The 72,089-nt window shown below is 45.7% G+C and overlaps 1 long non-coding RNA gene across 1 annotated transcript; it reads right to left on the bottom strand.

The window, feature by feature from the left end:
• Positions 1 to 29,447: 29,447 nt before the first annotated feature.
• On the bottom strand, positions 29,448 to 49,550 carry LOC116882639. The gene is made up of 3 exons (XR_004385677.1): positions 49,447 to 49,550; positions 48,605 to 48,731; positions 29,448 to 29,613 (listed from the first exon to the last, which is right to left on the bottom strand). It is a non-coding gene; the product is annotated as an uncharacterized LOC116882639 (long non-coding RNA).
• Positions 49,551 to 72,089: the final 22,539 nt, after the last annotated feature.

The raw sequence follows: 72,089 nt of genomic DNA, 5'->3' as shown, positions 1-72,089 counted from the left end.
TTGTTAACTGTACTCTGCAGTTCTATGATTTCTGTTTGGTACTTTCTTCTATTTTCTGCCTCTTTGTTGACATTCTTACTTTGTTCACGTGTTGTTCTCATGATCTCAGTGACCATCTTTATGATCATTATTGTGAACTCTTTATCAGGTAAATAATTTATTCCCATTTCATTTAGACCAATTTCTGGAGGTTCATTGTGTTCTTTTGTTTGGCAAACATTCTTTGGCATTGTCCTTGATTCCCTGTGTTGGTTTCTACACATTAGATAAAATAGCCACCTCTCCCAGTCTTGCCAGACTGGTCTCATGTCAGACACGAGCCTCATCAGTCTTCCTGGCCTGAGCTCCTGGTAGCTCCTCAAACCTTTGTGATGGTCCAAGCTGCTGTTTTTGTTCTTAGTGGCTTCCAGTAGTAGAGGGTGTGCCAGGACTCATTAGTGTCCCAAAGGGGAGGATCACAATCAGCATCTAGATGTGTGGTAATTGGAAGCTGGACCCTCAGATAGCAGCTGAGATGGGCATATTTGCTTTCTTACCCTGTGCCCAGCCTGGGTCCATAACCACAGAGGCTGTTCCTGGGCTCATTTAAAAATTGCTTCTGTTTGCGATGTTTGCGATGATCCTGTAGGACTGTAGGATCCTGTAGGACTCCTGAACACCCCTGAACAAGTCCCATTGACTCTCAAAACTAGGTGATTTGGGGACCCATCCCTCAGGTGGCAGCTAGATGTGTGCACAAGGTCCTTCCAGGGACATTCTGCCAACTCGATTTTATTGTTGGAGTGAGGCGGAGGGAGAAAATGGAGGAAGTGCCCATCAGTTCTTTAGGGATCTTGGAATGACTGCAGTCAGCACTGCCAGATCCAATTTTCTATTTTGTTGAGGATGTTTGTGTGTTTATGAAAGATATTTGTCTGTAGTTTTCTATTCTTAACAATACTTTTGTCTGATTTTGGTATCAGGTAATGCAGGCCTCACAAAATGAATTTGGAAATGTTCTATATTTTAGAGGAGATTGCATAGAATTGATGTTACTTTTTCTCTAAGCTTTTGGTAGAATTCTCCAGTGAAACCATCTAGGCCTTGATATTTCTGGGTTTTCTTTTTAAGATTTTTTATTTTATTTATTTGAAAGAGCAAGAGAGCACAAGTAGAGGGAGAGACAGGGGGAGAGGGGGAGGCAGGCTCTCCCCTGAGCAGAGAGCCCAATGTGGGGCTCCATCCCAGGACCCTGGGATCATGACCTGAGCTGAAGGCAGTTGCTTTACTGACTAAGCCGCCCAGGTGCTCCTCGATACTTCTTTTTTTGAAAGGTTTTTCACCAATATTTTTATCTGTTACAGGGCGATACAAGTTATTTGCTTCATCTTAGGTGCATTTTGGTTATTTGGGTTTGCAGGGAATTGGTCCATTTCAACTTACTTGTCAAATCCATGTGGGTAGAACTGTTCAAAGTATCGCCTTATTATCCTATCATTGACCATGGGCTTTGTATTGGTATCCGTCTATTCATTCCCCACACTGGTAATCTGGTTTCTTTTTCTCCTTCCTTGTCAATATTGGTAGAGATTTATCAATTTTATTAATCTTTTCAAAGTACAGCGCCCTGTTTCATTGATGTTGTCTATTGTTTTTCTATTCTCAGGTTCATCATGTTGTCTTACCTTTATTACTTTCCCCTGTCCTTTGCATTGTTCTTTTTTTTTTTTAAATTTTATTTTTATTTGAGAGAGAGACAGAGAGAGCACGAGCAGTGGAGAGGGGCAGAGGGGGAGGAAGCAGACTCCCCAGTGAGCAGGGAGCCCAATGCAGGGCTCTATCCCAGGACACCAAGATCATGACCTGAGCTGAAGTCAGACACTTAACCGACTAACTCACCGAGGTGCCCCTGCATTGCTCTTACTGTGTTCTTTTTCTAGGTTCTGAAGGTTTAAGCTTAGATTAGTTTAGGCCCTTTTTCTTAACAAATATAAGCAATGAATGCTACAAATTTTTCTCAAAGCATTGTTTTGAATATTTTATTTTCATTTATGTCTAGTTAAAATATTTTCTCATTTCCCTTGGGACTTCCATTTTGGATTAATAAGATTATTTACAAGGGTGTGTTTAATTTTCAAATGTTTGGAAAGTTCCTATTATCATTCTGTTGAGTTATAGTTTAATTCCATTATGGTCAGAGAGCATACTCTGTCAGATTGTAAATCTTTTAAATTTGTTAAGATTTGTTTTATGACCTAGGAGGTGGTCTGGGTTGGTGAATGTTCCATGTTGACTTCAAAATTTGTATTCTGATGGTTTTCCATAAAATTTTCTAAAAATGTCAATTAGATCCAGTTGGTTGATGTTGTTTCCTTCCTCTACAGCCTTATTTTCTGTGTACTAGGTCTACCAATTTTGGAGACAAGAGTGTTGAAATCTCTAGCTGTAATTGTGGATCTGTCTATTTCTCCTTTTAGTCAATTTTTGCTTCATGTACTACAGTGTTCTGTCATTAGATTCATACTCATTAGAGTTGTCCTATCTTCTCAGCAACTGACTTTTATCAGTATGTGCTTTCTTCCTTTATCTTCGGTAATTTTCTTTGCTCTGAAGTCTATCTAATGTTAGTGTAGCCACTCCAGCTTTCTTTTAATTAGTTTGTATATTTTTCCATCCTTTTACTTTTAAAAAAGATTTTATTTATTTATTTATTTATGAGAGCATTCAAGCATTCAAGTAGTAGGAGAAAAAGAAGGAGAGGGAGAGGCAGAGAATCTCCAGCAGACTCCATGCTGAGCCTGGAGCCTGATGTGGGGCCGGTTCTCAGGGCCCTGAGAACATGACCTGAGCTGAGACCAAGAGTTGGACACTAAACCAACTGAGCCACCCTGGTGCCTCCTCATCCTTTTATTTCCAACCTAGCCATATCTTTATATTTGAAGTTAGTTTCTTATAAATAACTTGTAGTTCAGTCACTTGAGAAAAATCCTTTCTGACCATCTCTTGGTCTAACTATCAAATGTTAGGCCATTTTTATTTAATGTAATTATGAATTTTTTGATTTCTACAATATCATTTTGTTTGTTCCCTCTCTTTTTTATTACTTTGTTTCTCCTTGCCTGCCTTCTCTTGGTTATTTTGAACATTTTAAAATATATGTTTTATTTTCTCAAGATTTCATTTATTAGAGAGAGAGAGAGTGAGAGAGCGAGACTGAGCAGGGGGAGGGGCAGAGGGACAGGCAGAGAGAGAAGCAGACTCCCTGCTGAGTGTGGAGCCTGACTTGGGGATTGATCTCAGGACCCCAAGATGATAACCTGAGCTGAAGTCAGACACTTAACTGACTGAGCTACCCAGGCAACCCAATATATGTTTTAATTCATCTGTTGTTTTTTCACTATGTCTCTTCTTGTTGATCTTTGGCTGGTTTCTCTAGGTATTAGAATATGCATATTGAGGTTTTTCCATTCTATTTAGAATTGAGTGGAATGAAGAAACTTAACACTATATAGGTCCCTTCACCCTCTTACATTTATGTTGTAACTGTCTTTTTATATTACATCTAAAAATATTGAAAACCCTATCAAACAATGATATAAATTTCCTTCCAACTGTCAAACATATCTTTAAAAACTCAAGAGGAGAGAAATAGTCAATTTTACTCAGTAATTATTTTTAGGAACAGTAAATAAATATTTACTATTTACATTACTATTTATGTTGCTTGTCCTTCATTCCTCATCTTCCAAGCTTCCATTTGGTATCATTTCTCCTATGGCTGAAGAAATTTCTTTAGCAATTATTTTAAAATAGGCCTGCTGGCTATGAATTCTCTTACTTTTCCTTTACCTATGAGTATCTTTAGTTTACCTTTACTCCTGAAGAATACTTTCACTATATGTAGAATTCTCATTTAACTATTCTTTTTTTTTTCCAGCACTTGAGAAATTTTGTCATTTTCTTCTACCCTCCATGGTTTCTGAAGGGAAATTCAGAGTCATTGAAATAATTGTTCTCTTACAAATAAATCATGGCTTTTGTTTTTAATTTTCAGTAGTTTGATTATGCTGTGTCTGGTTATAGATTTATTTGAATTTATCTTATTTGGAGTTCACTCTTCTTCTGGAATCTATAGATTTATGTATTTTACCAAATGGGGGAAATTTTCAACCATAATTTTTTCAAATATTTTTTCAAAATAAAGTTCTTTTCCTCTTCTTCTGGGATTCTGATGACACAATTATTAGGCCTTTTGGTATTTTTCCAGAGGTTCCCAAGGCTCTGTTCATTTTTTTTTCTCAATCTTTTTTGTGTTATTCAGATTGGTTAATTTCTATTGATCATTTCCGCCACCATCTGCATTCTGTTATTGAGCCTATCCAATGAAGTGTGGGTTTTTTTTTAAATTTGAGTTATTGTACTGTTTTGTTCTAAACCCCCCACTAGTTTTTCACATATCTTCTTTTTTTGATGTTGTTGAGACTTTGTCTTTCCATGTATGTCAAGAGTGTTTACCCTTATTTCTTAGAATATTTTTGTAATAGGTATTTTAAAGTCTTAGTTTGACAATTCTCACATTTGTGCCATCTTATCATTGCATCCTGGTTCTTTGTATACTGAGTAAGTTTGGATTGCATCTAGATGTTTTGACTATTCTGTTTTTAGATTCTGGTTCTTGTTTAAACCTTACGGAGAATGTCACTATGTTTTGTTTTAGCAGGCAGTAAACGAAGTTGTATTCAGGCTGCAAATTTTAACCAGCCTTCTGTGGGTTGCGGTTTTGATGTCAGTTCTGTTTTCAAAGACTTTGTTAGACAATTTGGATCTGTCTCATATGTGCATGACCCAGTGGTCGGTCTTTGACCAGCACATTGGTCAATTTCTTTGTACAGGTCTCAAAATCTGTCCTATGCTGTTCAGGATCACATCCATGCATGCACAAGTTTGAGATGATCGCAGAAATTCATGAACAACTTTACGGGCTTACTTTCACAAGCCTCTCTTTCTCTGTAATATCCCCACATTTTTTTCATTTCCCTGGGGCAATTATGTTACAGAATAATTCCTCCAGAATAGCATTTACCAAGTACCTACCATGTGTGAGACTCTCTTCTAAGCAATGAATGTATATTATCTCGTTTAACTCTCACAACAACCCTATGAAGATGGTATTATTGTCATTCCTGTTTCACAGATTGGGAAACTGAGGCCTGGAAAGGTTAAGCAATTTACCCAAAGGTTCACAGCCATATATAGTGGAGCAAGTAGTGGGCCAGGATTTGAACACAAGAAGTTCTCTTAGCCACCATATAGTTCTACATCTATAATATGACCCCATTGCATGAACCATTCTTCTTTGCCCTCATTCCACTTTGCACACACTTCCATTAACACAGCTATTATGTGATAATTACTTAAAGTAAATGATAAATTTATGCCACTAACTCCAGAGCAATGATACGTCCTTTTCAAATTTGAATTGTTGGCAAGCAACAAGTGTATTAGTTCCCTATGGCTGCCATAACAAATTACCACAAATTACGTGGCTTAAAATAACAGAAATGTATTCTCCTACAGTGTGGAGACCAGAAGTATGAAATCCAAGTGTCAGCAGGTCTGTATTCCCTCTGGAGGCTCTGGAGAGAAATCCTTCCTTGCCTCTTCCAGCATTTGGGGCTGCCAGCTTTCTTTGTGGCTACATCACTCCAATCTCTGCCTCTGTCTTCAGATGGCTTTCTCTTCTGTCTGTCTGTATCTTCTCCTTTGGTGTCTGTGTATCTCTAATCTGTGTGTTTCTTATAGGGACACTCATTGCATTTAGGGCCCATCCCAATAATCCAAGAGATCTCATCTTGAGATCCCTAATGTAATTATGTCTGCAAAGACCATGTTCCAAATAAATCATATTCACTGCTTCTGGACAGGGACATAGCTTTTGGGGACCAACACTCAACTCACTATACCTAGCAGAGAGTACATTATGTGCTCAGCCAACACTGTCTTAGTCAGACATCTTCTCCATTGGAAATAACAGAAATTCAAGTCAGACTAGCTTAAGCAAAAAGGGAATTTATATGTTCATGTAACTGGCAAGTTGGAAGAGACGCTGGTGTCAGACATAGATGCATACAGAACTCAACAGTATCTTTCAGTCTCCCCATCTTTCAACTTTTCTTCCCTCTGGGTGCCACTTTATTTTCAAGAAGCTTCACCAACAAACAGATGAGAAACCCTCATTCTGCCAGCATCCATATATCAAATCTCAGGGAACACTTTCATTATTCCTGTTTTAAGTCACGCACTCATCCTTGAAGGAATCGCTGTGCTCAGAGTAATGGGGGTATTCGATTGGCCCTCCCTTCTACGACCCATCTGTGGCTGGGGTTCATGGCGGTGGAGGCCGGTAGACAGCAAGGCACTGTGATTACCATCCTACCAGAACCACACAGAGGGGATGTGAGATTACTTCTCCAAAGGTGGGACACTGAAAAGGCCAATCAGATATGGCCACTGTAACTTCAAAGACTGTGGTATTTGGAGGCCCAAGTACATTGCCGATTGCCGGTGGATGACTTACTAGGACTTTGCTATATGAATCTTATCTGATCCTTTCATAATATTTAATTAGCTCAACCAGACAGACTTCATCCTGCTCATCTCAGAGGCTTGCAATCTTTGGACTCTCTCTCGAAGCATTTCTGACACAGCTGCACAGGGGAGGCTTCCTTTCTCTTTACAAGTTTGAGTATGCTGTGCCCCAGAGACCCTCAACTCTTCCCAAGGTGCTTTGTGGCAGGTCGGAGCGGCAATGTCTAGACTCCGGCTTTGTAGGGCAAATAGCTCCCAGAGTCTCATCAAGATTCTGGCCCAAGCCTTCCCTGTTTCCCAACACCCCATCCCTTGCACTGCAAGCTTTCTGAATATTCTCACAAAGGCATGACCCTGCCATAGCCCCGAAATCAATACGATGCAGGCCGTCCTGGTCCCTACCCACAGAGGTTTATTAAGGTTGGAACCAGAAAATCTCATTACAGTCTGGTCTCACCTCCTTTATGACCTCATGTTGAGGGACTCTGCTGGGTCAGGGCTCAAGTGCATTCTAATGCATGGGAGGCTGGGTATCCAGAAGGACTTCTGCCCTTTTCTCTGACAGTCTCCCCCACCCAGCTCCCAGGAACCCTCCCCAGCTGTTCTTTGAAGCCCTCCCTATTTCTATCAGTTTGAGTCATCCCAGATCAGCCCCTTTGCCGGGAGGACTTTTGTCTAAGTTCCTTTCATTTTTTGGCTCCCCTGTGGTGGCCTAAGGTCATCTCCTTGTTGCGCAGACTAACTTCCTGTAGTGGGTGTGGCCGGTGCCCTGTCACACACCCTACTGGTCACATATCTGTGATGGCGGCTGGGCTGGACAGCTCTATGTCAGCTTAGGCTTATGAGCCACACCGGAAGTGAGCACCATGCCTTTGTTCTCTGCCCCACAGCGCTCACAAGTGCCAGGCCACTGCAGGCACAGCTCAGAAGTTCAGGAGTGTCAACACACACCAGGCTAGCCCTCCGCCTGTGGGGGATCGGAGCCAGGGAATTAAGCTGGCTGCCTCCTGTCTTTTAGGGGGACATTTTTGGGAGGTATTCTTATGTGTCTTAGGAGGCCCTTGCCGAACTAGGCCCTGATAACCCCCCCTACTATTGGCTTTCTCTCCATCCCTATCTCCACTCTCTCCTCCCCTACTCTTGCTCTTTGGAATCGCTTCCCAAGCAAACTACCTGTTCTCAGATACTTGTTTCTGGCTCTGCTTTGGGTAATCCACGCAAGACACAGCCTCACTTGCCAAGCAAATAGGCTATGATCCCAGTGGCGGGGTCAGTGACAGCCCCCCAGGAACTGGTGTTAGCTGTGGCTGGCAGAATACAGAAGGAAAAAGCACAGAGGGAAGGCTGGGAGTCAAAGCAAAGAGGTGGTATGGGATGGCGGAAGGGATCCGGGCTTTGTTCTATCACTACTGTTACTGAGGGCGTCATCTCCCTGGCTCCCCTGGGCTGGATCTCAAATCCTAGCTCTGCCATTTCTTGATGGTGGCAACTAGGTTATTCTAAATCTGCTTGCTCACCTTTCCAGGGCTTATATTCTGACGTGGTGGAATACGCCAATCCCATCTGAGACAGACCACACTCTGTCGGTGAGCCACAAAGCTAAGGGCCTAGGTGTTGAGGGTTGTTGATACTACCAGTAGTGGCAGAGTTCATTATGGGACTTGCTTTTCCTTACAGCCACTGCCCTTTAAGAACCCAGAACACTGCTCGAAACTGTTTCCTTACTCCCCCAACCAAGCTCACGTCTCCAGACAAAATTCATCTTCTGGGGGCATTCTACTGCACAGCGTGTGAGTGGGAGTCCATAGTCCCTGCTTAGTGGTCCCTATCCTGGGCCAGAGACTCCTTCTTGTGACCAATGACCTAACTATGAACAGAAGCGCTGCCTGGGCCCTTGCTGGAAGGCCTTTCCTGCACCTTCGCGGTGTTCACACCACTTGCCCCATCTGACAATCCCCTATCATCCACGAAATGAGCGGTAGAAACAGGGGCCCAGCCCAACATTCAGGGATGATTCCTGCTATCTTTCATCTCCCGGGCCCAGAGGACAAACTCTTTTCCTTTGTGTTCTATTTTGACATTATTCTGCCTCTTTGTTCCCATTTTAGGGCAGTGTGAGGGGAGCTGTGCGTTAGCTTTTGTGGGCTTTAATGAAGCAGGATTTGACAGCATTTCCTATCAGTATCATCTTTTGTGTGCATGGGGAGAAGGGCTGAGAAATGTTCCTTTAACTGGTGCCGGAAGAGAAGACAGAGAAAGACAAGAAAAAAAATCTGATAACTACTTTTTTTTCCATTAAAGTTCCTGCCCCTTTCTAAAACATGCTATTCGTCTATATTTCAAATCAGTTGGGAATCATATCTTTCCACAACTGCATTTCCTCACTTCCTGAAAACATATATCACAGGATGTATAATAAATGTTTATGCTAGCCGTAAAGAGGAAAGTCACATTTAATAAAATTTACCATAGACCCCAAGGTGAATTTAATATAGGAGTCTGAGTGACGAATCCCAAAGCAAGTGAATTCGGGCTTAAAGCCCGTCCTGAACGGACTTCATTAGGCAGAGTTGATGTTCAGGGGGGAAAAATTCAACAACAAAACTTCCTGAGGTCCCCTCATGAATGAATTGGAATGAAGCTCTCCCATTAACCCTGCCCTTCCCCGTGAGTCTCTCGGATGCCGCACATGAAGGATTATTACCAAGCAGCTGGTGGCTGGCTCCTCCCCGCATCTTTGAAGGATGGAACAGGAAGAAACAGCTGAAAATAGCCAGTAGGCAAGGTACACCAGCAGGGGCAACTGTACTCACACGGGGAGGACTGGTTCTTCTTGGGGGGTGAAGATGCTCTCATGGGCCCCACGTTGTGTGGCCAGACATAGACAGAGATGGTATCTCTCCTACGGCTAAGTGTGGATGGTCTGTTTTACCCTTTGAGGATGTCCAGTTCCAGGAATGTGCTTCCCTCCTCTCAGCGTGCTGGTGTGCTGGAATTGGGACAGAGAGGAAGGCACCATCCACTGTCCACATGGGTCCAGGGAAGCAAACAGCCTCTTTCATCATCTTGGCTGCGTTGGTCGCAGGCTGCTGAGCAAAGAGCTAGCAAGGCTCCGCACCCCCATCCAGGAAGCCTCCAGCGAGGTAGCAGGAAATCACGGGAGCTTCTTCGGGATCCCCAATCCATCAGCCAGTCCTTTGGTGTGCCTTGTCCTCTCCATGTCTTTGAGAGCTGGTGAGCCCTGCCCTGCAGGGCAGCCCTAGCCCAGAGTTGCCCATCAGGGCTGCGCTGGCCCTCCTGGCTGCGGGCACCAGGCTGGTACAGGGAGGCGCACGGAATTCACGGGCTTATTTCATCTACTAAAGCAAAGGGGTGATAGAACGCAGCCCGGAAATCTGGGGGCTTGAGGGGTCAGGAATTCGTACAGTCAATGACCTGCATGGGGTCTGTTTCTTCTTACACATCCATTTGAGAACCACTGCCCTGAAATAACCCCAGATCACCAGGACCTACTAAACAGAACAGCTGGTGAAACACGTGCTGAGAGCTTGTTTTAAACATTCAGACTCCTTGGCCCCTCTAAGGGTAGCCTGCATCCGCAAGGCAGACATGGCAATGTCCTGTGGCAGGTGGATGGGAGGACTGAGATTCCAAGAAAAACTGTGTGGGTCCCAGTGGGGCTAGGCTTGTGCGCTGAGAACCATGACCCCAGGAAGGGACTGTACGTTATGGGCACAGGCTATGGAGCCAAATTGTGTTTGAATCCTGTCTCTACCTCTTATTTGCTGTGCTGCTTTGAGTAAGTTACTCAGCCTCTCCAGGCCTGTCTGACCTCATCTGTAAAATGTGGATGATGAGAGCGCCTCTTAAGTCGGGAAGGTGTGCAGATTCAAGGACAGAACAGACGTCCGGTGCTGGGAACAGTGCCTGGCGCTCAGTCAGAACTGTGAAAGTGCTGGCTCTCAGCTCCAGAGAAGGCCGCTCAGACCTTGTCATGATGCCGGGGTGCTGATGCCAGGGGAAGAGCCGCTGACCGCACAGCGGATGAGAAGCCAGGCAGCAGGAAGCAGCTCCAGCCTCTGGGCAAACCTCAACCACTCGGCGCCCACAGCTCAGCCAGCCTCAGAGGACCGGGGTGGAAAGCAGCCTTGCCTGTGGGAGCCAGACAACCCACTCCCAACCCTGGGAAGTGCTGTACATGGTCCCTCCTGGGCCAGGCTGGGGCGGAGGAGGGGGTCCCCGAGGCAGGAGCCTCTTTCCCTGGACCTGACTTCTCAATCCTTCCACCTCCCTCTGTGCTCCAGAGCTGTGACTGTCCCGCCCCCCCCCCCCCCCCCCCCCCCCCCCCCCCCGGGCTGGGAGAACTGCCAGGAAGAATCCGCGCAGCAGTGAGCTCCAATAATGCTAAACAATGGATTAATTACACTGCTCGCCTGTTTAGCTGCAGCCCCCGGGGTCGCCTGTACGTGTGGTCACGGCAGACAACAGGTGCGAGACGCCAGGGAACACATCCACTGCCTGGTGCCGCCCTCTGTCCTCTCTCCCCTCCGCAGCCCCTCGGCCTCCTGATCCCTGACCTCCTGATCCCTGGTCATATCCTCCAGCCTCTGACACTACCCTGCCCCTGCCGCCAGGCCCCCAGAGACATGAAAGCCTTTTGTTTTTTCTCCTCCTTCCCGCCCTTTTTAAGGGTTTTCTGTGCTGGGACTGAGCCTTGTTTGCACAGCCCCTCAGAGCCAGAGGATGGAGAGCTCTGGAGGGCGAGGTGAGTCTTCTTTCCAGAAGGGCATCTGGCGTGGGGGGACGGCTGGGCTGGCACCGTTCTGAGCCCACCTGGCCAGGCAGGGAAGGGGCGACAGCTGCTTTATGCTCCTATGACTGCCAGCTTTCCCGAAAGGAGGTCAGCCTTGGAGACCAAACTGCTAATTAGGTCGCATTCTGCTTCCTGCTGCCACTTTAATTTCCACCCCAGAAAACCCTCAGCTGCGAGTCCAAGACCATCAGCTCCTTTCACCCAAATGCAAATGTCTCCGAGGCCTCTCTGGCTGGCCAGCCTTCCAGCTGGCGTGGCCACCGGCTGTAGAACTCTGCACAGAAGATGAGCTTCCAAGACAGACTGCCTTAGAGAAAACTGGCTTCGAAAATCCCAAGTCTGCCAGAGTTTGGGGTTGCTTTGAAGGCCGGGCGCCCCGCAAAGACTATAGAAGCCGAATGTTCTGAACTAGCACTGAGCCACAAGTCAGAGACCTTGGGCCTCTTTTTGACTTTGACGCTAAAGACCTGGTGACCTTGGGTAGGTCACTTCTGCTCCCTTAACCAGTCTCCTCATCTGTAAGATGAGGAGGTTGAATGACCCCTTCCAGCTCTGAGCCTCTGTGATTCTGGTGAGTCTTATTTCCAACTCATAAAGAGCTCATTTTGACCTCCCTGTCCCTTGAGCAGCCATGGAAATGTGTGTTGCCTTTCTTTCCGGTAAAGACTAAAGCTCTCCCCCACCCAGATTACGGTACCCTCATTCGTCCTCATGTGCCAAGTGGAAGAGCAGGAGTGGAGAGATTCTGCTCTGCCCAGGGTCTTTGGGGGGACAAGGCCTGACTCCAGGTCCTTGGCACTCCTCAGAGAGACGCTGCCAGCAGAACTGCACAAGCAAGGAGTCCCTAGGGCTCCAAAGTCCCCCTCGTTGGCCTTCCTCACACCCCTTCTCCTCTTCCTTGACCCTGGTCCTCTTCACCTCAACCTCAAATCCACTCCCCTGACCCTTATACACACCTTATCAGAAAAGGCTCTGGCATCTGTCATCTACACCTTGGTGGCCATGGAAAAACAGTTTGTTGCTTGCCTTGGGTGGCTTTGTGTTCTCAACCCCATGTGGCAGGTGCCACGGAGGCCAGATCTGCCCCCCTCCAAGGCACTCTGGCCCCTGGCCACCAAGACTGCTGGTATTTGAGTCCCCCTCTGGGGACTGCTCTTGGCTGATGGGAAGCCTTGTTGTCTGAGGTCACAGCACCTTCCAGGGTGAGTGGGAGGCGGTACCAAGGCCCAGTCCCTTTGCCTTAGTTTGGGACAGTTATACAAGTTGATCCCAGCTCTGCATGGCAAACATTCTGACTTCTCCCTCTGCCTTGTCCTGCTTCCCTCCCTCCAGAATGGGTGTTGCCCCAGAGTGCCCCAGGGTGCTCCCAATACACTTCCTACGTACCCATCTGTGACTCAAAGGGTCTTTCCCAGGCAACCCAAACCAAGAGGCTTCACGCCTGCATCCCTAGGTCAAAACTGTGTTCAGCAGCTGGGGAAGAGTTCCCTTCCTGAATTCCTGTAACGGAGGCAGTTGCCTTCTGGCAAAGGGAAAGGGCGATCCTTTGGGTCTGGTCTCACATCTGCCCCAATACTGTGCAGAATGTGAGCTCCTTTGCAGATGGGATGCACAGGTTTATGATGCCCACCAGATGCAGAAGCACCCAGGCGGACTCCCTGGAGTGGGTCGGGGCATCCACTTTCTTTCCTCTCATGTCACTTCCTCCTTGCTTTGTGTTGCAGGATGGCCCCTGCATCATGCTCTGATCCCTGATCCGGTAACACAGTAGCACGACCTAACCAGCTCCAGCAACCCCCAGAAGGAGCTTGTGGCTTCCTTCCCTCAATAACACTGAGAGAAGGCAGGACAAGCTTCCTGCAGTCAGAACGGGGTGCTGGCAGCCACTCGTCACTGCCACTCCTGGCTCGTCTCCAACAGAGAACAGTATACCACTGGGCTATTCCTCCAGTGCTCTCTGGGCCAGCCCCTGTACCCCTACCTGAGACCCGACAGAGGTGTGAAAGCCAGTCTCTGCCGAGCTCCCAGAGTCAGAGGTCTAAAGAAATAACTACAAACCAGTGTGACAAATGTCATGGGTGCGTGAACTGTCCCCTAAGGGACTTAATGCAGGAAGGGGGTTCCAGACTCCACAGACAAGGGTTTGGAAACAGGTGCTATCCACTCACTTTACTCCTGGCTGAAGACGACTGAGCCAAACAGGACCGTGTCTCATTAGGGCAGGTTCATTTATAACCTCCTGGGTAATGGGGGCCACCAGCCCACAAGAGTCACCTGGCCCAATGAAGGGAGTGTGGAGGTACACCAGGAGTCCCTGCCCACTCTTCTTGCCTCCCTGTACTGACACCGGACAGAGCACAGAGAAAAAACCCACTGAGATAACTGCTTCTGCCCCCGCACTGAGGGCTCTAGACCCCAGACCAGTTCCCAGATCTGGTTTAAATGTCTGCTGGGCAAAAGCTTCTCCATCTTGTCCACCTACGTGCCCCTAGGTCCCAGACACTGCTGAGACTCAACGGCCAAGGGGCAAGCCAGCAAAGGGGGATAGTGGTGGGCTAGGGGAGATGCAAGTGTTACCAAGAGAGGAAGTAACACAAGGAGTGACTGCAGAGCTGGAGGCGAGAGGAGAAGGGGAAGGGGAATTCATGGATCTGGAGCCACTTCATAGAAGGAGACTTGGTGAGTCATCAGATCTGGGAGGGAGAAGGAGGAGGCAGGTGAGGACAGGGCACGGGTGTCAGGCTTGAGGGACTGGAACACATTTTTAGCAGGCCATGTTTGAGAGGGCCATGGGACTCCAAGGTAACATACGGTTTAAAATTCGGGAAAGAGGTCTGGGCCGGGGTTGGAGATTGGGACACATGAGAATACAGGCAGACATGACTGAAATCCTGGGGATGGATAAGACCACCCGAGAGAAGAAGGCCCAGATCAGAATCCCGAACAGCATCAACCCTTACAAATCAGCCACAATGGGAGGAGCCTCCTAGCAGCCAGGGAGGTCAGAAGTGGATCAGAGGTCACGAATACCAAAGGGAACCTAATTTTCCAAGTGGAGGGTGTTCATCAGTGCCAAAAGCTACTGAGACGTCAGACAGGCAGAGACATGGAAAGTGACTCTGATAGGAGCAGCGCCAAGGGCCTGCAGCCAACCTCAAAGGTGGGAGAGGCAGAAAGCCTTGAAGAGAAGTCGAGGCACTTCAAGACCATCCGGCCAGTCACAGAGACCCTACCCAGAGCACAGAAGGCCACCCAGGCCACAGCAATGTGCCTTTGAAGCTTTAGATTGGGAAAAAGTTTTTCCTTGACACTGAACTCAATTCCATTTCCAGAGACAAGGCAGGCCTCCTGCTTCCCCAGGTGTTCCTGGGCACGGTGGGACCCACGTGTGTGTAAGCATCTTGCCATTACTCCAAGGAACTGGAACTAATGGATCAGCCAATTAGAAGTCCCACAGCTGCCTGTCGGAGCATGGGGACTGAGGGATCAGAAAGCCTGCCTCAGCCCAGACCGGGAGGCTGCTCCAGCAACCGCCAGAAGCAGGCACACCACGCTGGAAATGTTGCCTAACAGACCGTAAAATTCCCAACTCTAAGACCTTCTTTTAAAGATGTGCCTTTTTTGTTGTTTCATTTTGCAGGGGAGGAAAAGAGGCCTCTTTTATAAAAGTAAAGCCTCTGCTCCACAAGGTTTGAGGTCAGTCTGGCACGCAGAAGGAGTATCTTTCAACTAGGTTGTGGGGTGGGGCAGTGATCCCCACTGGGAGGTCCCCAAGCACCTCTACCTCAGCAGCCAGTCTCGGGAGTAGTCTCCCTTTGAAACTTTGGCCCTGGTGTGCATAAAAGGCCTTTCCCTTTAAACTGTTCAGACCGGGTCGCCTGGGTGGCTCAGCTGGTTAAGCGTCTGCCTTCAGCTCAAGTGATGATCTCAGAGTCCCTGAGATCGAGCCCAACCTCGGGTTCCCTGTTCAGCGAGGAGTCTGTTTCTCCCTCTCCCTCTGCCCCTCCCCTCTCTCTTGCTCTCTCCCTAGTTGTCTCTCAAATAAATAACATCTTTTAAAATAAAAAATAAATAAACTGTTCAGACCATTGAGGAGGCTATGAATTCCAAATGTCAAATCTAAAATGTTAAGGGCAAAGAAAGGAAAACGAACACACGTGCAAGTACAAACAAAGCCGCCTTTACCAAGTAAAAGGTCCTAATTCTACTCTAGCTGATACTTCACTTAGCTCTGGCCCCCATCTCCAAGGGCTCCAACACCCCAAACAATACCCTTTTTTGATTCCTAATTTCTCTCCCCGCTTCCCATCTTCCCTTTCCCTTCCTAAGTATGGGGCTCTTGTCACACACACCTTCTGGGGTATGATGATCCATTCCTGGGGGATGTGGCAGCCTCCTTTGGATTCCCAACTGCAGAGAAACACATCAAGCCAGTGGCTGTCACACTCAAGTGTGTGTGAGGATCACCAAGAAAGCGAGTCAAAACGCAGAGCACTCAGCCCAGTTCCCCAGTTTCTGACTCGGCAGGTCAGAGGTAGGACCCAAGATCTTGCATTTGTAGCAAGTTCTCAGCTTCTGCTGCTGGTCCCCAGACCACACTTTGGGAACCACTGGTGTAGGCCCAGGTTGTTAAGTATTTAAGATTTAAGCCACCTCGCCCTGCTTCTGTGCCCATGGCATGACTCATCAGTCAGCATTCACTTTTCTGCTCACCCTGATCATGGCCTCTGGACCCTTATCCTCTCAAGGCAGTGTTCCAGATAGTCCCTGAATGGGGTCGAAGGTCAAGATGCTCCCGCTATGTGGCTGCTGCTGCTAATATGCAATATGCTGGATAGAAGAAAGGACACCACCACTGACTGAGTTGCCCAGGCCAAAAGCCTGGGCGTCATCCTGGATTCCATTCTTTACATTCTACTCTCAGCTCCTCAGCAAACGCTGCCAGCTCGAACTGTAAACCAGATGCTGAGTCTGACCCCTCCTTGCCGGGGTCCAGGCCACCACCGCTCCTGCCAGGCCCCTGAGACAGTAGCCTATGAGGTGTCCCCGTTCCCTTCTTGCCCACTCTGCAATCCGCTCTCCCCACAGAGGCCAAAAGGCTCACTTCAGAGCACGCCATCTTTCTCTGTTCTCACCGCCCAGCGGCTTTTAACAGCTTCAGCATAAAATTGGATCAAAAGTTCTTACGGCGGCTGCTAAGATTCAAACGACCTAGCTTCCCCTCTCCACTCAGATCTCGTCCCCTTTCGCTCATGCGCACGCCTGCGCACAAACGCACGCACGCACTCAGGCACGCACGCACGTACTCACGCAGGCGCACAGGGTCTCCCGGGGGCTCTCCTGGTGTGCTCCCAGCAGAGGTCCCTTGCCCTTGCACCTCCCTGTGTCTGGAGTGTCCGGCCCACATTGCCCTGGGCTCACAGTCTGGCTTAGAGGGGGGGTCTTTCCAAGCCCCCACCTCCAGTTACACTTCCCCTCGTTCCCTGTGCCCCCTTTCTTGCTTTCCCTTCTCAGGACTCATTATCTGACAGCATGTTAGACATTTGTCTGCTTCCTCTTTCTCTCCCTCAGTAGAGAGCAGGCTCCCTGAGAGCAAGGTCTGGATTCTTTCTCCCCCACCCCACCCCCGCCGCCAGATCCCCGGTGCCTGGAACAATGCCTGGCCCCAGATACAGGCTCAATGCATAGCTAGTGAATGGATACATCTATGAACAGGTTTACTGTGACATGCTGAGAACCTTTTTGAAAATTACTTAAGTGAATTCTCATAATGACCTGTAGGCTAGATACTATTATCAGCATTGTCCCCATTTTATGGGTGAGGAAACGGTATCGCAGACTTCAGTACTTGCTCCAGGCCTCACATAATAGGAACCAACAGAACCCAGATGCGAACCAAAGCCTCTTTGACCCATGCACACGGGCCCTTTCCCTGACTCCTCACCTGAGGCAGGGCCAAAGCTCATTTCCGGGATGCACACGAGCAATCGCAACTTCTAGTGCCCGTAATTTTCTTATTATCATCTGGCAGAGGACCAGGCTCCCAAGAGGAGCTAATGCTGACAGAGGAAATAGATGGAGAGGTCTGGAGTGAAAGATTCTGTATGGTGGGGGAATCAGAGAAAGGGCCAGCTGGGGCACAGAAGAGGACCGAATGCCCTGGAATGGGAGTGACACTTCAACAGGACGGGAAAGGACCCGAGATGGGAGGCAGGCTGTGCTAAAGACGGAAGCAAGTCTGTCACGGGTTCGCTGATGGCCAGTCTGGGCTACAGAGGGTCCCACTGGAATCCTTCAGACCGGGTCCATCCATGGTGGAGGACGATTGAAAGTCATTGCTAGTTGGCGAGTACCGAGGGCACACCTGCTCTGTGCCTGGCCCTGTGCTGTCAAAACACGTGCTCACTGTGCATTTGTGCTGCCCTCAGCTCTCAGCCCCGGCAGGTTGGACTTCCACAGCCCTTTTCTCTCGAAGCCTTTGGGCTATTACACAGGCCTCTCCAAACTCCACACAGCGTCATAGCATCATCCCCGCTTCACAGCGGCGGCTGTTTGTTGCAGCAGCTAAAAGGACCGTGGCACCAGCTGGTTCCACATACTCTCTGGCCTCTCTCCTTCCCTTCGCACAGTTCTCGAGTTGTCCTTACTTTCCGCACTGCAATCCATCAGCGCTGTGATGGCCTCCATATTGCCAAATTGAGTGGAGACATTGTCGACCTCTTTTCCTCAGCTCTCGTCAGTATTTGCAACTGCTGCCATGTCCACCATTCTGTGTGTTTTGATAACATCACTCTCCCAAGGTTTTCTCCCACTTCTTGGCCAGCTTTCTCTTAGTCTCCTTTCTAGGTGTCTGTTCTAGTCCTTTTCTCGTGTCCTGAAGGTTGAAGCTTCCCTATGCTTCCATTCTAGACCCTAAGTTCTTAATCTGTAAACACCTTCCGGATGACTTCTTTCAACCCATAGCTTCAACTACAATTATACCAAGGTTCTCCAAATATTTTTGTTCATGCTCTTATTTTAAGAATTGAGCATAGACCCCTCTGTATGTGTAGTTATTTATCTACAGGTGAATCTATGCATTCTTGTACTTTCTTATGCACTTCTTGTACTCCATATATTGTAAAGCATATATAATAGAAGTGTGACAAATAGATACAAATAAATCTAAATAGAAGGTCTAATCGTTTCTTCTCCCACCCAATGGACTATCTTGCATCACATCATTCTCACAGACTACTGGTTGACAAACCAATTACTCCCTAAGGCAGAGATAGCCAGCAGTCTGCCACCAATTCATGCTTCCCTTTCCATAATAGTGCCAGAGCTGGGAGGGGCTACCTGGACTTTCAAGTGAAAAAAAACACCATTTGAACACATTGGAAACAAAAGTGAATATATAAATTGGAGTGTGTGTGTGCATGTGTGTGTGCACACATACACGATTGCCTACCAGACATGGATGTCATAGATGTATGCCAAATTTAAATGCAGCATGTACAAAACTAAACTCATCACCTTTCTTCCCAAAACTCTGACCTTCAGGAAATTACCAGATGATGCTGGAAAATAGTATGTCAGAAAGCAAAGAAGTGCTCAAAGGCTATGGGGGATATGCCAAAAGGACACAATAGCTGGTTTAAAGGGGCTCCCATTAGCCAGATTTGGGACAGTTAGAACATCAAAAAGAATGACTGGAGTAATATATATAATATATATTACGTGTATTATACATAATACAATATATATTATGCATATTATACATAATATATAATGTATATTGTATTATATTATATATAATTATATATGTGTATTCTATATGTGTAATATGTATGTATGATATACATGTATATACACATACATATGTATACACATAATGTACACATATACATAATATAAATTTAATATATATTGTATATAATAAATATAAATAAATAAATAAATAAACATATTTATTATATACAATATATATTAAATTTATATACATTGTATTATATATACAATTATATATATACAATATATATATATTAAATTTATATACATTATAATATATGTATACATCATATATTATAATGTATTATATGTATTATCATTATATGTATTATATGTATTATATGTATATGTAATATAGTTTATGTATTATAATGTATATATGTATTATAATATTATTATATATGTATACATATATACACATATACACATATACATACACATATTATACATATATGTATACATATATGTATAATAATATTGAATTTATTATGTATATTATATATATATATATTTTTTTTTTTAAAGGAATCCAGGAATCCAGGGGCACCTGGGTTGCTTAGTTGGCTAAGTATCTGACTTAGGCTCAGGTCATGATCTCAGGGTCCTGGGCAAGCCCTACATTGGGCTCCTTACTTAGTGGTGAGTCTGCTTGTCACTCTCCCTCTGCCTCTGCCCCTCCTCCTGCTTTGCTCTTTCTCTCTCAAATAAATAAAATCTTATTTTTAAAAAAAAAAAAGGAATCCAGGAGTCCGTAGTAATACCTTTTTAAAAATGGTGGGGGGTGGGGGGAAGTGGAGAGGTAAAGCTCTTCTTTACAGATGAAAGCCAGCTAATGAATGTATAAGGTATAGAAAATTTAGGAAATCAGTATTTTACAACTGACAATGGAGTAACTGATTGAGGCAAAGGTCATTCCTGGATTATAACTGGTGAGACATTCACAACAAGATATTTACACATTCACATAGCTTCACCCCGACAGATTACTGATTGATTACAAAAAGAGAAATGTGCTTTTTCGGGGGAGAGATCAAACTTAGCATCATTAAAAAAGAAAAACCTTAGCATCATTAATAATGGGTCAAACAGCTATTATGTATATCCTGATGAGACACAGAAAGAAAGATACAACATCATCCATGTAGAATCCTCACGCACAATGCACAACCCGAATCTTATCCTGAGGAAATAATCAGCCATACTCATATTGTGGCTCATTCTACAAGGCAACCAGCCTAGGCTCTGAGAAAAGATCATGTTATAAAAGACACAAAATGGCAGAGAGGACTGTGGTAAATGACATGAGACTAAAAAGATGGGACCACCACATGCAATCCACGATCTTTGAGTCCTAGATTTTTAAAAAAGCTATTAAGCACATACGTGGGGACATCTGGGGAGATTTAAATATGCACTATGGATTAGACTGGATGTAAACGAGGTTACATTTCTTGAGAATTGCAGGTTTGTAGGAGAATGTCTTTGCTCTTAGGAGATACATGCTGATGTATCGAGCTGTAAGGTATCATGATGTCTGCATCTTACAAACGGTTCGGGGAAAACATGTTTCTGCGTGTCACTGTGGACACATTGCAGACCAGAGATGGAGGGAGCGAGGGAGAGAAAGAGGGAGCGAGCAGGGGAGGGAGCGGGGGAGGGAAGGCAGGCGCAGCATACTGTTAGCAAGGGATGCGTCTAGATGAAGCACAGAGAGGCATTCCTGACCATTTGGGTGGCTTTCCTGCAATTTACAAATTTTCCAAGTTCAACCTGGGGAAACCAGCGAACAAACTTTGTCCCTGCTTCTGCTAAAGCAAAGGTTATCAGGGACCCAATTAGAAAAAGCTTTATTTGATTAATCTAAAGGTTGGAATATTTTTCTGAAAGCTAAGGAAAATCATGGAAAGCATTTAACCAGAAAGAAATGACATGATCCGATTAGATGTGGGAGGTGAGAGAGAAAGAAGGGCGCAGTAGGACTCCATCTTCTGGTTTGTTCTTTGTTGTCCCCCATCCATCTAGATGAATATATTGTGAAGAGTCTACTTTCTAAATGTCTCTCTCCTGAGGTTGAGCCTTAGCACCCGGATTCCCATGACAAGTGACTTGGTTCGGACTTCTATCCTTGCCCCCTGGATCAATGGTCTCTCCACCTAGGTCTCTCCCAAATCAGCCTGCGGTTGGGGCTGGAGCAGCTTTTCTAACATAAAAGCATGGCTAAAGCATTCCCTGTTGAAAAGTTTTTTAGCAGCAACTCTGGGGGAAACTTCAGTGTCTTTGGCTAATCCCCAGTAGACATCCTGGTCCGGTGGCGGCTTGCCAGCCTCTCCAGCGGCCCCTTCCACCACATTCCAGGTCTGTCCTACGTCCCACTAACCTGCAGGCAGTGCCTCACCTGTGCCCTGCTTCTGCGCACCTTTGGGCTTTCACGCAACACTTTCTGGTCCAAAGGGAGCGCCCCTTTGCCCCTTCTCTCTGCTTGGGCCACCTCTGCCTGCCCATCAGAGCTAACTGAAGCAACCTCTCTTCTGGAAGACTTCCCACTCCGTGGAGTCTCAACCGCTTTCCCTTCCGATGCCTCTCCGGCACCCACTTACTGACTGCGGCTGCCTTTCTTCTTACTTGCATCTCTTCCCCTCAACTCTAAGGTCCTTGAGGATGAGGGCCATATTTCATCTGTTCCCTAGAACGATGCTCCAGATTGAGCAGCAGAACATGGTCAAGGGTTTCTCGCAAAGGGACGGCTATTGGACGAGTTCCACCAATAAGGTTATTACACACTGAACACACAACTGCTGTTTGGTTCTCTACGTGTATCCTCACAAGCACTCTATGAAGTAGAGCAGACGTAAGGGAGCAGTGGAAAGATGGCCTGGATTCGAGAAGCTGAGAACGGGGCTCCCCACCCTCCAAGCTGGTCAGACACAGACATTGAGCCCAAGGATCCCCTAAGGACTCCCTGAGATGACCATTGTTCAGTTACGTAGTTGCCAGACAGTATTTTCAGTTTCGAACCTTCTAGGAGTCATCTGTTTCTTTGGGGCCGGCTGCTGAGAGCTCTGAATAGCTCAAGTGGATGGAAACAGGCCATCCTCGCCCTTGCTAGGACTGTCCTTTGCCTCCCTCCTTTCCGAGAAGCACTGCCTGGGGTGTTTGGCCCACTTCTGAGGGGAGGGGGAACCACAATCGTGGTGAACCGGTCACCCCAGTGCTCTGCTGTCATTTCCCTCCTGTGTGCCCACCAGAAGCTGAAGTTGCCTCAAAGGGCAAAAGGCCTGATTGCTGCTCTGGCTGTTACCCCTCACGACCTCACACGGCTCTGGCTACTCAGCTGGTGACAAAGGGGCACTGTGGTGTGGCGACAGACCATGGGTCCAGAAAAGGGACACCTTATCACGGTCACAGACAGATTGAACTCATACCTGAGAAGCCCCAGATGGTTCCACCCGGCCCAAAGAGACAGAAGATCCTGTTTTTTCCCCCTTCACCTTCGACAGCCTGTGGCCTTTTCTGCCTCAGGACAGTCCCTCCTTTGTAAACCCTCTGCCAAGAGGCTGCAGACAGAGGCCTGGGGCCAAAGGCACCGCAGCCACCCCAGCCGCTGAGAACAAGGTGCCTTTTGTATCAGACACCGAAGAAGGGCTGGATTTACTTCTAGCACCTTCGGAAACAAGGCTAACCTACTTCTGTCCCCCCTTAGGAGTTCAACTTCGAACCGGGGAGAGAAAGAGCCAACAGACAGCTACACTCATACTCCCACAGGAGCCTGTTCAAGGGGTCATGTTAAATACCACCTCTCCCCTCGAGGCAGGGTCTCTCTGCTATTTCTGCCGGAAAAGCGACATGAAGAGTCACCCCAGACAGGGCCTGCCCCCAAATCTGTGGGCCTGAGGCTCCAGATACCTCATCTGCCCATGCAGCCACCCGGCCCCAGCGGTGACCCTCGTAACCAGGGCCTCCCATGGTGTTTCACGCAGGGGGGCTCAGCCTTTATGCATCCGGAATGTGCTTTTGCCTCCTGGAGCTCCAGAGGGCATGCATCTCAAGCCCATAAATATTGTAAGACTCCACCTCCGTGTACTCGTGCAGCTGGGGGCTCGTCCCAGAGCGGGCCCCGGGGGGTTCTGGCATAAAGCTGTTTGCTCGCTGTTCAGATATGTGACCCGAAACCGACAGCCCACAAACACGCTCAGCTCTCCTTGCTGCTCAGGGCCTGGGTCCCACCCGGCTTCTCCCCCTGCCCCCTCCTTTGCTGCTCTGCTGGCCTCTGCCCCCCCCTGACTGTCAGCTACTGCCTTATTTCTGGCTTCTTGGTCTGAATTCCCCACCTGAATACTCGAACGTGTCTGCCTTTCTTCCTGCCCCACACTGCCTTTGATTCTCCGGTGTCTGGCTTCTTCTCTCTACTTGATTAGCGGCAGCCTCGCCAAGACCACGTCCTGCGGCCTTTTCCCCGGCGACCTTCGTGCTCTCGAGTGCCCCTGCTTGAAGCGGTCACCTACTGGCTGTCCCCGGTGCTACGATGATCCCCAGCATGGGGGTCATCCTTACCACCATCACCAGCAAGCGACAAATAATTATTTGCATAGCACTTAGTTGCCTTTTGATCACTTCCACATGCTTTTGCTCCTCAGAATGATCTTACAGTTTATGTAAATCAGCATGAGCGTTCCCATTCTATCGATGGAACAGGGCGTCCAACCGAGTAAGTGACTTGGTCGAGAAGACAGGAGTGGTAGAACTGACTTTGAATGCAGGCCTCACTCCTGATCCACAGGTGTCTGAGAAAGGTTTGGGTTCCAATCCCAACTACGGTTGGAATTTTGCCAGGGGTCCTATTTGAGAAAATACGGCCCCATGTGCCTGGGCCACCCTTGAGAGGGTCCTGTGGGGGTGAGAGACACAGTGCATGAAGGCATAAAACCCCTCCTCCCGCCCCCTTGGAAACCTTCGGCCACCTTCCCTCCTGATCAACGCAACCTTCACACATTCCCCCCTGTTGGACTCAGGGCACAGCTAATTGCATAATCAGCTCATGAATGTTCGGCTCTGATTTGAGAATGTTTTGCTCACCCACAGGGGAAACCCTAAGCTCCAAGGCCTCCCTCCAGGGCTGCCGGGCCTTGCTAAAGACCAAACTGCCCTTGGCCGGAAGCACAAATTCTTCCTGCCCTCGAAGCAACGTGCACATCCCAAGTGCTTACAGGTTGTAAAAATGGAGTTATTACACATTCAATACCAAGGAAACCTTCTTTTCCTTCCTTCTTCATGAGTTTAACCTGATTCCAAGCTATTAAAATTCATTTGGTGAAATGCCTCCCCAGACAGATCTTAGCAGCTTCACCTTTCACAAATGGGGCTGACCCCCCCATTAGGTGCAGTAAGGTGCGAGAACCAGCAGGCCGAGAAGGGGAGCTAGACCTGTCTCGGAGTCCCAGGCTTCTGAAGGCTGCTTTACAGAGACACAAAGCCTTACACGGATTTGGGAACAGCTGAGGACAGGAGGAGAGGGGCCAGGATGGAGTCACATGTCGGCACACCCGCAGGGGTACCCCTGTGCCCAGAAGGAAGCTCTGCCACCTCACTCCGGATGAGCCAAGCAGCACCCTCCGCGTGGAACTCCCGCTTTTCATTCAGACAGCTCTGTAGAGCTGAAAACCCTTTGCTCTGATGGATGAAAATCAGCTTTGGAATGGGAAAGTACTTGGAATCACTGGGGAATGAATATAATCTCCAAAACACATTTACTGCTCACATTCAAATGAAGATGAAATGATTCCTTTAATACTCATCAACTCTATTAAACTTCATAGAAGCAAAACCTTTTGAAATAAATTAGCCAGATACTTGCTGGAAACAACAGGTTTTTGAGGCTGCGTTCTCTTCCACTGATACCCATCTTCCTGGCAGCCCAGCCAATGGACATGATAAAGAGGAGGATGGGGTGACGGGGAGGCCAACTCGCACATGCACAGGGCATGGCCCATGGGCCTGGCACGGGTATGAAGCGTTGTGAAGTTACCATGCCATTTAATTGCCCTAACGACTCTGGAAAGTAGCTATTACTACTATGGCCAATAGACAGGGAAGATAGTGGAGGGTCAGACCAAGAAGAAAGTAGGTTGGAATCTCAAAAAACCCTGTCCCACTCTCCTTTTGGAATCTACGCCCAAGCGAAGCGTGGCCATCAGCACCACATATCATGCAATTACAGCTCAATAATCAACCATTTGGGTTCTGGAGTCTGAGCATGTGATTCAAATCCTGTCTCTGCTGCGTTATAGTTGGGGATGCTCAGGGAGATGATCTGGTTTCACTGAGCCTTGGTTTCCTCATCTGTTAAATTGAGATGATAATGGTCACACGCAGAGAACAGCACCGGATATGCCATAAGCAATCAAAATCGATGTAACCGGAAGCAGACAACTGTCTTAGGTCGGCTGCCCCAGCAGGAGACCCCAAGAAAAAGATGTGGGTACAAGGAATTCACTCGGGAAATATACCAGGAAAATATCCCAGGAAACAGAATGGAGAAGTGTGCCAGGGGATGGAAGGATGCTAACAAAGGGTGCATGAATGATCAGGCTGACATCGCAGACCACTGGGACTCCATCTTGTCAGGCACCTCTGGGAGAGACTGTAGGGCTAAACACCTCAGAATGATTCTACTAAAGGAATGAGGCAGCTGGTGTGTTCACCCTGCAGCTCCCCTATCAGTGGCTGAGCAGTGGTCCCAAGGGCATTAACCCCTTTGCCCTTCTGGCCTGCCCATGATCCCGTGTGGAAATTCTATCAGGTGGCGAGTTTTGGTTGGGCACAAAATGACATTGTTGGCAAGGACTGTAATGGGAAGCACTGAAGGAATCTGGGCAGGGGAGTGACAACATCTGTTAAAATAACTCTGAAGGCTGCCCCCCTAGTGGGGCCTTGGGGTGCTAGGGGCCCAGAACCAGAAAACACCCACATCCAAGGGGCTTCCCGACAAGCAGCTTCCACATTCAACAATGGCTCCGTGTGAGGACAGATTTCTTTTTGCTATAGACAGCATTTGCAAGACTATGGTGTGTGTGGTGAATGGGGGTACCTCTGGAGCAACAGTCACAATGACAGAGGTCACCCCATCTTATTTGTGACCCAGCACCCTCAGTCACTGGCAGTCCCTCTCCTGGCCCAGATAAGAGGTGCCCTGCCCTGGACCCTGTGCTTTACAGGATCCCGCTCTGGCCTTTCTCATGGGGTGGGGAGTTCTGAGGGGCAAGGAAATATACCTAAGGCTTACACAGGGCCTTCTCCCTGAGGATGGATGACCACTGATGTGTCCCCCTAACCGTCCAAAGTGGCCAAGGAATGGGTATTTCCAAAGTGAGGTGATGGAGCTTGGACTTGGAGCATCATGGGACCTTCGTAATGTGGGCTGGAACCAGGGGTGAGAAGAGAAGGACAGTGGTCTGAGGGCCAGAGGACCCCTCTTCCCTGCCACCACATTCCAGTGAACATCTCTGAGTCCAAAGACCCTAAAAGCAATGCTGAATTTCCAGATTGGTATGAAGTTATATATGTCAAGGTAGGAGAATGGATGTATTTCACTTAACAATGTATAAGCTTCATTATACTTTGTAAATAGTCAGACATAGGGTCTGCAGGCCTCCATTGGTAGGTGTGCTCTGAGTTTTTGCACATGTTAAGGATGGGCTTGGGCCTGGGGATGGTGCTTCTGAGTCTCACCAAAGAGCCCCTGAGTCCAATCCACCTTAGTCTTGAGGAATCTGCCCCAAAGTGATCATTAAGTAGATGAGAATGGAATCTTCTATAAAGTTCCCCCCTCAATAAAAAAGCATCCAAAGTATGAATCAAAGGCTGCTCATTGTGGAGAAAGTGAGAATACACATGGGCATAAAGAAGGAAATAAAACACTCATAATTCCACTACTTTATAGGAATATAAAGTTGTCATTTGTTTGCTTGGTTTTATGAATGTTCTATAAGGTGCCTACAGAGTAACACAGCTAACTCTATCTGTATCTCCATGGTCTAAAACTTTCCAGAGAGAGAATGTTCCCAAGTTTTCATTCGGTGAGCAATGCGATTGCTGCAAAAATCACATAATATTATTAATACCACCATTAGTCTGGTGTCTTATTAGATTAGCCATAATCTAATCACATTGTGGAAAATCCTTCAAGAATATTAGCAAGAAATAATTTCTTTCTGTGGCTTCTTGAACAAAAGCAAGTCAATCATGACCCATCAAATTTATGTTGGCTAGAGCTTAGGAGGAAGAAAAGTGGAGGAAGACACCAACTGTTTAAGCCCTAATTCCAGAAAGACTGATGGCTTGTCATGGCCAGGGTGGGCAATGGAGGAGTGTGGAGTGGAAAGAAGGCAATGGGAATAGGCTGTATTCATTCTTTTCCAAATTCAGGAACACAGTCAGCATTTGTTAAGCACCTACTGTATGTGACACGGTGCTATGCCCTGAGGAGCTCACAGTATAGGGACAGGCACTTGCTATTTTTAGAGTCCAGCCTCCACTACTAGACACTAAGGGTAGGATAGGTGACCTCTTTTAAACCAATCAGAGACTTCTGTCCTCCAGACCACTGTGATTTGTGAGAGAGGGGCACATGATCGAAGCCAGGCCAATCAGCATCAAAAAGACTCCTGTCTCACATTTTTACTGTAGCTTCAGGGAAGAGAAGTTTCTGTCTCATCTTGGCTGGAGTTCTGAGGTTATTTAAATTCAAAGTTCAGGAGGAACAACATATAAATCCAGAGAACACAGGAGATCTGAGAACGAAGCTTACCCAGACAGATCCTGGAAAACTTGTCAGGCAACTGAATTCAGCTGCAAAGGAAGGTGAGTTTTTTTGGTGACACAAACCAATAAATCCTCATTTTTGGTTTAAGCAGGTTTTTTTTATTTTGTTTTGCTTTTGGATACTTGTAACCAAAACACGCTAACTGATACAAAAATGGGAGAGATCCTTAGGACATGACACAATCTGGCCTGTAACAAAGGGGTGGGTTATGGTGAGATGTTAGTGCTTGGGAGTGGGGGGAAGACTACCTCTTAGAATTCTTCCTCCTGTCTCTGGACCTGGGGAATTTCAGGGGAGTGGAACATTGAGCGAGGTATTGGTGGATGAATGGGAAGTGATCAAGGAGAAGAATGGACAGAGGGATTTTAAATATAATTTTTTGATTTTTTAAAAGATTTTTATTTATTTATGAGCGAGAGAGCGAGAGAGAGCACGCAAGTGGGGGGCAGGGGCAGATGGACAGGGAGCAGCAGACTCCCCACTTAGCAGAAAGCCCAATGCGGGACTCGATCCCACGACCCTGAGATCACGACCTGAGCAGAAGGCAGACACTTAACCGACTGAGCCACCCAGGCGCCTCAAATATAATTTATATTTTTTTAATGTAGGGCCTGGCAGACCTGGATGGTTTGGGTGCTCGTTTTGGAATTGAGATCCTTTTTTGAGCAAGACCCTTTCCTGATGTAAAACCCTGGACTTCCTGAAGAAAGAGCGGATCTCTGGTTTGTACTCTGAGACTGTTTCTGAAGCCTGTAAACCCAGAACTGGATCACTCATCACCAGAGTGGATCCTTTGTCCTTCACCTCCACCTGCTGGCCCTTCCCTTCTGGGGACTTGGGATCCAGGTGCAAGGTGTGTGGCCACTGGCTTCATTCAGGTCTTCTTGTTAGCAATTCGCTGCCTTCTTCTCTGGTCTTGTTGACAGTTTCAATAAAACCTATGCCACAGAGGCATTTTACTCAGGCTTTTAGCCACAGAAGGTTCAAATCAACCACTCTTTTATTCATACTTTCAGGGACTTTCCTTTTTTTGTAAATTTTATTTATTTATTTGACAGAGAGAGAGATCACGAGTAGGTGGGGGGTGGGGGGGGTAAGCAGAGAGCCCGATGTGGGGCTCAATCCCAGGACCCTGAGATCATGACCTGAGCCTAAGGCAGAGGCTTTAACCCACTGAGCCACCCAGGCGCCCCCAGGGACATTCGTTTCTGGAATCCGAGCTCTTGCCTCCTCCTTACAGATTACCTGCATTCTCTTTGCTCAGACTCTTTAAAAGATAGCCCAAGCCCAGCTATTTCTTTCTGATTTTATCTATTAAGACTTATGGAGAGGCAGGCAACCAATGGGTCCCAAGTTCCAGGATGCTGCAGGGTCCCCCATTAGACACTCAGAACTTTCTGCACTTTCCTCATGAGTCCGTTTAACAATTTGTCAGCTCCCCTCTGGGGAAGTTCACAGGAGACCGGGTTGGGGGGGAGTGGTGTGACTGTGCAGGCATCTCACAACTCTGATCACTTTGCATAATTCACAAGTTCATGGAAGCATGGCGTGTTAGTACTGCAAAGTCTGAGACCGTCTCATCTAAGCCTCTGGAAAACACGAGGGACTGATGCTCGGGAAGGGGGAGGCATTAGCCATCTCAAACCTAAAAAGAAAGAAAGAAAAGAAAGAAGAGAAGGAAAATGGGGGGGGGGAAGGAAACAGCAACTGTGATATCCTAATGGCCTGCATTCCACATTTTTTTGTTCAGTATTTTGTGATGGATTCAAGTGCATGCAATGAGCTACTTTAGCAATTCTGTGCTAGTGCCAGCCTCTCTCTCTCTCAATCTCTCTCTCTCAGACCCTTCACCAATGATCTTCCTATAGCCAGTGCAACAAGCTCTATTAGAGCACACAAAGCTCAGACTTGGATCCTTATAGTGAACGAAGTCTGGTGACTTCCTCCTTCCCCACTACTCCACTACTACACACACACACACACACACACACACACACACACATACATATACTACATATATGTCCACTGTTAAAAACAGGAGCTAGGAAGTGTTTTCTGGGTAAAAAAGAACCTTGGGGTACAGACCCATGGATATATCTGATACTTATCTAGAAGGTCGCTGATAGAAACGTGATCTCATGGAAGAAACAGAGCCACTGGGAGGGAGATCCCCATAAGGAAAGAAGCGAGGACTGTTCAACAACTGTACCTACCTCTTTGAGGCAAAGGGTGGTTTCTGGATAAAACATGATGACGAACAGTGGTAAGACCCTGCCACCCTGTGGATGTGAGTGCCCCCCACCCCCTGCCCTGGACCGCTGAAACAATAACACTCAGCTCTAGAGCCCTCTGTGGGACCCTCACCCTAACTGGTTGTGGCACTCATTACTTTGCAAGACCTATGACGTGGCGTTTCTGCTTATCATCTCAAGGCTCAGTGGGGTCCCAGCATCCCCGGCACCTACATAGCCTCTTGGACATAGGCCGGGGGATGGGGGTGGCATGGAGTGACGCTGCTCTGAAATTGGGAGTGGGGGACGACAAAGTTAGGGACATCTGGCTTGGCTTAAAAACAGACCACATTTTCGCTTTTGTTTCCTTCTGCACAGCAAAGGAAACAGTCAACAAAACAAAGAGGCAACCCATGGAATGGGAGAAGATATTCGTAAATGACAGTACAGACAAAGGGCTGATATCCAGGATCTATAAAGAACTTCTCAAACTCAATTCACACAAAACAGATAATCATGTCAAAAAATGGGCAGAAGACATGAGCAGACACTTCTCCAAAGAAGACATACAAATGGCTAACAGACACATGAAAAAATTTTCATCATCATTAGCCATCAGGGAGATTCAAATCAAAACCACATTGAGATACCACCTCACACCAGTTAGAATGGCCAAAATCAACAGGACAGGAGACAATAAGTGTTGGAGAGATGTGGAGAAAGGGGAACTCTCTTACACTGTTGGTGGGAATGCAAGTTGGTGCAGCCACTTTGGAAAACAGTGTGGAGATTCCGTAAGAAATTAAAAATAGAGCTACCCTAGACCCTGCAATTGCACTACTGGGTATTTACCCCAAAGATACAGATGTAGTGAAAAGAAGGACCATCTGTACCCCAGTGTTCATAGCAGCAATGACCACAGTCGCCAAACTGCGGAAAGAACCAAGATGCCCTTCAGTGAACGAATGGATAAAGAAGATATGGTCCAGGAGCGCCTGGGTGGCTCAGTAGGTTAAGCCTTTGGCTCAGGTCATGATCTCAGGGTCCTGGAATCAAGCCCCACATCAGGCTCTCTGCTCAGTGGGGAGCCTGCTTCCCCTTTTTTCTCTGCCTGCCTCTCTGCCTACTTGTGATCTCTGTCTGTCAAATAAATAAATAAAATCTTAAAAAAAAAAAGAAGATATTGGTCCATATATATAATGGAGTATTATGCCTCCATCAGAAAGGATGAATACCCAACTTTTGTATCAACATGGACAGGACTGGAAGAGATTATGCTGAGTGAAATAAGTCAAGCAGAGAGATTCAATTATCATATGGTTTCACTTACTTGTGGAGCATAACGAATAACACGGAGGACATTGGGAGTTGAAGAGGCGACGTGAGTTGGGGGAAATCGGAGGGGGAGATGAACCATGAGAGACTGTGGACTCTGAGAAACAAACTGAGGGTTTTGGAGGGGAGGGGAGTAGGGGGTTGGGTGAGCCTGGTGGTGGGTATTATGGAGGGCACATATGGCATGGAGCACTGGGTGTGGTGCATAAACAATGAATTCTGGAACACTGAAAAGAAATTTAAAAAAATAAATAAAAATAAAAAAAAAAACCCAGACCACATGTTTTGTCTCTAATCCTCTCAGAATAAATAAGCAATTGAATGTATAAATAACAGAGCCTAAGTAACTAAGTTGACTTTCTCTGCAAAACGTTGTTACACCTACCTTGTGTCCCCAGGCTTCTTTAGGAATGTGAATTGCTGTTAGTAGTCTTTATGGCTCTGAAGTGTAGCATAGAATACACAAGATAAGGACTCCAAAGATAGGGTCTGAATATCAGCATTGTTATTAATTAACCACATGACCTTGGGTTAGTCACTAATCCCAGAAATTCTCAGCAGAAGTGTCTCCAGCATTGGAGGGTATTATTATCACCGGGAGGTGTGCCTCTGGTAATTAGCTTTCAATAATAGCCAAGTCCTGAGACTTGAAAGCAACTTAAAGTATATAAATTAGAGTGAATCCAAAGTAATGCCAATAATTCCATCATTCTGATTTACCTGCATTATTATGTGTTTCTTCAAAGGAGAGAGAAAGTGTTGGGGAAATTATAACCAGCATATCATGGGAACTGGGCATTCCATTGCCGGTTGAACTGATAAGGGGGTATGCAGAGGAGCTTGAAGCCACGTGACAGATAACGGCCATCTGACGTTAACTGATAGTATCTAAAACATCTTTTATATATGAAGATAAAAACACCAATGCCGGGGCGCCTGGGTGGCTGAGTGGGTTAAGCCTCTGCCTTCGGCTCAGGTCATGATCCCAGAGTCCTGGGATCGAGCCTGGCATCGGGCTCTCTGCTCGGCAGGCTCCCTGCCGAGCAGAGAGCCTGCTTCCCCCTCTCTTTCTCTGCCTGCCTCTCTGCCTACTTGTGATCTCTGTCAAATAAATAAATAAAATCTTAAAAAAAAAAACACCAATGCCTTCCGAAAGAGAGAAAGTGAAATGTGCATGAAATTTCAAGAGTGCTCATAGACGTGGGGCTGCTTGGGGCTATGGACCCCAAGTTATATGTTCTTTGTCCTTGGCCAATATGGGTCTTGAGGTGGAAATTTCGTGAAACTCTTAAGCCATGTCTCTGCCAAACCAGACAGTTACCACTCCATCAGTAGGAGTTAGTTATAATGATTATAGAAGTTGTGGTACCCGTGAGTTGTGATTCGACAGTTACTTCCATTTCTTTTGAAATTTCACCCCCCACGATAAATTTTTAATAACAAAACTGCAAGGACAGGCAAGAGAAGAAAAAGAAGGGCTTGGGTTTTTATATTGCACATGATTGAAAGGGTCTTAGGAACATTTTTGTCTATGATACAACAGTCACCTTCCAAATAAAAGGCAGACAGAGTGAGAACACAAGAGAAATTATAAATGTTCTTCATGTTTATAATAAGATGTTGTCTCTATAAATTCTACCTTTTGTGATATTCAACAATAAAATAAGAATTATTTATATTTTCCTTTTCAATTTGCATGCTTACTGCTTTATTACATTTATCTATGGAATGGGAGTCTGGAAAAATTCAAGATTCATTTTTTCAAAAATAAGTTCCCTTCAGGAAAATTTGATTGAGCACATTTTTTTTCCTTGTGCAGACCTCGAAGGCACAAAATAAGATTCATCATAATCCTTAGTTCAAGCTATGCTCTGCCAGATTTTATTTGCTGAAGATGGCTGGAGCGGTCACTCCCTCTCACATGTTCAGGAACAATGTGACCTCGACACTCCTCCCATAGAGTGGGGAGCTGTCTGTCCTCTCCCCCTTGAAACTAGGCAGGACCTGTGACTCACTCGTGACCATAGCTTAGGCTAGGTCTTCTTCTGCCTTGCTTGCTGGAACACTCAAGCCGGAACCTCGAGCTGCCACGCGGTAAGGAACCTCAAACTAGCCCATGGGGTGAGACCACATGGGGAAGTCCCAAGATTACAGACTGAGAGAGAGAGAGACCTCAACTGCACCAGCCCCCACCACTATCTGATTGCAAACACATGAGAGATCCCAAGCCAGAATCACCCTAGAAACAGTGAAAGATAATTGCTGTTGTATCAAACTACTAAGTTTGGGGGTAATTTGTCCAATAACAACTTTAATGGTGCATACACTATTGTCACTGATCCATGAATGGTTCCATGGCTTACTTGGGGGAGTCAAAATAATATAGTACTTATATGAGCCCTGACTGGCCATCTCTCTAGAGTTTTTCTTGCTAAAATCTGGTATTTTTAAACATTGATTTCACTATTCATGTATTTGCAAAATTTTTGTGAATGCAATGCCCATTTCTGCCTCCCTTGCCAAAAATGTTTATAGTACTATTTATTTACCCTTGAAATATGAGTTTCTTCTAAACTTGGCTATGACCTTGACAGCGCATCATGCATGGGAACTCTGCTCGTCCTTGCACCCCCGTAGCTAAAAGATTAGAAATTCCTGACTCAATCTCTAGGAAGCTTCAGTTTCCCACATGTAAGATGGCGGATCAGTCCTCACCCTGCCTGTCTCGTGGGGTTGCTGTGAACACCTATTTAGAAAATGCTGAAGAAAGGATTTATAAGTAGTAAGGATTTGTTATCATAAAGCTGTATCTTTTTTCCACTTTCATGATGTATCTTTCATCATCCTGTCTCCCGGCTCATCTGAAAAGCACAGGCTTCAACCTCTTTCCCACTGTGTGAACTTGAAAAGTTTCTCTGCAAATGACCCATTGTCTATGTGGCAGGCGTTTGTACGTTTCTTAAGGGCAGTGACCAGGTCTTCTGTTCCTTTGATTTCCTTCACATTAGGGATGTAGTAATGCTTTGGGTTTAATAATTATTTTCCCCGCCCACGTGTCCCGAACTCTGGCCTGGCATTCCCACACAGACCGTAAAGCAGAACCTTGTATGGCTACGGCATGCCCAGCTCGGATCCCACTCTAGGAGGGGTCATTACTGAAAGACCAAGAGGGTCTCATTAGAAAGTGGCTTTGCCCTCAAGGCAGCACCATGGCATGGCCCCCGAGGACAGCTTTAGAAAGATTCTGTAGAGCCAGTCCCTGAGATTTCTCGACCGAACATCCAGATGTCCGTCTGCTGCACAGACACTGAGAGGGTTGTTTTTGATGATGTGATGTTCCTAATTTCTATTCACAGGTCTTGTATGTTCCCGGTTTCCTTTGGGAATTAAAGCTGGGGTCTTGGGTGTGGAAATCTCCAAAGAGTTGGCGACATAATTCCCGGTCTTCAAATCTCACATTCAGCTCAGCCCCTAATTGCCCACAGAACTTCTGTTTACCATGCAAGGAAAAGGGACCACATGAGCCTTTTTTACCTATAGGCTCAGACCTCCTTGCAGAAGACTGGCAATCTCGCCTTGGGGGATATTTCGCAGCTCATTATTTTTTCTCTCTAGGTACGGTAGCCTCACTTCTGCTCATTAGGCTCCTTTCACTACATCATTGCTTTTCTTTAATGTGGCTGGTCTATTAAATAGCCCTCACCTGGCAAAGCCCCCCAGTGTCCCGAATGTAGCTCTGCTCCCCCGCTTTCATGACTCAGTTTGGATGTCGTTTTAATAAGAGTGGCCTGGCACCAGCATCCCACATCTCCTCGGGCCACAGAGCCCCTCTGCAGCAATGGGGGGGGGTATCAGACAACTCGGAGGACATGCCACTTAGTGTTCAGAGGTTCCTGAAGGCTTTCACAGACACGGAATGAGGGACACCAGAGGAGCAGCTCTGAACAGAAATATCGGCATCCCATTTATTCAGCGCTACCAAATATCAAAAGGCAATTGATTAAATATTGATCTGACAACTGCTTGAAAAGGAACAGGTGCTTCTCACAGTCTGGCAAGAAAACAGGGTCAGGAACACTAAATGTGGGTACTGCAAAAGCATGTTTGCAAAATCTCCGTGTCTTCTTGCCATGATTAAAAGGCTTATTAGTCACGGGTGAAATCCTATAGAGGGAATGTGCTTTGGCGTCAGCTCCTATTAAGCTGCATGAAATTCATGTTTCTTCTTTAGTCAGAATCCCTCAAACTGACCCAACCGATGCAGTTCCCTTTGTGGTCAGCTCAGCTGCTTTGGACTTTTTCTGAAGGTCACCCCTTGAACTGAAACAGATCTTAAAAGGCCAGTGTTCTAGTCTTTGTTTGTTTCCGAGTTCAGAAATCCACTTGTGCTAGCTTGGGCAAGAAGGAAAACAGAAACGTGTGTGTACGCATGTCTAGGTGTGGGGCCGTGTGTATGTGTGCACACACACACACACACACACACACACACGGATGTATGTATCACTGACCTGAAGCCGAGGAGTTTTCAGGAAAGAACTCTCCTTCTCGTCTTCCCTCCCTCTCTCCCTCCTTCTCTAGGCTCTCACAGGCTCTCATTTTCACCTCTCTGCCCCTATGTGGGTTTTTCTTCTATTTCCCCACAGGCCAGAATCCTCTTAGCTCACCCGCCACTGGCTTGACTTTGGCTTTGGTTTGTCTTAGCACTGACTCCTGGGTGCCCCCCCACCCTCCCCCTCCATCAATGGCATGTCACCATTGCTGCAGGCTGGATGGCAATCGTGAAATGGTTGTCATTGCCCCAGTCCATGCAATGCTGGTCATAGCTATTCACATCGTCATCGCGCAAGCTGAGATCTGTACGGTGTCAGTGTTATACGTGCTAAATTGAACTGCTGCTTAAAACGTCTTCAGAAAGATTATACTATGATTTCTCATTGAGATGAAAAGGTATCGTGTACACAGAAAGGTGGGTAAACAGAGCGGTGGGGCATACATTTGATATTAGCAAAGCAAATATTCATTATTGGAGGAATGGTAGCAATTTCGTAATTTTTTTTTCAAAGCAACAGCCAAGTGTTTACAAGACCCAAGGCAGGAAGACATCTACAAGTAGATGAAGCTATGTTACATTGTGCTTCCCAGATACAAACGAAAGGACGGCCTATCTCCTGTCCAGTAATGCAATTGAAAGCAGGAGAAATTGCCAAATCCTTCAGAACAGACAAAAGAAATTTCAAAGCAGTGAGAGGCTGACATGACCAATTCACACGTTGAGCAGGATCATTGTTAAGACAATGAATATCCGTTTGTCCCAAACTGGCCAACTTCTAGCAACATTTGTTTCAACCAAGGGAAAAACAGTACCTCCATTTGATCAAACAGTAAAGCACCGGAATCAAAAGTTGCCAACGGGGTGTCAGTTTCTTGGAAGGAAATCCTGGATACAAGAGTAGAGCACCTGGGAAGAAAGGCCGTATCACTGATGTTTTGGGGACATGGAGAAAAATCACCTGTGGAAAAGCACATGCATCAGCAAATCTGAGTTGAAAAATATTTCAGGAGAGCTAGACTCAATGCAAAGAAGTTTTTAGGAACTTATTTCACTTGTGTATTACTCTATGTGCGTACTTAGTACATCTGAAAGGCCCTTTCAATATGTATAAAATTACAAGTGGATGTGATTTTTTAAATGCATTATAACAGCTTAATTGGCAGCATTTTTTTTCTTCCTTAGCGACACATAAGACCATGATCCATCTTACAACTGATGTGAACTTAGATGCAATGAGACACGGTAGGCCCAACAGAATGTGAGCAGAAGCTCTGGGTATAAATTTGGCCTCGCCTGCTTAAGAGGAGACACCAGGCCCCAGAATTCCCCTTTTTCTCCCAACCCCCTGGCTGGAGAGGCAACGAGGCCACATTGTCCAATATGGCAGCCGATAATTAGCTGCATGTCATAATTTAAATTCAGATTTTATTTTATTTTTTTTAAGATTTTATTTATTTATTTGACAGAGAGAGAGATCACAAGTAGGCAGAGACGCAGGCAGAGACGCAGGCAGAGAGAGAAGGAGAAGCAGGCTCCCCGCTGAGCAGAGAGCCCGATGCAGACCTCGATCCCAGGACCCTGAGACCATGACCTGAGCCGAAGGCAGAGGCTTAACCACTGAGCCACCCAGGCACACCTAAATTCAGATTTTAATTAATTAAAATTTAAAATTCTGTTCCTTAGTGACACTAGCCACAATGTTAAGTATTCAGTAGCCACATGTGGCTAGGGGTTACTATATTGGACAACACAGATACTAATAGAAACTTTCTATCATCATTGAATATTCTATCGGAGAGCAGTGGACTAGAGGGACTTCAACTTTGGAAGCCATGCAATGACGATGGCAGAGCCATTCATGGTCAAGCACAACTGCTTGAAGCTGAGCGTCTCACTGACCTGGAACGCTCATCTCTGACTGTTGAAAGAGAATGCGTGTCTTTGTTCTTCACACTACTTTATTGCTGGGTATTTTGGTATAGGAGTTCACTTTTCACACTAATTAATACCACTGGTTGACTCATTTATTCTCCCTTTCCCCCAGTAGGTTCTACTGGGGCAGACTTATATTGTTGTAATTTAGCGCATGGTCTGACCTCTGAGAGGCTCTTAAAAACATGTACTGAATGATATAATTAATAAATAGGAGCACATGGGAGGGACAGTTACAATTCAGAAGATCGGTGAAGGTTTCCTGAAGGAAGAAGCATCTCAGGTGAGGCTTGAAGGACGAGTCAGGGGCAACAGAGGGATAAGGGCAGGAGGAAGAGGGTTCCAGATAGAGAGAAGCCCCAAGGGGAGAGAGTGTGGAGCTTTGGAGAGAGTGAAAACTCAACATGTTTGAGCGGAAGGGAGGTAGGTGGTGAGAATCAAGCAGGGAAGTGATGGTGACAGGCTGTGTGAGCCAGGCCAAGATTTTATGTCATCCCAGAGGCAGTGAAAGAACCACCAAACGATGTTGATGCTTTCACTAAGCTATCTTAAAATTTTTCCAGTAAAACAAATGTTTGTACTTTTCTTGGAGCATTTGAGGGAGGAGATTCCCTGACACTTGAGGTAAACCATTTCCATACTTAGCCAAGATCCTCGTGGAAGTTTCCCTTGTGTCTAACCTAAACCAAAGTATATTTCTTTTTTGGTCATGTGGTGGGCCTAAAACACACTGCTTACCATTCCCTATGGTTTTTGCATACGGTAGGAAGCTCTTGGGGAATAGGTCAGAGCCCTCTGTTGTAAGTTCCCCAGTCGGATGGCAGGCATTTTGCTACACGTGGTAGCTTGAATGAGGAGGGACCTGGCACAGCCATAGAGAGGGACAAGGGAATAATGGAAGTGCACTGCATTCCGAGAGAGATAGCAAGACCATTGCACATCTTTTCTTCCTGGAAATAATGATTCCAGGTCCTATCACCTTCTTTTCTCAGTAACGGGGACAATCTAGGGTCTTTTCTTTGTGAGAACAATGATACATGGAAAACAGACCAACATTCTACATTACCCTTTATCGATGAGGTGATTCTAACCACTCATCTATGGGCAAAGAGCTTGAATTATAACAGCTTCCTCCACGTAACTCTAACAGCTCTCTTGTGAGTTTTAGATCTTCACGTCTACCTACTGTTCACATCTTCCTCTGTGAAAGTCACAAGCTCCTAGAATTCAACATGTCTCAACCCATATTTATTATCACCCCCGTATCCTCCCCATAAATCTGTTCCTCCTTCTTATTGCCAACAACAACATCCTATCCACCTAAATCACAGATTCCCACACTTGATTATTGTCCTTGCCTCCTACCTTTTCTCAGACCCCTCAGCCTCTCCACCACCAAGCTCAATCACGTCTGCCTCCCAAGCATCTCTGCCCACTATGCCATCCTGTCTTGCATTTCTCGTTGTTTCCAGAATCCATATCCTCATCATTTCCTGCATCTAGCCCCAAGTTCCTACAATCTGGAATGGCATGCCTAAAATCCACATCTAACCATGCCATTCCTCCGCTTAACATGTCTAAATTACTCCCTCCCACTTTGGAATGAAATCACATTCAAGAATGGAGTGTACGAGGCCCTTCACGACCTACTCCCTGCCTACCTCCCCAGTGTTATCTCCCACGCCTCCCCCAGATCTTCTCCTGCCACTTCTCCATCTACTGACAGGCACAGTAGTTCCTGCTCCTCTTTTTATAGTTGTTCTCTTTGACAGCCACGTGCTTGCACTTTCTTATGCACCTGGCAAAAGTCTACCTGGCTTGTCAGGTTCAGTGTGGATAGCTTTTATCTAAGGTGGCCCCTTCTGATTTTTAGGTAGCCAGCCTCAGTACTTGCAATATCAAAGTTTCGCTGTAACACTTCAGACACCATGTGATATTGCTTCTTACTTTGCATCTCTTCCTGACAACACAAGGAATTTGTTAAAACTAGGGCCCTAACTCATTCATCTGTAAGAGTACAGTGCCTACTATAGCACCTGACACATAATAAAGCACCCAGCAAATGTTTGTTGAGTGAATTATGAACCTAATCAAAGAGAAAATTAGTGAATTGGATGATAGTCTTGCATAATTTATAAGATACACTACAAAGAGGTAAAAGGATATAAAGAAAGAGCAGTTGAGAGACTGAGGGGGGCTCTAATATACATCTAATTGGAGTTCAAAATGAGGGAACATAATTATCCAGAATCATGCTGGTTAGAGAAGGCTAGGACTCAGATTCAAAGTCACACAAATTCTAAAGAGTATGAATAAAAACAAATCTAAACTCATATAAAACTTCAGAAGATCAAGGGCAAAGAGAAAAAACTACAAGAATGAGAAGACAAATTCCTATCAAAAGAAAAAGTACTAACAGCAAAAGATGATAGAAGACAATGGTATCTTCCAATTACTAAAGAAAAATCATTGTCAACCTAGGTGTTAATTTTCAGCAAAAATAACATTTAAAGGTGAAGACAAATAAAGACATTTTAAAAAATAAAGACTCACAGATATTTACTAAGTAAACAATTAGAAGATATACTTTAATAAGCAGAAAAGTGAACCCAGAAAAAGTAGGCTACCAGAAACTATGATGAAGAAATATATATAGAATAATATAGAATGATAATTTTAATTAACCATTGACCATAAAAAATAGAGCCATAAATTGTGTCTTTTTCTTTCTGAGGGAGAGGGAGAGAGGGAATCTTAAGCAGGCCCCACACCCAGCATGGAGCTAGACACAGGGCTTGATCTCAAGACCCCAAGATCACGACCTGAGCTGAAATCAAGAATTGGATGCTTAACCGACTGAGCTACCCAGGCACCCCCAAAAATTGTCTTTTTAAACAGATGGGATTAATGTTCTAGACAAAATAACAAAGAAATTGAGGAGGCTAGTGGAGCTAGTTAAAGGTCGGAGTAGGAGAACAGATATATTAAATAGCTTTAGACTTTGAAAAAAAATTCATAATTAAATATGCATGTTTAGAATGTAAGAATAACTAGTAAAATTGGAGAGAAATATAACACACAGTTTCCAAACTGGCAATGAATAAAAAGGACAATTAATTATTTTCCAGTCTATTAGACAGTTCGAAAGGAAAACAAGTGTGGTAAGCAGAAAACACAAAATAAGAATATAAAAATAATTTCAAATATATCAGTATTACAGAATATATGCAGCATGACTTCATTTATGCAATGTTTTAAAATTCGTAAGATAATTCCAAGTGTTGTTTTCAGATATATATCTGTGTTGTAAGTTATAATAGACAGTCATGTAAATGAATACCAATCTCTGGGGGAAGGAAGAAGGGAATGGTATAGAAGTAGGGTACACAGAGAACTTTCACTGCAGACTTTGTTCCTTCTTAAAAATTATGTGGTAAATATGACCAGAGGTTAATATTCCATAATCTGGGTAGTAGACACACAACTGTAGTTTTCTGAGCATTTGAAATACTAAAATAACTATATATAAATCTATACCAAATGCAACGTAGCCTCCACATTTCCAAATGAAAAGATCTTTTAGGAAGATTTCTTGATCACCTGGATGGTTCATTTTGTTGAGCGTCTGACTCTTGATTTTCGGCTGAGATCATCATCTTGAGGTTGTGAGATCATGCCCTGTGTTGGGCTCCATGCTGGGTGTGGAGTCTGTTTGGGATTCTCTCTCTCTCTGTCTGTCCCTCCCCCACTGCTCATGCGTTCTCTCTCTTGCTCTCGCTCTCTCTCTAAAAAAAGGTTTTTTTTATCACCTTGAATACACAAACTTTCAAAGATACAGATGGAATAGTGAAAGGTTTACTCACATTATTTAATTTTCTAATAAAATTAGATATCCATATTTATAAACATGTTTTACATAAAAAGAAGTATTAATTGGAAACACTGTCCTTTTGCCTTGTGAAACAGTTGTTTTTAAACTGATCATGTATCTTTGATGTCAGTGACTTTCTTAGAACACATTTAGGGATATGTTTGTGACATTGAACGTAGGTTTTGAGGTCACGTGTTATCCTCACTTCCCTCGAAGTTGAGATACAGCCCTCTTTAGTCTATGTTTAATGGTGTCACTGGAAATATCTGAAGCATTAAGTTTTCATCCCCATATTAGGATAGTTGTTTTTTTTTTTAATTTACCCTATAGGTTTATGTTTACCATCTCCAAAGGTAACCACTTACAAGTGATCCTTAAAAGGCTCTGTTACATCATGATCTAACTCTTGCAATTGTGAAGCCATGTTCCCATGCATGGTGACTACATTTGCACTAAATTTATTTGCCTCATTTTTAACTCTATTCTGTCAGATGGTCATCCAAAATTAGTATTTTGGATGCAACTGAAATCATTTCTAGCTAATGTGTCTTGACCAAAGAAGTATTTTGTTCATCAAATTAATATAATAAACTACAATAGGAGACACAGTGCAATGTCAATGGGAGACTGATTACCTTACACCTGGTGCCACCTTACAAACAGCTATTTCTAATATTTCAAATCCATGGGAACATATAAATAATAAACTAAAACAAACACTTGCATACCCACCACACTGAATGGACTCCTTTTCTGAGCAGTAATTTTAATTTGTTAAAAATTGGTTTCTGTTTCTGGGATAAGATAGCATAGACTCAATATTCCCTCTTTTTTCCTCAAAGTATGACTAAAAACCCTGGAAATAATTCAACAGACAATGATAAAAGAACTCAGAATGTTGGGTAGAAGAAGACAGACTAGTTAGGGACCTCAGGACTTGAAGACCAATACTGTCATAAATCCCTGGGTTCTCATTTTTGTTCCAGAAAAGGGAAGCCCATCAGGGACTTAACTGGGAGACACACCCAGGGGCATGGCAGGCCAATCTACTCACAGCAGTGGTACCAGCAGAGCTCAGGAGGCTGTCCCATCCCCTGTCCACATCCAACAAGAGCAGTAGGCTCAATCTGTCTACAGCAGGGGCAAGAGTGGGTCCAGAGTGGACCCATCTACTCCACCCCCACATAAACCAGCAACATTTAAACAGGTATCAATGGAGCTAGCATGCTCCATGTTTTCTGGCTATCCACTCAGTGGCTGCAGGTGACCCAAGGTTAATGTCACTCAACCCTTCACCTAATGGTAAAGAATCACCCAAATCCATGGCTCCTGATCCTCCAATCAATGGCAGAAGGAAGCTCTAATAAGTTCTTCACTCCCCCAGAAGCACCTATGAAAATAGGAAAATAGGACAGGAAGCCAAATGACACAGGTGGCCAGTGAACAGGCCAAGGGTAGTGTTTTCCCTCTCATAGGTCTAGAATCCCTCACATTCTACTTGAGAATACTGAGGAGCCCAGGGAAACACTGTTCATCCTCACAAATGGCACTAGCAGGGATCTAACAGAAGCTCAGGCAGAGCCACATAAATCAAACAGACCAGAATACCATTGCAAGGGCTCAGGAAACTAAATTGCCATTGGTACTGAGAGCTAAAAAAGGTAGGACAGAATGTGCAAGCGAAACCGAAACAGGGCAAATGCCAAATACAATAAAGATTCAAATACAGAGTCTTCTAAATAAAAATTAAAAGGTCCAAAATACAATAAAAAAATTACTCATCATTCTCATAACCAGGAAAATCACAACGTGGATTAGAAAGATGACCAACTTGGGGCACCTGGATGGCTCAGTCGTTTGGGCACCTGACTCTTGATTTCACCTCAGGTTGTAATATCAGGGTTGTGTGATCAGGCCCACATCAGGTTCTACATTCAGCATGGAGTCTGCTTGGGACTCTCCTTCTTCCTCTCCCTCTGTCCCTCTCCCCTCCCCACCCTGTAAAATAAATAAATAAATAAAGTCTTTAAAAAAGATAATCAACTGATACCAATAAGAAGATGAATCTGATTTTAGAATATGAGACATATTCTAAAGCAGTCACCATAAAATTGCTCCAACAAATAATTATGAATTCTCTTAAAACAAAAAAATAAAACCACAGCAAAGAAAGAGAAAATATTTTTTAAAATACTAAATGGAAATTATAGAACTGAAAAATACAGTAGTAACTGAACAAAAAACTTACTAGACGGGCTCATGGTAGAGTGGAGATGACAGAAGACAGAATCAGTGAACTTAATAAAAGCTCAATAAAATTTACTCAATCTGACCAACATAGTAACAATAGACAACTTAAAAAAAAAAAAAAAAGAACAGAATTCCCAGGACAATATGGACAATAAAAAAAAAAAAATCTTACATTTGTCTCATCAGAGTCTCAGGAGGAAAAAATAATGTGGGGCTGAAAATGTATTTGGAGAAATAACGGCTGAAAAATTCTAAAAGTGGCAGAAGACCTAAACCCATAGAATCGAGAAGCCTAGTGAACCCCAACTAAGTAGACACAAAGAAATTCATGCAAAGACAAATAATAGCTAAACATAGGAAAACTCAAGATGAAGAAAACAATTTCTTTAAACAACCAGGGGGAAATGACAAATGAATTGGAAGGAATAACAATTCAAAGGATAGCATATTTCTCATTAGAAACAATGGTGGCCTAAAGAAAGGGGCCCATGGTTCAAGTGCAGAAGTGTAACGACTGTCAACCATGAATTCTGTACCTGGTGAAACTATCTATTAGAAATGAAGGGGAAATAAAGACATCTCTTAGACAAGGAAAAACTGAGAGAATGTGCTGCTAGTAAACCTACATTTAAAGAATGGCTAAAGGGTCATGAAGCAAACCTCAATACAGAATATGTTCTGTGGGAACCCATAGGGAATCACAGTAGATATCAGTAACAGAAAGACAAAAATAAAACAATTGGAAATTAAACAGTACACTACTAAGCAACCCATGGGCCCAAAAGGAAGTCTCCAAAAGATTTAAAAACACATAGAGATAAATTAAAATACAACCTATCACAGTTGGTAGGATTCGGCTAACGCATTACTGAGAGGGAAATGTATAGCACTCAGTCTTTCCATTAAAAAGGAGGAAAGATCTCAAATCAATAATCCAAGTTCCTATTCCAAAAGGCTAGAAAAAGAAGAGCAAAGTAGAGCCAAAGCAGGCAGATGGAAGGAAATCATAAAAATAAGAGCAGACATAAATGAAACTGAAAACAGCAAAACAAGAAAAAAAATCAATGAAACAAAAAGCTGGTTCTTTGAAAAAAAAAATCAATAGCACTCCAGTGAAATGGGCATATAAATTGAGAGGGGACACAAATCACTAATACTGGGAACAAAATAGGGGATATTGCTATAGATTTCTGTAGCCATTAAAAGGATAATAAAGGAAAACAACTAACAACTTTACTCTCGTAAGTTTGACCACTTAGAAGAAATAGACCAGTTTCTCAAAAACCCTGAACTAACAAACTTCAGTGGAGATAAAATAGATACCATAACCATTAAAGAAATAGAATTTGTAATTTAAACTCCAAAAGAGATTCCCTGGCCCCAGTGGATTTACTGGAGAATTTTAGCAAACATTTAAATAAGATTAACATCAATTTTACCCAATCTCTTCCAGAAAAGAGAAGAGGCAGTAACACTTGCCAACTCTTATTATGAGGCATGTATTATATTGATACCAAAACCAGGAAAAGACAGTACAAAAAAAGAAAAAAACCACAGATCCAATATCTCTCAGGAATTTAAAAACAAAAATCCTCAACAAAATATTACCCAACACAATCCAACAATGTATATAAATAATTCTTTTTTTAAGGATTTTATCTTACTATTTTTTATTGCGGCAGAGGCACAGAGAGAGAGGGAGAGAAAGAATTTGAAGCAGGCTCCATGCCCAGTGTGGGACCCAATGCAGGGCTCTGTTTCACAACCCTGAGACCATGACCTGAGCCAAAAAATCAGGAGTCAGATGCTTAACTGACTGAGCCACCCATGCGCCCCTATACGGTAAGTCTATACACCACGATGAATTGGGGATTTATTCCAAGAATGCAAAGGTGGTTCAACATTCAAAAATCATTCAATGTAATCCACCATATCAACAAATTAAACAAGAAGAATCATATGATTATATCAATGAAAATAGATAAAAACACATTTGAAAATGCAGCATGCTTCATGATAAAAACTCTCAGCAAATTAGAAACAGACAGAACTACCACAGCTTCATAAAGAGCACTTACAAGAAACCCGCCAACGTCGTACTTAATTGAGCAACTGGATGCATTGTCCTAAGATCAGGCACCAAGTGAGGATGGATGGTCACTCTTGCTACTCATACTGACCAGAGTACAGGAAGTTCTAGCCAGTGCCATAGGCAAAAAAAGAAATAAAAGATACAGAGAGAAGAAACAGAGAAATAAAATTGTGCCAATTTTCAGACTGTCTAAGTAAAAAATCCCAAGGAATCTATTTAAAAAACAAAACAGAACAAAACACCCAACATTCCAGAACCAAAAAGTGAGTTCAGCAAGCTTATGGAACATAACATCGACACACAAAGATCAACTGCATTTTATAGACTACTCACAAGCATGTGGAAACTAAAATTGAAAGACATGACAGAATTTACCTTCATGCCAGAGAAAGTGAAATATTTTGGTATACGCTTAACAAAACATATCCAAGATTTGTATGCTGAAAATTATTTTTAAAAAACTGGTAAAAGAAGTCAAAGAAGATCTCTAATACATGGAAAGACATTCCATTAAAGGCATTAGAAGACTCAACATAGTTAGAATGTCAATTCCCTCCAATTTGATATATATATATGTTTAATGCAATTCCTATTAAAATCCCAGCAAGGTTGTTTGTGGACACGGACAAATTTATTCTAAAATGTATATGGAAAAGCACAAGCCCTTGAATAGCCAAATAATATAGAAAAAGAAGGAAGGAATCATTCTACCTAATACTAAGGTTTGTTACTTAGTTATAGTAATCAAGGCAGTGGTATTGCTGGATAAATAGACACATGGGTTAATGAAACAGAATAGACCAGAGATAGCCCTCCACAAATATGTCCAATTAATATTTGACAAAGGTGCAAAAGTAATTCAGTGGAGAAAAATGGCCTTTTTAACAAATACTGCCAGAGCAATTAGATATCCGTAAGGGGGAAAAAAAAACTGAACCCAGACCTTATAAGTTACAGAAAAATTAACTCAAACTGGATCATGGGCTTAAATGTAAAACATAAAACTATGAAACATTTAGGGGAAAAAAGGATGAAAAAATCTTTGTGATCTCCAGCTAAGCAGAGAATTTAGACTTGACACCAAATGTGAAGTCAGTAAAAGAAAATTGGTGAATAGGACTTGACCAAAATTAAAAATGTTTGCTCTGCAAAACACCCTGTTAAGAGGATGAAAAGACAAGCTATGTACTGGAGAGAAATGTTTGCAAACCACGTATCTGATACAAAGGATAAGTATGTGGCATATACAAAGAACTTGCAAAACTCAACAGTAACAAAACCTAATAGTCCGTTCAGAAAATGAGCCAAAGTCATGAAGAGCTATTTCACTGCAGAGGATACGCAGATGGCAAATAAGCACACCAAGAGACATTCGGCTTCATTAGCCATTAAGGAAAGGCAAAGAAAAAAACCACAATGAATTATGATGACACACCTATCAGGACCGCTGAAATAAAGAAGAGTGACGATGTCAAATGCTGGCCAGGACTGCTGGTGAGAATGTAAAATGGTACGGTTACTCTAGAAAACAATTTGGTAGTTTCTTATCAAAGTAAACAGGCAACTACCATACAAGCCAACAATCACACCCCTGGGCAGAGGGCAGAATTTCCAAAGAAATGGAAACCTGACATTCACACAAACACCTGGGCATGAATATTTATAGTCGCTTTATACATCATAGACAAAATGTGCAGATGACCTAGATGTCCCTTAATAGGTAACTGGTTGAACAAACCAGTTGAAAAATACATCCATACTGTGGACTCCTGCTCAGCAATAAAACAGAATGAACTACTGACATATATAAAAACTGGAATCAAATTTGATGGAATTATGCCGAGTGGGGGGGGGAAGCCAATCCCCAAGGTTACATACTATATGATTCCATTTATAGGAGATTTGGAAATGACAAGATTTTTGGAACAGAGGACAGAGTAGAGGTTGTCAGGGGCTAAGGACAGGGTAGAGCAGGAGGGAGTAAAGATAGCAACAGGGGGACCCTGTGGTGACAGCACTGCTCTGTCTTGACTGTGTGCTATCTCCACACGCCCGCACACAGGAGGCGACTGCGCAGGTGCAAGTACACACATGGGCAAATGAGTGCAAGTCAAACTGGGAAAACACAAAGACTGCTGGATGATATCATGTCAATATCCTGGCTGTGAGATTGCCCGGCAGTGTTCTGAGATGTTATCACTGGGGGAAACCGGATAAAAGGTACAGGGGACTCTTGCTATATTATTTCTCACAACTGTGTGTGAATCTACGATCATCTCCAAATAAAAGTCAACAACCCTGCAAGTCAGAACTTCCTCCCTCCCCGATCTTTCCCCCCACCCCACCACCCCCAGCTAGTTGTTGAACATTTACCTACACAGAATTGCTTGTCTTTGGAGAACGGACTTTGTGTTAGGCTTCTTCCCTGAGTGCCTCACAGGAGTCGAAGTTGGTGGCTGGAGACCGTGGCTTTACCATCCTTGACTTCAAGTTTCCTCCCCTGTAAAATGGAGACAGGACTAGAGTGAAGGAAAATGAATGATTATGCAGAACCTACTTTTACCTACATTACCTTCCCTCATCCTCTCGGCTAGCCCAGTGAGCCAGGCATTAGGAGTGTCCAAGTTTCAGATGACGAGACAGGCTAAGGAACATGCCTATCATAGAACATGGCCAGGTTGGAGTCCACAGTCCAGGCATGTTTGGTTACGGCTGGCTGCCTGGGAGCTTATCCACTCTCTGACCCTAAACCATACAAGGCGATGTCTCCCAGTGGAAAGTGAGCTAGGCAGAGAATGCCTGAGCCTCTAAGTGTGAGTTGTGGGGTGGGGAGGAGGGCTAGGAGGGACGCAGCCTGCTCCTACCAGGTAGATACAGTTGCATCAGGAGCCACAGACCTCACTGAGCCAGCATCTCTCCACTGTGGAGCTAGAAGAGAGAGCTACTCATTTCCCCCTGGCTGGTTGTCTGTTCCCTGCCTGCAGTATGTAGACAAAGCAACCCCAAAGGCCCAGCACTCTCTCCTTAGAGACCAGGCAGGGGCTCAAGATCAGCAGCTGTCAGCCATGGGGACATGGGTATGTAGAACCCCGAAGGACACTGGCCGGGGCGGGGGTTGGGGGGATAACCTTGGTCCTGGGGCCAGGCCCGGCCCATGAAGAAAGGAAGGAAATATCTGCTTGGGTTAGAGATCACATCGCCCAACAGAGGCTTACCTTCCAACCCTTGGCGATCTCCTTGGTGCTTTCCTCACAAACTCTAGAGAATGGACAAAGGCAAGGCGGTTCAGTGGTTAGAGACTGGGCTGGTGGTCAGGAGACGTAGATTTCAGCCAGCTCTGCAACTTCTGCAACTTCCTCCAAGTCTTTGGATCAGTCATGCTCCCCCCTTCTGGGATTCCATGTCCTCGCCCATGAAACGAAGGGGTTCGGATCCGGTGGTCCCCAAGGCCTCTCCAGGTCCCGCCAGTCCTCATATCCGAGGTTAGCTCCAGGGCCTGCACACAGGGCCTGCCTGATTCCACCACAGCTCACAAACATGATTGGAACAGAAGCCCCAGTCCGATTTCATTTTTCTTCCGAGGCTGTTTATTGCCTAAAAAATGTACTTAGTGGTAAATTCGTGACTGTGATGTTAAGTGTAGGCTACAAAGCCAGAGACCCCAAAAAATATTAAAAATAAAATAGTGAGGGGGAGGGGTGGGGAGTACAGAGCCGGAAGAGGGAGGGCCATCCAGAGGGTCGGGAAACCTTGGATTCACAGGAGCAGCTCATACACACGGGCACTATTCCTTATTTATTCACATCCTCTGCCCTGTCTGGGTTCCGCGTGGTCTCCACTTCTTGTTAGCTTTTCAGCTGCACACCAGGCCCCAGCTGGCAGTGGCTAATTGCAATCAGCAGGTGAGAAATGTAGGTTCTCCGAAAAGGAATTATCTCCAGCGCTGGGAACCATTCTGGGAAATGTAACAGACCTGGGAAGAGAGGGGGAGATGTTTAAAACCTGAACTTCTGTGAAAAGCATTAATTGAAAAAGACAGAACCGCGCACCAGGAACCCATGACTCGCTCGCCTGAAAATATAATGAAGCGACTTCATGTGGAAGGAAAGATGGGGGAGCATTTTCATTTCTGCAAAAGCAGCTCTTGCCTCGTGCGCACAGGCCCTGCCTGGCCTCTTTTCCCAGGAGAGCCAGAGAGCACAAAGGTTTGCTCTGGGGGGGTTCGTCTTTATCTTTACATTTTTCTGCATCAGTAAAACCATGACGCCAAGCTAAGGACTTTTTATTTATTTGTATTTATTTATTTATTTATTTTTAGAGAAAGATGTAAGGCAATCTACTGTGAAGTGGAATGACTTGAGAAAGCAAGTTCAAAATCAGGGCGCGATCTCGAGCTCGCTCAAGTCTCGTGCCAAGGGAGGTGGGGGGAGGGGACAGGAGGCGGGTACAGCCAGAGACTGACCCTAGAAGGTTGTCCCGATCCTTGTGGAAGCAAGCAAGCCACAAGGCAGGGAGCAAAGTCCTGGAGGGGGCTGTGATCTCCGCCCAGGCTGCTGGCCGTCAGTCCCATTGCAAGCACCTGGGGACACGAGAAAGGCCCTCTAAGCACCTACCTGCTCACTTAGAGAATCGGCTTCTCTCTGTGCGTTATCAGGAAAGGGAATGAAAAGCGTACCAGAGGGGTGATTTGAATTTCATTTTCTCAATATGTGCCCCCGTGGGGAACGCTGCGTGGTGTCGCATGCTGATTCAAGGAAAACGGTCTCTCTGCTCACTGAGGTTGAAGGCTCGTCGTGGGTAGCTCGCCTTGCACCAGGCGGTGGGGGCACCCGGAGCACAGACTGGGGGTATCCCACAGCCAGGGCCTGGTCTGGCCACCTTTACAGACAGACCCCCCACCCACAGCTCCTGCGGCCTGCTGGGTTCCGTGTTAGAGGAGGGAGTGGATTGCGCTGCGACCCTTCCCCAGACTCGGTAGAAGGCAAGGGCTAAGATGTGGCATAAAACACAAAAGCCTCGCTCCCCTGAATAAATGTTGACAGGGCTTTGGGGGAGGGTGGGTAGCTTTGTTTTCCCTTCCTCTTGGTCGTGTGTAAGACGAAGAGGAGGGCGAGTTTAGGCTCTGGGGCCTGGCTCCGAAGGAACCACACTTCCTGGTGGGAGGTCAGGCTAAGGACAGCTACACGAGGGCAGGGGCAGGCACGGGGTGGGGGGGGAGCAGGCAGATAGGGGATTTTGTCCACCTACAGGAGCCCCTCCCACAGTCCCCAGCCACTCCAGGGGCCCAAGGAATGTCAGAGGAGAGATTCAAGTCTCCAGGGGAGGAGATAAAGAGGCCTCTAGAACTTTGGCCTCGGAGCCAAACCCCAGGCTTTGTGATCAAAAGACAAATAAACAACCATTCCCACAGGGTCTCTCAAACCTGCTGAGCGGCACAAATGTTTCCTCCTTATAAACAAGCTTACCTGAAGAAGGCGAAGAAAACCAGACCCTGAAATCCCACAGTTTTTGGCAGACCCCTTAGGAGAAACGCCTGCCGGCAGCTTATCAGTGCCTTTCTCCCATCGCTCTGAAATAAGACGTCAAAGTTTGAACATAAACCATGAACAAACAAAATCAGCCCCGTTCTTCATGCCGGCTTCCCCATCCTGACACAGGGAAGGTTGAAACAGAGCTGCAGAATTCGAAGCCACTGGAATGAACTGAGAGAGGCCAATGGGTCGCGGAGGTAAGCAGGGAGAGGTGGCCTCCTTTCAACGAACACCAGGCCCCGTACCGCTGATCTGCGCAGGCCTAGCGTGCCCTCTTCCCACAGATGTCCATGGAGTTCTTTCCAGAGGTGTCACTGGCCAAGACAAATGCCCTAAGGAGCACCCACTATAAACCACCATTTGGGATATGTCCACACAGAGCAGGTCTCTGTCCCGGAGCTTCCATTCTAATTAGAAAATTAAACAGCATGTTAGTAGGGGATACGTGCCAGAGCAAGAACATACCCAGGAGAGGAGTGCCTGGGTGGCCCAGTTGGTGAAGCATCCAACTTTTGATTGCCGCTCAGGTCATGGTCTCCGGGTCGTGAGATTGAACGACACATCAGGACCCGTGCTCAGTGGGGAGTCTGCTTGAGATTCTCTGTCTCCCTGAGATTCTCTGTCTCCCTCTTCCTTTGTCTGCCCCCCGCATAAATAAATAAATAAAATCTTTAAAAAGGAAGAAACAATACATCCAGGAGAGGGGTGGAGAATGGAGAAGGCGACTTTTGAGCAAAGATGAAGGAGTGAGCCCCTCTAGGAGGCACTCTGAGGGAAGAAGGACCCAAGTAGAGGGCTCTTTCTAAGTAAGTGCCAATGACCTGAGGTTGAAGCAGGCCTGGCAGAGGCCAAGGGCACCATGGGAGCCAGTGGAGCTGAAACGGAAACACGAAGGCCGTCGCCGCAGATTCTGAGCACGGTAGTGCCCAGTGCCCAGGTCACCTCATCAGCCTGCTCTGCCGGGCTGGCCTCTTTAGAGCCACCTCTAGGGGCCTATACTCCCTGGTTCTCCATCAGCTACCACCTAGTCCCTGAGAGGCTCCTGATTAGTTACTAACTAAAGGGGAAGCCCCACCCCCGACTTCCTGGACAGACGTCAAAGCTCCCAATGCTTCAACTCGCAGATGGAGGCATCCTGGAGACAGACGTGTAGGAAGAGGGAGGCTGATCTGAAAGTGTCCCTCTCCGTTCCCCACCCCCAGGTCCCTACAAAAGCTGTCCACATACACTGAATGATTCAATAAAAGTTTGGCTGACCCTTCCCCACAGAAAGCATGGAGATGCCTCTGAAGAGACTTGGCTGTGTCCTGGACTCATCTGATTTGGTCTGAGTCTCTGACGCAAGCACCCAGGATTGATTTAGGGTCTACCACGCTGACAGACTCTGGCCTGGCTCAGAGAGGGATGCAAGCAGGGTCTAGCTTATACTGGGAAGCTGCAGCTCAGGGCTAGCCCAAGCACTTTGATGACAAATTCTTGGCTCAATGCCCCGAGGATTTCCTTGGTCAGAACCTCCCTGTTTGCTTTTCAGCATTTAGCAGCACAGGCACTGCAACACTCAGACAGAGCCTCGAAGTGGGGTGACCTTGGAAGAAAGGAGCTTGTTCCAGAAGCCCAGGGTTCTGCAGCAAGGCTATGTGACTGGATGTTGCAGTTCGGCCAGAAGTGGGTCAGAAGGGCCACGGCTGTGGAGTAAGTAAGCGTTCTGCCCTGTGATAGGGCAGAATGCTCCACAGCTGGGGACCTGTTGAGTAGTCTGTAGGTCTGCAGTGTGGACCCTGAAAACAGCAGCACAGGCAGTCAGGAGGGAGAGATGGACGTGAAGTGGAGGAGGGCAAGGACAAACTGGAGGCCAGCTGGATAGAAGGGAGCCTTCCCAGTTTCTCACAGCCTCCAACTTCATAGATGCAGGTGACCTACAGGCCAGGTGGGGGGCCTTCCAGCATGCACACCCAGTGGCCCCAGCACTCAGAGAAGCCCAGGGAGGGGGTCCAACGGCTGCGGGCCCGCTGCCACCCACACCAATGATGTGAGAAGGCGGATGGGTGACATGTGTGAGCCGGGACCGTGCCTCTCTTGCTCGGACGGTCGGACCACAGAAACTTCACACAAATTTCTCTTCGGGCCAACCCTCACCATGGAGGGAAAAGGCGAGAATTCTGTGAAACATAGTTCCCGCTTAGCGATTATGGTAAACCCACCACTGTGACTTTGACCTCAGGCCTCAGCTTCCTCACCCCTGACATCTAGTTGTTGGCCGGAAGGAAACTGTTGGGAGCATCCATGTTAAAGTAACAATTCCTTTTTCCCCCTCACTGGCAAGCCAGCAAGGGCAGCGCATCCCTCCAGGTCAACTTGCATCACACAAGGAGGTGCCAGGACAGCCCAGATGCTATTGTGACATTGGGAGGCCCTACTGGCTGGACTGAGTCCAGAGTCTCAGCCTTAATCCTCAGAGGAACTCCACATTCCATGGGCACACACACTGCCTCATTTCCCACCTTATCGTAGGTCTGTAGGAGTGAGACATTATCATATGTCTTCCCTGGTAGTAAAGTTCAGATCCAGCATGCGGCTGGACTGATGCCAGTCACCTGCTGAGGCGGTGGCAGCAGGTGATGAAGCCCATGCTCCGTCCCTAGCACTCAGGCTGAGAAGTCCCAGAAGGCTGCAGGGAGATTTTTAGGCTGCATACAGTTCAATTAACAATCCAGACCCAAACATGTTCTCTAGGAGTTCAGCTTCCAGGTGATTCCAGAAAACTAACACAACCTAATGAAAATTCTTCTCAGCAAATAAGGTGAGCACTGTAATCCACGAAGAGCTTTCAACAAAATATGTTCTTTGTAGACTTGGTTCTTAGGTACTGCAGGGGGTGGGAGGAGACAAAGAGGTAGAAATGCAGAAAGGAAATGGAAAAAAATTATATTGTATAGAGAGACTCATTTAGGACCAAAGAAAAGAAGAGGTGTAAAAATGTGGCCGTTCAAGAGAAGGGAGGCTGGATGGATCTTCTTTGAAATTCCATGAGTTTAGGAGAGATCATCAATAAAATCTAAAACTAGAGGTTCCTGTCTCAGCACATGCAAGGTGCAAAGAAAGGAAGGAAAGGAAAATGCCAGAAGGAATACCTTAGTTCAGAGTACCTCATGAAAGAAAGAACTTTTATTTATTATGGGGCAGAGTGGGTACAACACTGAATGAGACTATGGTCCTGAAGTTACACCCTCTAGACTTGCGCCTTGTGCGATGTCTGTCTGTTGGGGGAGGAAAAGTCACTTTCCCTCTACCCTTCTAGGTTCTTGGCTCAGACAGCAACCCCCCCCATATAAAAGACTAACAGGAGAAAAACAAACAGATGTTTAATGATATGCATACCTCCCATGTACATGGAAGACACCCAGGAAAATAGACTAGCTCCAAACTGGCCCAAGCCACCCCCTTAAATACCTTCTCCGGCTAAAGGCCAGAGAAGACATCGGGGGAGGAGAGGCTGGTTCTGGGAGGATTCCGGGCAAAGCACAGTAATTAAGAGTAAAGGTGTTATGCAGATTTAGGTCATTGCCTTCTCCAATGATCAGAGTTTCTAGAGACTGAGTCATCCTGGTACAGAGAGGGAGACACCCTTACAAAAGGAGAGCTCCCTTATACATGTAATTTTCTCTTACAAAATGGTAACTTGTGCTCCGTTTTCAGAGTTTTTCCCAAGTCTGCTGTTTCTTAAAAATAATCAGCCTAAAATCATCTTTATGCCAAAGAGTCATATTTTGGGGTGACAAATTCTGCTGGAGTATATGTATGTCTCGCCTGGAGCAAGGTGGTTCAGACCGCAGCCAGGAAGCATCCAAGGTGCAAAAGCCAGCCAGCAGGAAGGGCCGGCACAGCTATAAGGGTCTGACCTATGGAAGAAGAGACACTGAAGACTTAAAAGTGGGAAAGGACTTACGTCCACACAAAAACTGGCATGTAGATATTTACAGTAGCTTTATTCATGATTGCCCAAGGTTGAAAACAAACAAGATGTCTTCAGTAGGTGAATGGGTCAATCAACTGTGGTAATCCAGACAATGCAATATGATTTAGCACTAACAAGAAGTGAGCTATCAAGCGATGAAAAGATAAGGTGGAACCTCAAATGCATGTTACTAAGTGAAAGAACCCAATCTAAAAAGGCTACATACAATTCCAACTATACGACATTCTAGAAAAGGCAGAACTCTGGAGACAGCGAAAAGAAGAGCGGTTGTGGGCAGCTGGGGAGATAGGGGAGGGAAGCACAAGTGAAGCCCAGAAGATTTTTAGGACAGTGAAAATAGTCTGTATGATATTATAATGGTGGATACACATCACTACATTTGTCTAAACCCATAGAATGTTCAACGGCAAGGGTCAACCGTAACATAACCTATGGACTCTGGGTGATAATGATGTACCAGTAATAGGTTCATCAACTTTTACAAATGTACACTCCAGTGGGGATGCTGATAACGGGGAAGTTGTGCATGTGTTGGGGGCAGGGGTTATCTGAGAAATCTCCATACCTTCTTCTCCATTTTGCTGTGAATCTAAAACCTAGAGGACAACACAGGCAACAACCTCTCTGACCCCGGCCACAGCAACTTCTTGCTAGACATTTTTCCAAAGGCAAGAAGAGAAACAAGAGCAAAAATGAACTATTAGGACTTCATCATGATAAAACACTTCTGTACAGTGAAGGAAACAGTCAAAAAAACTAAAAGGCAACCTACGGAATGGGAGAAGATATTGCAAATGACTTACCATTTAAAGAGCTAGTATCCAAAATCTATAAAGAACTTATCAAACTCAATGCCCAAAACAACAACAAAAATAGTCAAGAAATGAGAAGAAGATATGAACAGACATTTCTCCAAAGAAGACAACCAAATGGCCAATAGAAACATGAAAAAATGCTCACCATCACTCAGTATCAGGGAAAAACAAATCAAAACCACTGTGAGCTACCACCTCACACCAGTCAGAGTGTCTAAAATTAACAAGTGAGGAAACAAACAGATGTTGGCATGGATTCAGAGAAGGGGGGACCCTCTTACACTATTGGTGGGAACACAAACTGGTGCAGCCATTCTGGAAAACCGTATGGAGGTTTCTCAATAAGTTGAAAATAGAGCTACCCCATGACCCAGCAATCACACTACTGGGTATTTATCCAAAGGATACAAACATAGTGATTTGAAGGGGCAAATGCACCCCCAAAGTTTACAGCAGCGATGTTCACAATAACCAAAATATGGCTAGAGCCCAGATGTCCATTGAGAGATAAATGGATAAAGAAGATGTGGTATATATATGCAATGGAATACTGGTTGGCCAACAAAAAGAATGAAATCTTGCCATTTGCAGTGCTGTGGATGGAGCTAGAGGGTATTATGCTAAGTGAAATAAGTCAGTCAGAGAAAGACAAATACTGTATGATTTCACTCCTATGTGGAATTTAAGAAACAAAACAGATGAATATAGGGAAAGGGAAGGAAACATAAAATAAGACAAAAACAGAGAGGGAGGCAAACCATAAGAGAGACTCAATCTCAGGAAACACTGAGGGTTGCTGGAGGGGAGGGGGTTGAGGGGATGGAGTCACTGGGTGATAGACATTAAGGAGAGCACTTGAAGGAATGAGCACTGGGTGTTATATACAATTGATGAATCACTCAATTCTACCCCCGAAACCAATAATACACTATATGTTAACTCAACTGAATTTAAATAAGAAATAAAACATTTTTAAAAACTGCTCTAAAAAATTAGAGTTTTTTTAAAAAGTGGGAGAGGAAACTGAATCTGAGGTTCCTTAATGTTCAGCATATCAAAAATGAAAGTTTAAAAACGAAATTGTACTTTGGTTAGTGAACCACAACATCCTTCCTGAATCCTCTTGATAGTTCAGTGCAAATATGGCTCAGGTCTCCCATATTCTGTAGACATAAAAGTTACGCCCAGGACTCTCTAGAGGCAAGAATGATCTAAATTGGAAATTTAGCTTGTAATACCTTTGTCTAGTGCAGGGGTTGGCAAACTTTTCCTGTAAAGGGGCAGATAGTAAATATTTTAGGCTTTGTGGGCCATACGGTCTCTACTTCAATTACTACTCTGCTGCTGTAGCGTGGCTTTGTCCAATAAACTTTATTTACAAAAACAGGCACAAGCTGGACTTGTCCTGTGGGCTGTAATTTGCCGGTCTAGTACATTCCTAGAAAGTTGGGCTTGCCTATGCTCAAAGTATAGGCAAAGTGAGTGTTGAAATTATGTGTTACATATAAATTATATGTGTTCTAACACAGAGAAGGGGGAATTAAGGAAAACAGTGATAAAAGAGAAGAAAGGAAGCTGACTTTTGTTTAATAAGCCAGGGGGAGAAGAATGTAGACACAAGCCACGAGGAAGAGGAGGCAAAGCGTGTCTTGGTGGGGGCAGCGCACACTCGGAGGAACACAAAACAGAGAACACGAGATCAGAGCTCAATGGATTCTGATTCCAGGCTGTTGTCTGCCTTCTGTCATTCTGTCCAGTCCCCAAATCCTCACAGTCCAGAGCCAGGCAGGAAAGGAAGGCACAGCAGGCTGTGGTGAGTGAGCAGAGGTGGGGATGATGGCCACGCTGGTGGTGTCTCTCCGTGAGGACAGATCCCTATCTTCTTCCAGCAACACATTATGCCGAAAACATAGCTAAACTTGAGCTTAAATAAACAATTTAATCAGCAGCCCAGTTTCCTTTTATCACCCAATCTCCCGGCTAGACGGACTAATTATTTTCCATCTCCTAACCGCTGGACTGTTAAGTATCATCTGAAGCAAACAGAATACCAGGCATTGCCAAATGCTGTCGCAGCCCAGGCCCTGCACTAACGTGATTCCCATGGTGGCTGCATTTTTAAAGACCCTGCAACTAAATAAACATGGCTTTCAGAATGACTGCTTGCAGAAGTACTTTGTTGTGTGGGAGGCACGGAAGGCTTTTTCATCAGAAAATGTGGCCAGTGTTCATTAGCAAAGAAAACAAGATAGAGGTCAGATTGTAAGCACAGCCATCACCATGTTGGAGAGGGAGACTATTTTTAGACGGTTCCCAATGAGCGCACATTTCGAACTCTCTCAGCCTTACTTCCCCACCTTTAAAATGGAGCTTGTGAGGTTTACCACGGGGAGGTGTTCTGCAGAATAAATCGGATAGTGTAGCTGACCTGGCTCTCAGCCTATAGTGGGTGCTTTCTAAACAGGAGGTCACCTGATATTATCAATGACTGATATCTGTAACACAATTCTGGCACAAAGAAGATCACGCCAATCCTGAGGGGAGAATTGCAGTCCTGAAAGAAGATGTTTTCCTTGCTCTTTATCAACCTTCCCGTGGTCTGTGCCTTCTACAGAGCAGCTTCCCTGAAATGCCACCCCTTGGCTGCCATCCCAGCTCTGAGGCCGTGTGGAATTACGGAAGCAGATAGGACTCAGGATAAGTGGAGACTTAAAGCCTTCTGGGTAATGAAACAATGCCATCCACTGAATCACGGGTTTCTTTTGGCAGGTGTACAGAGGGAACACCCTTCCTGTCGCTGTAGCCCTTCCCAAACCCATGGCCTCTCCTGGCCTGGGCTCCAGCCTCCCTGCAGGCTGATGTCGCTCACACGCCATCCCACCCATGTGGCTGGCAGGGAGGGGAATGACTTACGTCCCAACCAAGGCCTTTTCTGGTCCCAGCATCACCGGGTGTCCATCCCTGCAGCCCCTCTGCAGGCTCATCAGGACTCACAGGAACCCTGGAAGCTGCCTCCCAGCTGGTCCCTGTGACCTTAACCTTGGCCCCTCCATTCCATCCTCTGCACGTGGCCAGGAGGCTTGCTCCGAAGCCCCAGATCTGCTCCTGGCACTGCCCTGCCAAACAGCCAGGACACGAAGAACAAAGTTCACTCTCCTCAACAGGATCTAGAAGGCCTTTCCCAACCTGGTGCCAGCCTACTCCAGGCTGCTTCACCTTCAGGCCCTGCACTCTTGCCATTCTCTCTGCTGTGTGTGCCCACCACCTCCCCTTCCTGAGCTTGTCCAACTTCTGCTTGACCTTCAGCCTCTAGCTCGAATGCGACGCTTTTTCTGACAGCCCCACGTCAGACAAGCACCAACAGCCCCCTCTTCTGTATTCCTGTAGTGACTTGTTTGATCCTCCCTTCTGGTACTTTCCAAATGTTAGTATAACTAGTCATAGATGGTTTGTGTTTGGCTGTAGCCTCGATAAGGGCATAAGCTATAACTTACTCATTTTGGTCTTTCTAACACTCGACCCAGTACCTGACATGGGGTAGTCAGTGCACTTGGTTGCTAGAACAGAACATATTCAAAGAACAAATGCTGTGGGTTTGTCAGGGCAGGAGTGGCTGGTGCAGGCAAGACACAAGATATCCAGAGGCACCCCCAAGGGATTCTAGTATATTTCTTCATTAATGGTTTTTAAATTTTTCTTAGGATCGCCTTTGGAGAATTAGCCAACCTTTACTGCTACTCGCTCCCTCTTCCACCAAATCGATAACCATCTCTATTCTCCGAGCTGTCGGTCAGCCTGTATTTTATGATTTTAAACCCGAGGTATAACCCATCCCTTGACCATGTTTTGCTCAGCATCCACAAAGCTCAGGACGCTCTGCCTTTTCAGCCTCTGCCCTGCCAGCCCTCGCTACCCTCCATCATCTGCAAAAGCTTTATTAGCAATAGTTTCCATAGGTGAAGTCAAGAGACTCCCCATCTCACGGCAAGGATTTTCTCGGACAGCTTCCCTCATAACCCTTTTGCTGTTTCTTGCCCTGAAGCTCAAGGGTAAGTGCCACATTCCGTGGCAGGGGACGTAAGCTCTTCCACATCTCAACTTCCACCCCTACCTTCTCAACTCACCACCGCCACCCTCTCTGGTTGGGACCACCTTGGGCTTTGCTGCTGTTCTGGAAGCAGACCTGGCTACTGTGTGGCTCTCCAACATACTGTTCCTGGAATGCTTCCCCTTCTTCCTCCATCTGGTGAACTTCTAGTCGTCCTTCAAGGTCCATTTCGGCTCTTGCCTCTTCAGACGCAGAGGCATCTTTTCCGCCAGTACTCTTCCCCCTCCTACAGGGGAAAGCACTAGAAGTAGGCTTTCACGATGGGATTATCCCTACCTCTGTTTTTTTTTTCATCTTTCTAATTTAATTTAATTTCTGTATATCAAGGGCAATCACTGCATGACTTATAATTACTGGTGAATGACTTACTGTCATCATTGGCTCATGCATACTCCATAAGCACTAGCAAAGCTATTACCCCAAAGCAAAGCCAGGCAGGACCGTGACCATAGCCTACACACCATCCCCAACCCCTCATTAACCTATGACCTTGACTCCCTGTTTGACAGGGTTTATCATACTTTCAAAACATATATTCATCATCCCAATTCTTTCCTTTTTATATTTTACTTTATATATTTTATATATATTATATATTTTATATATTTTACTACAGCTATGTACATTCTCTTAAAATTAAAACCCCTTATTTTAGTTGTTTCTAACTTCAACAAAAAAGAACATTCTGCACATAATCTTTCAGAGTATCCCCACCCCCCGGTTTTTGCATGGCTAAGATGTATCCCTATTTTCCTATGTCACTGTCACTCAATCTCCTGTGTAATTTTCCACAGTGTGCTGCCTATGCCACAATTTATTCCTCTGCTCACCTTTTGGTGGGCATTTGGCTTGGGATGGTGTTGCCGGATTTAGCAAGTAAAAAATGCAGGGCACCCAGTTAAATTTGATTTCACGACCCTTTTTTTTAGGATAAGTATGTCCATGAAACATTTGAGACATGTTTATTACCAAAAAAGTATTCACTGCTTGTCTGAAATTCAAATTTAACCGGCCATCCTCTGTTTTATCTGACAGCCTTAGTCTGGAAACAAAGCTGCTATGAACATGTCTATATGTGTCTTCCAATGGACAGGCTGAGGTTTCCCTTGGGTCTATACCTTGGTGTGTGAATCCCAACTTAGGACGTTAACACCAAACTGTGTTCTTAAATGGCAGCTCTCCATTCTTGCTCCCTGTCTCCCATTTTAAGACTAGAAAAAGTATCAGAGTGGGGAGGAGAGGATTACATGTGAGGACATTGGTGAAGAGCCATGGCTCCCAGGGAATGCCTTCTTCTCTTCCTTTTAATGCAGGGGTTGCGGTGTCACTCTTTAACCCCAAGTCTGGTGAGGATCTTCAAGATGTTTTGCAGTATGTTCCCTGCAGCTGGGAGCCCCAGAGCAGCTCACCTATGCCCCCGAAAGCTAAAGCAGACTGTGGGCTGGGTTTTGCCTTCAGACCGTGCCTCCAGAGGCCATCTGGGTGGTGGTGGGGGGGACAGAAGGGCCATTAGGTGCTTTCATGGCCAAGTCAGTAGAGATTACTGCCTTGGGGTGACCCTGGTTTCCCAGAATATATTGGAACAGGAGATGCAGGAGTGTGACCCACAGACTCAAAGCAGCCGCAGAAGAAAGAGAGCTGACATGGAGCCAACTTGGGCCCTGAGTCATAGGGCAAGATAATCCCAGCTGAAAGAGGCTAAGGAGATCCTGCCAGCTGGCTACCTCAGGAGCATGCCTAGACCACCACCCTTCATGGTGACCTATCAGCCCAAGGTCAAGAGAACTGGAGCGAGGTCTCAAGCCATGAGAACCTCTGAAGGGCCCAAGAGAACACCTCAAGAGAGGAAAAGCTGGTTTTATTCATCTTTCATGCCCATCCAGGGCCCCAGCTCTAAACACCTGAAAATGAGACCCAAGAAGGGCAATGGCACCACCGAGTTAGAACTGTCTGCTTCCTGGCCTCTCGTCCCTCTCCCACAGCCAACCAATGGTGGCTGGGGCAAAATGGCCCCCAACAAATGGTGGTGGTGAGCAGGGACAGAGGAGAAGTTCCACTCCCCACCCAACTTCCCCATCGCAGCCTTTCTGCCTAAAGGGGGCCTGAGGCATGCAGGGAAAAACTGAGTGCCAAGCCAAGCTTTGAGTTCTGACTTTGCTGTCTTAGATGGGATATCTGCATTGCTCAATTGTGAACTGAAGTGACCGTAACCATCTATTACCTAACAAAAAATGGAAATAAGACCTGCTTAGTTTGCACGCAGGTTTTGGAGATTACCCTCCCTGAATCAAGTCAAACAACTGAGCGCTGCTTTGTTCACGGAAGAAGCTATGCTTATCTGTATACTGGTTACACAGGCATGTCCTGATTGATGCTTATTCACCTCACACATACATTCAGTCAAAGCCAGCCAGCCACACTGGACTACCCAACTAGCAAAGAGGTCAAAGGCTTTCCTTCCCTCCCAGCCTTCTCTGGGTGCTCCTTCCTCTTTCCACTTCTCTCCGTCCATCTCCCTCCCTCCCTCCCTCTCCCTCCTTCTCCTGTTCCCTTTTCACTCCTCTCTGTAAAGCCTACTGCATTTTTATATTCTCGGTCTCGGTGTCCTCCTCTTCCAAATCCCAGGATCTTGGTCCTCACTTTATAAGGAAAGTAAATGGTAGGGGAATGGGAGCCTGACTGGCCTGGCAGGTGATAGAGTCACGGTGATCCAACAGGATGTGAGTATCCTGATAATGAGTAGGCTATCACAGATGAGGGTTTGGAAGCAGACTGTCATCCTGCTGGACACTGAGCTCTTCAGGAACAGAAACCATGCTTTATTTGCTTCAGTGTCTCTAGCAGCAAGCCCAGTGTCCAGAACACAGTAGCCCTTCACCAGAGTTTATTGGAAGGATGAGCGAGTGGATGAATAAATGAATGGGAAAATGGATTTAGCAAAAGGCCACAGGGATCAGCATTTGGTCACATCTATTTCAAGTATTAAATCTCCAACAATGAAGATAAAAGAGCAGTATCTAGCAAATTTGTGGTGACCAAAGCTGGAAAGGAGGCATAATGTAGTAGATGAGAGACTCAGGACTCAAGATCTCAACTGGATGGACGGAATGGGTGAAAGAAACAAGATGAAATTCAAGAAAGATAAATGTAACCATCTGCACTGGATTCAAATGGTCAACGGCCCCAGTTTGGAAAACTGTTTCCTTTGAAAATCCCCTGGGAAATTTTTGGTTCAGTGTGAGTCACAAGTAAAACATGGCTGCCAATACAGACATTCAGAACCAGGCTTAGGCAGGCCATATCAGAGAAGACTCGGGAAAGGAGGATACTGCTAAATAGAGCATGTCAGAGCCTGGTGACTGGGAAGGTAAGAGATTTGGGAACTTCAATATATAAGAAATAATTGAAGAAATGGGACATTTGCTCGTGGAGATAAAACACAAGGAGTCAACAAGAGTAAGTTTAAACTGGTTGATGAGCCGTACTATAGATGAATTAGTTTTAGAATTCTGCCACAGTAGAATTACAGAGGGGTGAGGTGCAGCTGAAGATACGTAAGAACCCTGTCCCAGAATATCCCAGCTACGGAACAGGCTGCTTTACGAGGCAGGATCACTCCCACTCACCTCAGGAGATTCAAAAGAAGCTCAGGAATGATCTCCAGGGGTTTGTGCAGGTCCTGGCCTCCCAAGTCCCTTTTGGTCTTGATAAGATGGGAGTCCACCTAGTCCACCTTTACTAGGTAAAGCCAGTCAGAATTCAGGGAGCAGGTGGATCACAGAGTGAAGCTATGGCGTAAAGAGATACCAGCTATATCTGAAGCCAAGTAAAGAGCGTGTTTGATGAGAGGCATTGGGGGGCCAAACAGAAGGGAGATGAGCCAGGACCAAAATTAGTTAGGCGCCACTATGTTTGCAAGGCTTACTTAGAACCCAATATTCAAAGAACATTCATAATCAGTTCCAATAAGAGCAAATAATATTCATCAAGCATTAATAATAGGCAGATCCCAAAGTTTCCTGTCTCTTGGAATTAAAAGCCAAATAGCCCTACTCCTCTAGGGTCAGAAGCAGGTGAACTAAGAGTTGAGGAGAAGGGGCATGGGACTAAATCAGAACCCAAATACCTTCACATGGTTTTGTTCTGCTGAATATGAAATATGTATTTGGAATCTTTGGTTTTAAACATGCACTTACCTTATAGGAGACTGGTTCTATGTGTGGCATCCCCTAGGCGCTGGTTAGAAATGCAGAGTCTCAAGTCCCTCACAGACATACTGAACCAGAATCTTCATTTTAATAAGAGCCCTGGGGAGTTCACAGGTGCATTAGAATTTGAGAATCAGGGGCTCCTGGGTGGCTCAGTCTGTTAAGCATCTGCCTTCAGCTCAGGTCATGATCCCAGGGTTTTGGGATCAAGCCCCACCTCAGGTTCCCTGCTCAGTGGGAAGCCTTCTTCTCCCTCTCCCTCTACCCTTCTGCCCAGCCCTCCCTTTCGTGCTCTCTCTCTCTCTCAAGTAAATAAATAAAATCTTAAAAAAAAAAAAAAGACCTTGAGAATCAGTGTTCTACACTAGAGTTGACCAAAAAATGTTGCTTTCTTGCAGTCTTATGCCATCAATCCAAATATGGGACACATGACCCAACAAGTATGAGCATATTTATGAAGACAACAGGACAGGATCTTTGACATTAAGACCATCCCGTCTGCACGGGGCGCCTGGGTGGCTCAGTGGGTTAAAGCCTCTGCCTTCGGCTCAGGTCATGATCCCGGGGTCCTGGGATCGAGCCCCACATCGGGCTCTCTGCTCCGTGGGGAGCCTGCTTCCTCCTCTCTCTCTCTGCCTGCCTCTCTGCCTACTTGTGATCTCTGTCTGTCAAATAAATAAATAAAATCTTTAAAAAAAAAAAAAAGACCATCCCGTCTGCAAAACTGGTTCCCGCTGTTCCAGGAAGACGGACAGTTGCTGCCCAAGTGATTCCATGCTAAATCAAACAGCTGGGTTTAGCCTAAAGTAAACAAACAGAACATGTATCTCAGAATCTGGTAATGACTAAGAGAATAGGACAGCAAGTTTGATCCTTGGAATCCAACGATCCAGTGCTCTGGAACCCACCAGTCCAACATTAGAGGCCTCAGTGATTAGGGTAGTTGAGATGAATGATGAACACATCATCTGTCTTGACCTTTAGCTCTTCCCTCATTCTTCTCTTTAGTACATGACCCCATGCTCTACCATGGTGACTGCTGGTGCTATTTTAGAAGGGGTAGCAGAAGCCACCTGTTCCACCTGTATTGTGAAGGGCACCTGGCCTGTCATCTGGAACAGAGCAAGGATGAAAAGGGAATTGTAAGTTTTATGATGAAATGCCTTGAAACCTTTTTGTTTGTTTGTTTTTTGCACTGCCCAAGTACATTGTCCTTTTTAGTGTGAGAACCCAAGAAACCAAGAAAAATGGGAAAACATCAAGGCTTAAAATGAAGGATAGTCTGGCCTTGAGTGAATCAGAAAATCCATGATTTTAATTCACATCTAACCATAAGAAGCAACGAAATGGCCTTTTGATTTGTCCCAGTTTTAGGACCAAATCCAAACATCTTATGTAATAGGATGCTCAAGACTATTACTCACCCAGTAGTATTTCTCTTCTGAAAATCCCAAGAAGGGCTTTCTTTAGACCGACATTTAAACAGAGTTCAACCTTCCAACATTCTAAGGTTCCACCCTATAATTGGGCGCAACTGGCTTCAGCAGGGGTAGCCCAAGGTCACAAAACTCGGGCCCTGAAATCTCTCCAATACAGCCCCAAAAGGGATAGCAGCTATCTCTGTGGTTCTTATTTACACATTTTTTTCCTGTTCCATAAATCAGATGTGGGGTGGGGGGAGAAACTCTTGTTTGGCCTTCGCAACAGGACAGATCCACACATGTGCAGAAGGAGCACTGGGGGACCCTGCCCTCTGCTTTTGGGGGCCACTTGTGTGCCTGGCAGGCCTTGCTCACAGAAATGAACAAGTCTGGGAATGAGGGCAGGGTGGCAGATAAGCAGGTGGCTGGGGGCCGGCAGGAGACATGAGAGCCATGGTAGGTATAGGCTTCCATTCCACATCCTTCTCCGAGCTCACTCGGGCAGTGGGATGTCTCGGACAATCAGGGACCATTAACAGGCACCATCCACACGTTTATTAGTAAGAGAGTCATGTTTATTGGCAACGTTCCCCCTGGCTTCACCCAGGGAGGGGAGCTGCTCTTTACACCCTGATGTTCCATGGGTCAGAGAAGAACCGTCTTCTCCAAGGCAGAGCATGCCCCTTGCCTGCTTTATCCAGCAGTTTGGCCAAGTAACTCAGCAATATTCATTTAGCAGCCATAATGGAGTTGGTGCTGGGGAAGGCCAAAACTAAATGTGCAAGATTCCGTCCCTGCCCTCAAGAAGGACCCCATTGTGTGTGTGTGTCTGTGTCTGGTGGGGGCGGGTGGGATATACTAACATGGCAAACTAGGGTTCACAAAGCAGGAGACAGTAAATGTCAAAAGAGTGGTAAAAACAAAGAAAGAGAGTATAGTTGCCTGGAACAGAAGTGCAGTGCATTGTAACAGGAGTGAGGCAGGAGGCTGGAGGGTGGTCAAGAGATCTGGGAGCCTGAGGTCATGGGGGAGGGCATTCAGCGGTGGGCAGAGAAGATGGGGGACAGATCAAGGGGGTCTGTGAAACTGGGAGAGAGGGGTGCAGTTGAGCCGTAGCTGGGGACAGTGGCTACAGTGGAGGTCTCTACTCTGCACAGGACTCCTCCCTTGGCTTGTGGCGTGGTCCAGAAAAAAACCTTTGTCAAGGAGGGCCAGAGCCATCCTGAGGACTGACAGGATGGATCAGGTGCCCAACCTTGATTGAAGGAATATTTCAGATACTCCTCCAACTCCACCTTCTGCCCTGCTGGCCAAACTCTTTGTTATGCCAAGGCCTTAGTAGTGCTCTCCTTCCACAGGGAGACACAGGACTAGTAATTGTCAAGTCAAATCTATCACCAAAAAAATGCAGGTATTTGTTACACGGAGAGAGGGAAGCATGCCAGGCATGGTCCCCTCCACAGCGGCATGGTGGCTGAGATCGCAGAAAGTGTGAGCTTCGAGTAGCCAGGCCCCACTCCACATCTCATCCATTCCTCCTTTGGACCCTCACTCCCTTCTTCTGGTCTCCTGTGCAGCCTCCACAGCCCAGACACTCTGGGGTTGCTGGTGTTCCCACAGACTGAGAAAACAAGCCATCAGGGCTGCCCCCTCTGCTACATTTCCCCGCCTACTCACTTAACTCATATGGCACCCACTCCTCCTCAGTCCCACCCTTAATCTCAGAGGAGGAGGTAGCCTTCTTGCTCAAGGCCAGCCTCTCCCTCACTGCTCCACACACCATCCCTCCCTTCCTCTGTCATGGTGTCTGTTCACTTTCTTCTCAGCTCTCAGCATGACAAATATCCCTCCAATCCCCAAAATCAAACTCAACAAAAACACAAAACACACACACACACATACACACCCCTTCCTTTAACCTCTTGCAGCCACTGCCCATTGCCCACCTTCCCTTCTCAGCCATAGTCCTTCAGAGGGTGGTCTTTGCTGGCTTGACCCATTTCCCCAATTCCATTCAGCCCTTGACCCTGGTTATGGCCTCTCACCCTCACTCTACTGAAACATGGTATCTTTAAGATCACCAGTTACCTTCCTGTTTCCAAATCTGGGGAAAACTTTCCCCTCCTCATTGGCTGGATGCTGTACCATTGCCCTTTCACAATATCTTGAATCTCTCCATTACCCTGGTCTCTGTCTTTCCTGCGTCTCCTCCTGCCTCACTGACTCTCCCATTACCAACCCTGCTGGGAACCAAGTGTCCTCTCCTTCCAGAAGCATCCATATCACCCTCTGCTAAGTTACAGAACTCTCCTCCAGGCTCCCTTAACGATCTGGCCCTTACCAAGTTCTATCAACATTATCTGTTTATGTGTTTCCCTATCAAGCAAGAAGGGCCCAGAGGAAAGTGGCTATGGCCTTAGTGCCTGTCACAGAATACAATGGCCACAGGTACACCACAAAATTTGTTGAACCAGCTTGGAATGAATGCCAAAGGCAATCTGGACTGATTTCCAGCTTGATGGTTTGTTTAGGATTTCATTCCCAACTGCACATGTTCTTTCTTTTTGACTCAAAGGCCCATATTCTAAAGGTACAGCCCTCTAGAGAGTGCGGATGAGAGCTCTACATTCAGTGGGGAAGCTCCAGACCCAATTTCTCAAGGTCCTCCTTGGTCTATTTTCTTATTTTTGGTCACCATGTTGCTGGGATCTTCCACTGACCTGGCCTTGTGTCCACATGTGGGTGCTCGATTCTTGCTGAACAGAATGTGGCCATCATCTGCAACCATACCAACTCCTAAGCAGCTCATAGGGACAGTGAAGTCCCCTGACTGGGGACTCCATGTTTATAATTGGTTCTCCTTTTATGTATTTGTAGCAATAGTGGTCATCATGCAGACTGCCTTTACAGGGTCACCTACAAAACAACACTGGCATTCTAGAATCCCAGGAACCCAGACTACAGTCATTATCAAAGGGAAGTTGGTATGTGGAATCTCTAACACACTTCACGTTGTTGCCAAGCATTGTTGACCTCAACCTGTCTCCACGGTCCCAATATTTAGAACGGAACTCCTTCCCTTCCCTGGATTGTCCTGACTTCTACTTAGTGGCTATGACTTTGGATTCCAATTCTGATCCTGTTGTTTTCTTATCCAAGGGCATAGACCCTGGCAATGTTCTTGGGATGTGCTTCCTTTCTTCCCAGTTTCTTGGCTACTCATCCTGGCTCCTGCCCCATTGGCTCTGACCCAGGTTTACTCTTCAAGCCCTTTAAGGAGAAGCCATACATCAGTCATCTCAGATAGCTCCTTCCTACTTCCCCCATACGTCCACAAAAGCTTTCTAAAAACCCTCTCTTCTCTTAACGCTATAAGAAACCAAGCTTCAGGGATGATCGTGGATTTGTTGCTTCCCTCAATCACCTCTTCCTAGCTGGTCCAGATTACAGGGGTCAGGCCAAATTGAACCGATAAACACTCCTTCAGCCCACTGGTACTGGAGATAATGTACGGTGGATTGATGTTAGTGACAGGGCATGGAATGGTGGGAAACACCCTGAATGGGGTTAGAAGATGTTACCACGTAAGTTGAGATGAGCCCTTGAACAAGCCATTCCATTCTTTCAACCTAGATGGTCTCTGGGGTCCCTCAAGGTCTACTAGCTCAGATTCCTGGTTCAAGAGGTTCCCCCCAGGACTATGAACACCTGATTCACTGCTGCCCGTGCATTCTCTACTACCCCTTGAAGACTGCCAAGTCACTCAACGGTCCCATAGAGGCCTCCAGCGTCCCAGGGCTAGCACTCACAGTAGCCTTCTAACAAAGGCTCACTCTGCTTCAGTTTAATTCAAACATCACAGAGGTAGATAGAGAGGGCAACCAACAGAGTGGCCAGCCAGGTCTCTGATGCTCTTCAGACCCCAATTAAAACAGATATCCTATATGTATGTGTTTATGGCTTCCAGGTATTTGAATCCACAGGACCATAGCCTCTCTCAGCAGAAGTCTGGCCCCTTGAAATATCTCTCTGGGCATGGTTATCCAGAGATTCCCATTACCTTTCTCTTCCTGTGCTTCATCAGCAGGGAACATGGCCAGGATTTGGGCCACACTCAGTCTGAACTCATCTGCATATTTATCACCTAGAACAAAAGTTGGCAACCTTTTTCTATAAGAGCTAGATAGTGAACACTTTTGGCTTTTCAGGCCCATACAGTCTCTGTCAACCACTCAAGTATTCAACTGTGCCATTGTAGCACAAAGCAAACCATACATCTACAAGTAAGGGTGGCTGTATTCTAATAAAACTTTATTTACAGAAACAACTCAGGGGCCAGATTTGGCCCGAGGGCTGTCTGTTGTCTCCCCCTAGCCTAGCACTACCCATCACCAGCTGGAACTGGTTATCTTGCTCTTCACTAGAGGCACCTGTGTTTGGGAACTAAGTCGGATCCCTTTGTGGTTGTCCCTTTTGTTTGTATAATCTTGCATGGCTGGATCATTAATGGTGACATACATGGTTGAGTTAGGACACAATCTGCCTGAAGACATTTAAGGACAATGAATACCCTGGTACTGCACATCGACTCACTTTATTTTGCTTATCAATAGATTACTGCTATTCTTGACCACCATTTGCCAGGAGCATTCTCCCTGAAGGCAATATTTTAGGAGATGAGGGCACTGCAGTGCTATCTAAACTGAGTACATTGTTCTTAGGCTGAATTTCAGCAGTGACCTCAGTGACTCCAGTTCCAGATGGCCGCCATATGTCCTAGTACACGTGTGCTAATAGCCTCTGTTAGAAGGAGAAAAAGTTTCCATTTCCCCTCCCTGCTTCCACCTCTGGTCCCCAGGGCACCCCAGGCCCCAGCTCTCTGTGCTTTCTGCAACGTGTTGCTGAGCTCAGTTCAGAGCAGAGAGGCGACGGGGGTGGGAAGGACAGTATTAGGGAAGGAGTGCAAATTTTGGAGCCAGAGAAACCTGGGTCCAAATTCCAGCTTAGCTCACAACATGAGTTCTTCATCTGTAACAGAGGAAAAGTAATGCTACTGCCTACTTTACAGGACTTCTGGGAGGATGAGGTAACAGAAAGGGTGTGAAAGTACTTTGGGAAGACAATTTGGTTAGTACTGCTGTTACTTCATCAGGTGGTGATAAGCTTAGCCCCTCCCTGCACCCCCCTGTCATTGTTCAGGGATGTTTCCTGTCACATGGAGAAAGTTGGGAAAGAAGAATCTCCAGCTGAGACATGACGAATGTCTGGCAAATGACCTCTCTGCACAAGTCCTGGTTCCCTGTCACACAGTGGCAACTAAAACCTCACCTTGATGTCCAGTATTCTGACAGACGTACGTTTAAGTGTCTTTGCAAACATTATCTCATTTCTTCTTGCTACAGCCCTGAAAGGAAAGCCAAATATGTATTACCACCTCCACCGTCCAGGGCAGAAAACTGAAGGAAAGGGCCACTAAAAGAATTTCCAGAAAACATCCATCAGTTTTCCATAAAGTTATGAACCTTTCCTGTCACCAAAAGAAGGACCTGCTGGGATTTCTCCTAGTTCTATTTTTCATTAAAAATATTTGTTTGGAATGCAACTCTAGATGCTCCATGCCTGGCCCTTTCAGTGGCATCTGTCACCCTGCTTCTTGTCAGTGACTTACCTGGAAGCTGCATTTAACCCAGAAGAAGCTGGTAAAGGTTTGTGGAAGTGGGGAGGAGGGGAAGAGAAGCAATGGCTTTCATCACTAAAATAAATGCCAAAAAGAAAAACTGATTTAATTCAGAGCTTATT

The sequence above is a fragment of the Lontra canadensis genome, unplaced genomic scaffold (assembly GCF_010015895.1).
Source record: "Lontra canadensis isolate GAN:19392208 unplaced genomic scaffold, GSC_riverotter_1.0 scaffold86, whole genome shotgun sequence".
NCBI lineage: Eukaryota > Metazoa > Chordata > Mammalia > Carnivora > Mustelidae > Lontra > Lontra canadensis.
This window is presented reverse-complemented; position numbering and strand designations above follow the sequence as displayed.